The 66239-nt window shown below is 40.7% G+C and overlaps 1 protein-coding gene across 24 annotated transcripts; it reads left to right on the top strand.

Moving 5' to 3' along the window:
- The first annotated feature begins 5666 nt into the window (after positions 1–5666).
- mki67.S (marker of proliferation Ki-67 S homeolog) lies at positions 5667–48399 on the top strand. 24 transcript variants are annotated; one of them, XM_041570313.1, is made up of 28 exons: positions 5667–5782; positions 5861–6090; positions 9233–9345; positions 11567–11648; positions 11980–12095; positions 12809–12872; positions 14684–14714; positions 16059–16700; positions 16816–17054; positions 21763–23119; positions 23307–23416; positions 24936–25107; positions 26457–26588; positions 28190–28962; positions 29065–29110; positions 31865–32026; positions 32482–32670; positions 32989–33162; positions 37678–37839; positions 38361–38546; positions 39126–39314; positions 39674–39856; positions 41756–41944; positions 42465–42647; positions 43871–44170; positions 44280–44369; positions 44666–46216; positions 47039–48399. In XM_041570313.1, the coding sequence occupies exons 3-28, from the start codon at positions 9254–9256 to the stop codon at positions 47155–47157; spliced, it is 7533 nt and encodes a 2510-aa protein (XP_041426247.1). In that variant the 5' UTR covers positions 5667–5782; positions 5861–6090; positions 9233–9253; the 3' UTR covers positions 47158–48399.
- The last annotated feature ends 17840 nt before the right edge of the window (positions 48400–66239 follow it).

Below are 66239 nucleotides of genomic sequence, written 5' to 3'. Positions count from 1 at the left end.
AAAAAAAAAATAAAAATACTGTTACTGGTCCTTTAATGCCAGGGCCGAGATGGGGTGCACTACAATCACATACCTCCCAACATTTTGGAAAAAGAGAGACAAAAAGATAAATATTTGTCAGGTTATGAAAGTTTGAACACATCTGTGTTTTTTTTCCCAGTTATTACAGTTTTGGTAATGAAGGTGAATTGCCCTTTAAGCTGCAAGTCACAGTTTCCCCAAGAGACCTGCTTATCTTAAATTGTAACAAAAGTATCAAAGTGCACCTGCCACCTATTCTGGGCTCTCTGCAAAAAGCCAATTACGTTTTAGAAACTTTGAATCTTTTTCTAGCTGTTCAGTGCAGGCAATCAAACAAAAAGTCGGGACATTTCAGTAACAATCCGGGACTGTGGGTTGAGCCATCAAACTTGGGACTGTCTCGCACAAAACAGCTTGTGTGAAAGTGGCCGGCACTGGGACCATGTGGCCTCGGGGCGCTGCTTTGTGAAATCCGGCCCTGAGGAGCCCCATTGCAAATACTGCTTACAAAATGAAAAGAAGGAGTTTGCAGGAAATGAGTGGCGTTTGGGTGCATCATAGGTGGAGTTTTGGCATAATTGGGGAGTGGCCAGGGCAATGCATACATGTGTCTTTGTTTTATTATTATTAGGATCCCATTTTACTTGTTGGAAGGTGGACCCAGAGGACACCCAGGCTAATAATTGGGGACCCAAAGAGGGAGAGCCTGCCTCCTCTGAAAAAAACAGAGCAGATAGCATGGTCAAGGGGCATGGCCTGGATGAAATGGGAGGTGTATATGTGCCTGGAATGGGTGTGGCTTGGACAGAAAAGGGATGTGCCTACAAAATGGGCAGTTTATAATACTACCATGAAGGTGTCTCTTGAATTACCAACGAAGTAGATTAATCGAGGAAATGCAGTTGTCAATAGCAACCAATAAGTAATTTGTTTTTGAGCAGTGAACTGCACTCTGGGAAATGAAACAACAACATAAATGATTTCTACTGGCAGTTGCCTTTCTGTCGTTTGGCACCTAGTTAGCAATGACATTCAATTCAACTGTTTCCATGGTGGGGGGGGGCGGGCACGTGTCCCTCTGTTGTATCACAATGAAAAAGCGGGGGCTGAAGCAGCTGTAGAAGCATCTTACAGAATCACTTAAGTGGAGTAAAGGAGAACCTCGTTGTTTTAAATTATGTTTTACAAGTCAGTTTGAATTTAAAAGTCCAAACAAAGAGGACATTAACCCTTACCATTAGTGATGGGTGAACCTGTCCCGTTTCGCTTCGTGAGAAAAATTCACAAAACGCATTGAAGTCAAAATTATTTTGACGAGTGTGACAATTTTTATATGTGCGACTATTTTGTTCAAATGCATTAAAGGTGAAGCCAAACCCAAAAGTTAAAAAAACCCTACATAGACCCCCATACCTCCTCCCCCCAGCCTAAGTGTTACCCTGGGCAACTGCCCCTAACTCTTAACTTACCCCTCCATGCAGATTCTGTCCAGCGGAATTCACACCAGTTTTACCAGTGCAGGGCCACACTGCATTATATATTTATTACTTTAAAACAATCTAAATTGTTTGATGTTACTGTTCCTTTAAGGCAGTGCTCCCCAACCAGTAGCTTGTGAGTAACATGTTGCTCTCCAACCCCTTGGATGTTGCTCCCAGTGGCCTCAAAGCAGGTGATTATTTTTGAATTAGTACAGTGCCAAGTAGAGTCTCCTGTAGGCTGCCAATCCACATAGGGGCTACCAAATAGCCCCAATCACAGCCCTTATTTGGCACCCAATGGACTTCTTCATGCTTGTGTTGCTCCCAAACTCTTTTTTACATTTAAATGTGGCCCATGGGTAAAAAAAGGTTGGGGACCCCTGTTTTAAGGTGATCAGCTAGGGTATCTAACCAACTGGAGGGCATCACGTAGGACATCTTCTCATTGATCTTCTCAGTGACCGCTTATTGGAACTGCCACAAATGAAGAGGAGCTGCGGCATGGTGCATCAGCCGATAACATTTGCAAAATGTCAGAATATCTGCAATCCAATAGGAAAGCAAAGTGGTTTATATTTATGGCCCCCATACCTGGCGTACATTCCCAGATGCTTGGCCACTTAGGCATATTTGGTTATTCAGAGCTTATAGCTCATGTTAGTTTGATATCATGTGATCTCTACATACACATTTAGTGCAGTTATGTTATATAAATGAAAAATAACTCCCAATCAGCTGAGCCCTGCGTGTCTATATTCTCCAGTAGAGCTGAGGGAGAGACCAGTATGTTCTGCCTGAGCCCATTAGTCTTATTGTGCCCCATGCCTCCCCGGCAATACTCGCTGCCATCAATTAGGCAATTAAATAATGATGAACGTAAGAGCCCAGACCACCCACCTAGAGCAGCGAGCAGCCAGAATAATGGGTCAGCATATGTGCAATTTAGTAAGTGAATCAGCTGCACATGAATATCTTTTCATAAAAGGGATTATTCCAGCACTGAGGCAGGCACCGACCTGTTGCAACTTGAACGTTTAACTTTTATGTAGGGCAACTGCACACCTGGGACTACACTGCTGCACGTGTGTATTTGGATGAGAGCATTAGCATTCAGCCTTATGGCTCTTACACACGGCGGTTTTTCATGCGTTCCCCTGCGTTGTGCTTTCTTCCGTTCAGCCGCAGGGGAGCGCACTCAATTATCGTCAAGGGGGCTGTACTCACACAGACGCATGTATGCGCTGAACGCAGGTGAAATGAAACATGCTGCGTCCCAACCTGCGTTTGGCGCTTACATGCGACTGTTTGAGTACAGCCCACTTCGCAATAATTGAGTGTGTCTACTCCTGTGCTCCCCTGCGGCTAAACGGAAGAGAGAGCAACCCAGGGGAGTGCAGGAAAAACCGCCTGTGTGTAAGAGCCCGTATAGGGGCATTTTAACAATCACAAAACAAATTGCCTTTTACAGTACACAAATAATAAGGCTTAGTTACAAACTCATGTGCAATGTTCAAAAAAGGCGATTCATAAATCACGCACAGGTTGCGACACTAGTTTTTCTGTCTTGGCTTTGAGTTTGCTGATGGAACATCATTGAAGTCATTAGTGTGTGATGGATGCAGGTCAGTTTCATGTGTAGGTGCAATGGAATTTAAAACCTAATATACCTATAGGGGCAAATTTACTTACCTCCGGAGTTGTGCCAGCGTTGACTTCGCCGCACTTCGACAGGCTAAGTTTTGCCAGGGCGCCGCTAATTCACTAAAATCGGAAGTTGCGCTCAGGGAGGCGAAAAGTAGCGAAGTTGTGCTACTGTTAATTCTTCAAGCAAAGCGAAGTTACGATAGCGATGCCTAATTTGCATACGGCGCCAAGTTAAAGTACAATGGACGTATATGTAGCAGCAAATACATTACACTACACAAGCCTGGGACAGCCCACTCCTGTTTCTGCTTGCACTACTGCCCACTTACAAAACACTCCCAGCCCTTCTACTTGCACTCCCAAATCCCCACTGCATTCACTTCCCCACACACCCATTCCTTGCCTACTCATTTCTTAACTTCCCAACTTTTCCCTTATCGGGTGTCAGTCCCTCATTTCCTTTCTTAATCCTACTTGTCTGTACCCCACCTCTAATGGGACCTACCTGCGCTCCCCTGCGTTGCGCTTTCTTCCATTCAGCCGCAGGGGAGCGCAGGAGTAGACACACTGAATTATTGTCAATGGGGCTGTACTCACACAGACGCATGTAAGCGCCAACTGCAGGTTGGGACGCAGCATGTTGCATTTTACCTGCGTTTGGCGCTTACATGCGTCTGTGTGAGTACAGCCCCCTTGACAATAATTCAGTGCGTCTACTCCTGCGCTCCCCTGCGGCTGAACGGAAGAAAGTTCGGGGAGATAGTTGCTCAAAAGACGAGGCGATTAGTCTCCCCGAATCTCCTCGTGTGGCCTTACCCTAAGATATATTGGTTCTAACTCTCAATGAATATCTGACACCCAACTCCTGAATGAAGACAGAATGAAGAGAAACAGATGCTGAGAGAGGAATAATGAAGATAAACTTGATTATTTCAGAAAGTGTACAGAATATTTAATTGATTATATTTCATTTCTTATTTCAGTATGATGAAGCTGATATTAACTCATAATTTTCACAATAGTTCCCTTTAATTATACTGTAGGGCATATTTATCAAGGGTCGAATTTCAAATTTGAAAAACTTCGAAATTCGAATTCAAAAAGTCCAACCGAAATTAAGTTGAAGGTTTTTTTTTGTTTTTTTTGGCCGAATAGGTCCGTTTTCGATCGAACAGGTCCGTATATGGCCTAATTTGAATCGTACGAATGGAAGCAATAGCGCATTCAATCAAGTTCGAATCAAAGTTTTTCCCAAACAGAGGTCCCCCATAGGCTAAAACAGCCATTGGGCAGGTTTTAGATGGCGAATGGTTGAAGTCGAATTTTTAAAGAGACAGTACATGAATTTTCTAATTTTTGTAAAATTCGAATTGAATTAGGACTATTCCCTAGTCAAGGTACAGAAAAACTAGGGATGCACCGAATCAAGGATTCGGCCTTTTTCAGCAGGATTCAGCTTTAGCCGAATCCTTCTGCCCCGCCAAACCCAGAATTTGCATATGCAAATTAGGGTCATGGAAGGAAATTGCATGACTTTTTGTCACAAAACAAGGAAGTAAAAAATGTTTTCCCATTCCCACCCCTAATTAGCATATGCAAATTAAGGTTCGGTATTCGGCCGAATCTTTTGCGAAGGATTCAGGGATTTGGTGCATCCCTAACAAAAACAGCTCGTAATTCGATTTTTTTTTTAATTCGAAAATTCACCTCAACCTTCGATAAATCTGCCCCCTAGTATATCACCCAACCATGTCCTTCGATATCTACTACAATGGCCTCCTAGTGCCCCCATGATGCTGCCAACCTGCTTTTTTTTTTTTTATATATTTTGTTGTCTTTTAATATTTAGTTGCATTGCTGGGTGCAGTGGGCGCACTTGCTCAGAGCGCCTCTGTGGAGCAACTTTTCAATTGGTCTTCATTGTTTATAGGTTTATAATCATTTGCCTTTTTCTTCTGACTCTTTGCAGCTTTCAAATGGGGGTCGCTGACCCCGTCTAAAGAACAAATGCTCTGTAAGGCTACAAATGTATTGTTAATGCTACTTTATATTACTGATCTTTCTATTCAGACCTCTCCTATTCATATTCCAGTCTCTTATTTAGTTTGATGCAATCTGGTTGCTATGGTCCAACTTACCCTAGCAACCAGATGGTTTAAAATGCAAATTAAAGAACAGCTAAATAAAAAGCTAAATAACTCAACACCCACAAATAATAAAAAATGAAAAACAATTGCAAATTGTCTCAGAATATCACTCTCTACAGCATATTAAAAGTTATCCCTTTAAACTGTGCAAACTGGACATTGCTCTTGTTTCATTCTGAAGACTCTAAGGAGACATTTTCTCTACCACATTGTACTCACCCAAGTGACTTTACTTTCGTTTTCACATTTTGATCAAGTAATTGCGTCTATTCCACATCGCCTCAAACTGCCCTATGAAATTTCGCCGCTAAATTCCCGCCCACGGCTTCCCAATTCCGCAACGCCCCCCTCAGGTTACGTCACACAGCCACCGGCCAATGGCCCGGCTTCGCGCGAGAATTCGAATTCTTTTCGAAATCATTAAAAATCAGAAAGGTGGGCGTGCGCGCAGGTAAAATAGTTCGGCGAAGTGGCGCTTCCCGGAGGCTGGTGAGTACAGAAAGATAGCGTGCCGCATAACAATGGAAGTAAAAGCGTACGGTAGCTAATGTCCTACAATTTCCTTAGTTCAGGGATTAGTTGTTAAAGTCTTGCGGGGGAGCGGAAGGATATCTCAGAGTGTGAGAGGAAAGAAACTAGCTAGCTGCTTTCACCTAGGCGCTTTGCGCCTGCGCAGAGTAATTGCTACAGAGTCTCTGGAAACGGACGTGTCACGGTACTTGGAGGTCCGGCTGCTTCGTTCTGCTTCCTGCAGTTAATGGACTAAACGGAGGGGGGATCAAAACTTCAGTTTACAGGTCAGTGGCCGCCGCTCGGCCTTCTTAGTCGTCCGCAGCCACATGATTCCTGCTTGTTCTACGACTCCGCTTTCCTCAGAGACAGGAGCCCGCCAATTTTCTCCCGGCTTTGTGTCTCAGCTGCTAGAGTCCCTCACAGGCCGCCTCCTCTGCTGTATAAATGCTTCTGCCTCAGCGGCTGTTTGTGTGCGACTTACCGGTGCCTGTGCTCTGACAGCGGCCGCCTCTCTGTTTATTTTCTCCACCGGCCGCACGCTGAGCTCAGTCTCCTTTAACCCGTGCGCTTCCTGACATTGCCTCTGACATATTGCTGCTGCCATCCACTGTCTGATCCCTCTACCCATACACTGTCTGATCCCTATTCCCTACCCGTCCACTGCCTGATATCTCTACCCATCCACTGTCTGATCTCTCTACCCATCCACTGTCTGATCTCTCTACCCATCCACTGTCTTGATCTCTCTACCCATCCACTGTCTGATATCTCTACCCATCCACTGTCTGATCTCTCTACCCATCCACTGTCTGATCTCTCTACCCATCCACTGTCTGATCTCTCTACCCATCCACTGTCTTGATCTCTCTACCCATCCACTGTCTTGATCTCTCTACCCATCCACTGTCTGATCTCTCTACCCATCCACTGTCTGATATCTCTACCCATCCACTGTCTGATCTCTCTACCCATCCACTGTCTGATCTCTCTACCCATCCACTGTCTGATCTCTCTACCCATCCACTGTCTGATATCTCTACCCATCCACTGTCTGATATCTCTACCCATCCACTGTCTGATATCTCTACCCATCCACTGTCTTGATCTCTCTACCCATCCACTGTCTGATCTCTCTACCCATCCACTGTCTGATCTCTCTACCCATCCACTGTCTGATCTCTCTACCCATCCACTGTCTGATATCTCTACCCATCCACTGTCTGATCTCTCTACCCATCCACTGTCTGATCTCTCTACCCATCCACTGTCTGATCTCTCTACCCATCCACTGTCTGATCTCTCTACCCATCCACTGTCTGATCTCTCTACCCATCCACTGTCTGATCTCTCTACCCATCCACTGTCTGATCTCTCTACCCATCCACTGTCTTGATCTCTCTACCCATCCACTGTCTGATCTCTCTACCCATCCACTGTCTGATCTCTCTACCCATCCACTGTCTGATATCTCTACCCATCCACTGTCTGATATCTCTACCCATCCACTGTCTGATATCTCTACCCATCCACTGTCTGATATCTCTACCCATCCACTGTCTGATATCTCTACCCATCCACTGTCTGATATCTCTACCCATCCACTGTCTGATATCTCTACCCATCCACTGTCTGATATCTCTACCCATCCACTGTCTGATATCTCTACCCATCCACTGTCTGATATCTCTACCCATCCACTGTCTGATATCTCTACCCATCCACTGTCTGATATCTCTACCCATCCACTGTCTGATATCTCTACCATCCACTGTCTGATATCTCTACCCATCCACTGTCTGATATCTCTACCCATCCACTGTCTTGATATCTCTACCCATCCACTGTCTTGATATCTCTACCCATCCACTGTCTTGATATCTCTACCCATCCACTGTCTTGATATCTCTACCCATCCACTGTCTTGATATCTTACCATCCCCTGTCTTGATATCTCTACCCATCCCCTGTCTTGATATCTCTACCCATCCCCTGTCTTGATATCTCTACCCATCCCCTGTCTGATATCTCTACCCATCCACTGTCTTGATCTCTCTACCCATCCACTGTCTTGATCTCTCTACCCATCCACTGTCTTGATCTCTCTACCCATCCACTGTCTGATATCTCTACCCATCCACTGTCTGATATCTCTACCCATCCACTGTCTTGATATCTCTACCCATCCACTGTCTTGATATCTCTACCCATCCACTGTCTTGATATCTCTACCCATCCACTGTCTTGATATCGCTACCCATCCACTGTCTTGATATCGCTACCCATCCACTGTCTTGATATCGCTACCCATCCACTGTCTTGATATCGCTACCCATCCACTGTCTTGATATCGCTACCCATCCACTGTCTTGATATCGCTACCCATCCACTGTCTTGATATCGCTACCCATCCACTGTCTTGATATCGCTACCCATCCACTGTCTTGATATCGCTACCCCATCCACTGTCTTGATATCGCTACCCATCCACTGTCTTGATATCGCTACCCATCCACTGTCTTGATATCGCTACCCATCCACTGTCTTGATATCTCTACCCATCCACTGTCTTGATATCTCTACCCATCCACTGTCTTGATATCTCTACCCATCCACTGTCTTGATATCTCTACCCATCCACTGTCTTGATATCTCTACCCATCCACTGTCTTGATATCTCTACCCATCCACTGTCTTGATATCTCTACCCATCCACTGTCTGATATCTCTACCCATCCACTGTCTGATATCACAGCCATGCAGCAGAGGTTAGCCAGGGCTAATTTTCAAACCCAGCCGAAGTCGGCTACAAAACAAGCCCAAAACTAGCCTAGAGACACTTCAAAAGTAGCCTAGAAATGGCACAAAATGTGCACTGAAAAAAAAATTTGTGTACATTTTTTCACAGGGCTGTGGTGTTCACAGACCTTTTGGGCTTTATAGCATGCAATGGATTGGTGCCCTTGGGGGAGCTTCAGCAGAACCCAGGGTTAAAGGGACTCCCCTAACCGTGAGGTGAAGGGGAGTCTGAGGTCCCTTGCCTGTGCCGGGGGGTCGGATGATTGGACTCACCCTAGCTCCGGCATAGGTGGGCCCATCGACTCATGTTGCTTCTTTGCTTGGCCTGGGGCACTTGAGTATTGGAGCCCATGCCTTCGGGTAGGACTGAATGGGAGCACCTGCACTTTTTGAAAGCACGTACTCCGGCTTTCAATTAAAAAAAAACAAAACACTATTCTGCCATAGGTACAGATGCACAGGACATGATGAAATCATTTAACACTTGCCTTTGCAGTGCATATTTGTGCGTTCCATCAGACTGGAAAACAAAATTCACAAGTTGTTACTCCCGTGGATATATACACTGGAAGGAACATTTTACTGTGTACTTAACATTAACTCTGGTTCCTCTTTTTTGCTCATCCGTAGGTAAGATTGCCTTGTTGGACGATGCCTCTTTTTGGGGAAATTGTTGTGATTAAAAGGAATGGCACCGATGGGACCCATTTTCCACTTACTGCAACTTCTTGTCTATTTGGAAGGTAAGTTCTTCCTTTATGTAAAGTGCAATTTGCTTACTATTTTTATGCCCACCCCGCTTTTTATTGTCAACCTACCTGTGAAAAAAATCATATATGAAAGGAACAAAGAAAAGTGTATGCAGCATAGATGTTATATCCTTTGTTTAGGAATATCTTTATCATGAAGGACTGAAATGAACTAGGTAATATTTTGAAGGAATTGTTCAGGGTAAAAATAAAAACTGGCTAAATAGGCTGTGCAAAATGAAAAATATGTTTCTATGTTTAATTGTTTTAGATAAGGTTTTTTCACTCTCTATGATGTCCCAATTTTGATTAGCAATTTCGTTAATTATATGAATGAGTCTGTATCATAACTTGTGGATATAATACATTTGTTTTCATCAACCTGCTGTGCTTACTCTTTTTCCTCATATTGTCTTGCCTTTCTGAGGGTTATATCTAAAAGTTCTTGTTTGTAATCCCTATCTGTAAACCAGTCACAGAGCGCCTACATTTGCACCTCACAGGTGTCTTGCTCAAAATTATTCCGCATAGTCCTTAAGAACTGCGAGTATGTTAATGATTTTTTACTACCTGGAGGGCGAAAGCTAGTGTGGTATAATAGATTATTTCTATCTGTATCTTTTCGGAAGAGTTTATAACCCAAGGTATTCTCTTTCTGAATATCTCCACATCTAAGAAGTGTATATTCTTTTCATGTAAAACGAACAGGGGTATTAAGCATGTTTAATTCATTTGATTCAGGGATTCTAGATGGCCTTTCCGATATACTCTGCAAAAAATTAGATCTTTCAAAAAGTAAAAGTAAGGCAAAGCTTGCACTGTACGTTGCAAATGTAAGTCTAATAACCCAATTGGATGTAATAAGACACCCCTTGATGAGACAATTGGTCTGCCTGGGCAGTTGCTCACATTCTTATCAACCTTAGTGAGGCAATATAGCACAGGATAAATTGGATATTGTACTAAAAATATCTTCTCATCCAGTGCCCAACAATGCATTTTCCAAAGTCGTACCAATATTATTTTTAAACATCTCTTCCGGTCCCTTTTCAATTAAGTATATGTATATTTATCTTGCAGTTGCCTCATAACTTCAGACCGATAATCACAATAATCCATTAGAACACCCCCCCACATCCTTTTCTGGCCATTTCAAAATTAGCGATCCACCGAATCCACGGCTGAACCCCCGAATCCTTCACGAAAGATTTGTCCGAATACCGAACCAAATCCTAATTTGCATATGCAAATTAGTGGTTGGAAAGTGAAAATATTTTATTTTTACTTCCTTGTTTTGTGACAAAAAGTCACGCAATTTCCCATCCCTAATTTGCATATGTAAATTCCGATTCTGTTTGGCCAAGCAGAAGGATTGGGCCGGGCAGAAGGATTCGGCCGAATCCTGCTGGATTCAGTACTTCCCAATTCAAAATAATGGAACAATCTTCTTTCAGTGTCCGTATAGTATCTCTCTTCTTTAGTCAAATTTGGATATATAGATAGAGATAGATAGAGAGAGATATAGAGAGAGATATAGAGAGAGATATAGAGAGAGATATAGAGAGAGATATAGAGAGAGATATAGAGAGAGATATAGAGAGAGATATAGAGAGAGATATAGAGAGAGATATAGAGAGAGATATAGAGAGAGATATAGAGAGAGATATAGAGAGAGATATAGAGAGAGATATAGAGAGAGATATAGAGAGAGATATAGAGAGAGATATAGAGAGAGATATAGAGAGAGATATAGAGAGAGATATAGAGAGAGATATAGAGAGAGATATAGAGAGAGATATAGAGAGAGATATAGAGAGAGATATAGAGAGAGATATAGAGAGAGATATAGAGAGAGATATAGAGAGAGATATAGAGAGAGATATAGAGAGAGATATAGAGAGAGATATAGAGAGAGATATAGAGAGAGATATAGAGAGAGATATAGATATATAGAGAGATATATAGATATATATATATATATAGAGAGAGAGAGAGAGAGGTGTGTGTTCAGAAAGTACCTGCACTCAATCCCTTCTGATTTTTGGTGGGTGCTGGGTCAAGTTATGACATACAATCTTCAGAATGGACCCGCACTAATAGTTCAGTCAAAGTGAATTTTATTAAATCATCACTCGCGTGTCCAACGTTTTGGCCCACATTGGGGCCTTTATCATATATAATCCCCCTGATTTTTTTGTTTTTTTTTTCATTACAGGAAATCAGAATGCGATATCCGTATTCAGCTGCCACATGTCTCCAAAGAGCATTGCAAAGTTGAAGTTAAAGCAAACAAAGAGGTATCACTGTGATCAAATTAATATAGATATTAATATACACGTTATAGTTTCTTCTACCTGGAACCGTTTTTTTGGTAAGGGGAGCCCTAAGCTAAGAATGGTCCTCCAAATGTGCCTTAGCAAAAAAAATTGAAAACCAATAACTAACCTCAACCTAATACTGTTGCAGTGTTGTAACTGGTGGAAGTGTTTTGGGTGGTTTAAGATACATTTGTTCTGCTATTTAAAAAGTATTTTGCCAGTGTACGTTTATCTACACACTTCTTCGGGAAGAAATGGTTGTCTTTACATTGTTCTCTGTAAAGCTCATAATATCATGTGAAACTTCTAGGTCTTTGTCATCAACATAAGTGCCGTCAACCCAACGCAGTTAAATGGAATAGCAATTCAGCAACCTGAGCTTCTCAAACATGGAGATATAATTACTATTATTGATCGTTCTTTTAGGTATGTTCTGTTTTATTATTTTTTAATATCTGTCTAATGTGAAGATCATATTTTTTGAACACCAGATCATACTTTTAAGAGGCCAAAGGGGGGGGAAAAAAGTAAGTCTCCCACAGTTCCCCCTGCAACTACCATATTCATTGTGCATAAAGCCTGTTGAACTCTGCTGTGTAGGTTTTATGCATTAATAACCTGTTAAGAAGTCTCTGTTTACTTGGAAGCATTTGGATTCTGAACTCCCTTTTGGTCCCTTCTAATTTTGGGGCAATTGTTGTAACTCATTATACAGGATGTTTATAGCCTTAAAGCTGTATATTATAGATTTAACCACCTTTTTGGTGCCCGGCTTTTAAATATACTGTTTGTTATCCGAATTGAATCTAATTGTTTTGACATTATGCAAAAGGTGGCTTAATAGATGATTAGCTGATATGTAAATTGCATTGTGGGGTCCATCTCTCAGAGGGGATATTGTCAGAATGGCTTCTGCTTGAATCCTTCATGGATGGGTCATAGAAACTGAGGAAACTGACTGTTTTAGACCATTGATAGGAGTGGAATTTATAGTTCATAGTATCATAGTAGTGAGCTTCTAAGCATTTACAGTGGGTGATCACACTGGGTTAATTGATGTTCAGGCCCCACAAGTTTTATTGTAATCAAAATTTACAGTGTCTCTGAAATGAATTTAAATTGGATGATGTTTTTCATAGGTTTGAACAACCACCGACGAACCCTCACAGACAATCCACAGGGGGAAATTCCTTAAGCAGCAAGGTGAAAGTTGGCTTTATTATCGTCTATATCTATAGTATATTAAAATTTGAGATAGATACACACACACACACACACACACACACACACACACACACACACACACACACACACACACACACACACACACACACACACACACACAATGCTGAAGCACACCGGGATTTTCCAAATTGAAGCTTATTAGATCGACGTTTCGGTCCACACAAGGACAAGTAAAACAATTAAGTGCAAGTGCTTTATACTCGCCCGACAGAGAGCACTTGCACTTAAATGTTTTACTTATCTTGATAAAGGTTCCTGCGTGGACCGAAACGTCGATCTAATAAAACAAGCTTCAATTTGGAAGCATTTTCTACGGATATATATATATATATATATATATATATATATATATATATATATATATATATATATATCTCTCTATCTATATATATATATATATAATATATATATATATATATATATATATATATATATATATATATATATCTCTATCTATATATATATATCTATATCTCTGAAATATATGTAATTGCAGGTATGGGATCAGTTATGTGTAGGGATGCACCGAATCCACTATTTTGGATTCGGCCGATCCCCCGAATCCTTTGCAAACGATTTGGCTAAATACCGAACCGAATCCTAATTTGTATATGGAAATTAGGGGTTGGAAGGGAAAACATTGTTTACTTCCTTGTCTTGTAACAAAAAGTCACGCAATTTCCCTTCTTGCCTCTAATTTGCATATACAAATTTGGATTTGGTTCTGCCGGGCAGAACGATTCGGCCGAGTCTCAAACTGTGCATCCCTAGTTATACTGGAACCAGGTATCCGGAAAGCTCCAAATTACAGGAACCATTTCTCCATTTAATCAAATAACTGAAAATTTTAAAACAGATTTCCTTTCTCTGTGCCTTGTACATAATCCCAGTGAAGAAACTTTAATCCCTAATTGGAGTCAAAATAGTCCTGTTATTTAATGTTTAAATTATTCAAGTCTTAGGGGCCTGTATATCAAGCCTCAAATTTTTCCAATTGAGTTAAAAAAAAAAAACAACTTTAAGAAGGAAAAAAGAACTTGCATTTTTTCGATATTTATTATGGTAAAAAGCTGCTTAAAATCAGAATCTGAAAATACTCCAACTAAAACATGTCAAAATCATCTAGATATTGACAGGTAGTCAATGGCAGATGGTATTAACAATTAAACATGTTTTTTACCTTCATGTTTCTCTAGTTCTCAGGCTGTTTGCACTAGTTGGATAAGTTTGGGTTTTTCAGACGTGCAATAAATTCTCATTTTTGAATCGACAAATCTAAACCGTTTTGCGATTCTAAATGACTCCATTTCTTCATGACTTTTGTTGTCGCCAATTTTTCAGAGAATAATTATTGGTAAATTAAGGGGACTCCGTTGGGAATTTTTTTTTTTTATTAAATTGAGAAAAAGTTGAATTTTAGTAAGTACTTAATGTAACGAGATCCAAATTACAGAGTGCCTTATCCAGGAAACCCCATTTCCTGAGCATTCTGGATTACATGGTACCATATCTGTATATTACTTCTGACTACTTGCAGTGTTCTGCTGTTTGCTATTATGCAAAGCTATTGTTACTGTTTTATTGGTATAGTTGTATTAATAGTATTTTTTACATGTGGTTCCCTTTAAAATTGCTGGCACTCCTCATCATATATATATAATATCCTTGGATGCATTGGCTTTCTAGAGATAACGATTTTAAAATAAATTATGCTAGATTTTTAATATGCTGTAACTAAATGTTGTTTTTCTTTTTCTTTTTTTTTTTAGTTGGTTGAAGATGAGCCATCATCAATCAAAGGTATTTTCTTTTTTTTTTCTTTTTTCTTTTTTTTAAAGGTCTGAAATAATTCTAAAGTGAAATAACTTCACATAGATTAGTTGGATCTGGGAAAAAAAGAACAGTGTCAGTTCTGTTGTGTAAGAGGACTGTGAATGAGACTTTGGTTTTTGTTTTGGTACTGCAGCTCTGCACAGCTAGTGGAATTTAAACTGTCTGGGAAAGCTGTGACAAGATACACATCCATATGCCATTGCCTGTAAAGTTTTTGAAGAAAACATGCCATTAAAAGAACAGGCCAGAAGTAAATTGCATTTAAAGGGGACCTGTCACCCAGACATAAAAAGCTGTATACTAAGTAATTTTCCTATTAAACCTGAAATCCAAGTTCTCTTTTTTTTATTTATCCATTCATAGCTGTTGTAAACTCGTTTAAAAATCTCGGCTGTCAATTAAATATTGCTTGCCCTTCCTCTATGCCTGAGGCATAGGGGCGGGAAAGGCAATTACTTTCACTTTCCATTCAGCACTTACGAGATGTCACTGCTCTCCCCACATTCCCCTTGTTTTCTTCATCGTTTAATTGTGTAGTCAGGGCATGGGGATGGACATAAGGTCCCCCATTCTGGTGCACAAACAAGATTTTGAGAAGATGCAAGGCTTATCTTAATAAGTGTCCACAAAATGGCTCCTGCCTGCTTGCTATAATTATGAATTCCCAGAAAGAAGGAAACAAGATTCAAATAATTTTATATAGTGTAATTAAAGTTAATTTTGCTTGACTAACGTGATTAAATAGGATTTGGAATTTTTTTTGTGTGACAGGTCCCCTTTAAAGGGCATGTAAAGGCAAAAAAATAAAATCCCAATTTCCTTTCTTTGATGAAAAAGAAACTTCTCTCCAATATACTTAAGTTAAAAAATGTGTACCGTTTTTACAGAAACGTGAAATTCTCCCTTCATTTACTTCTATGGATAGGAATTGTCAGGCGGTCTCTAACTGCTCTGCAGAGAAATAATCATACTTATGAACAGCAGAATGAGCACCTGCCTTCCCAGGCATGCTTCTGGCAGAGACTTGTGCTGTTTTGATAATTTATGACGATTCCTTAGCAGCCCAGACCACACTGAGCATGTGCACAGTCTTGGTCTTGCAAAGATGTATAACGAAGTTACAAGATGGCGACTCCCTGTGGCCAACTTTGAAAGCATAAATCATTTGTTTGATTAGGCTTGTGGTGCAGTAAGTTTAAGTATACAAAATACAGCATTTCTAGCCTTAGACTTTACTTTCCCTTTAAATGTATGCGGAACAGTTAGATTTTATTTTCTTGACATCACAACCATTGCACTTTTAATTTACAGGTAAAGCGAGTAAGCTCACTCGGAAATCAGAAGGAAATGTCTCTAGAACCACCCACACACGCCTCTCTCTCCCAATATCGCCCCATAGACGTTCTTCAAGAGAGAAGAAAGATTTGTCACCATTTGGTGAACTGTATGAGATGCTTAAAAATAAAGTTCACTTAAAACAAGAGCATGCAAAAACGCCAGCAAAGCAGATCATGGAGAATGGAGATTGTATTTTTACTCCTGTTACAACTAGACGAAGCCTTGGAAACGTTAAGGGAACACGGGAATCGAGCCTCAATAACACCTTGCAGTTTGAAAGTCAGGAACTTCATGTTGAATCAGCAACACTGTCTGAGAAAACTGCCAGTGCATTGAAAAGTCCATCCAGAGGGCGTCCGTCCACAAAACTAAAGCAACAAAGGCTTAGTGGTAAGAGAGATTCTCCTGCCAAATCTGTTTCTGAGCTGCCTCATGAAGAAATCTCAATCAGCTTTCAAGATAATGGACAAAAACAGCCTAATGACAAGCTAACTCCACGTCGTAGACGGAGTACTTCCAAAGAACAGACACCTGTAAAATCTGGAGTCTCTGTTTTACCTCTGTCAAGAAACAGGTCTCCTAGATCTGCATCTCCCAAGGACTTACACGTAAACGGTGAGGGTCTTGAATTTGTTCCGTACTATGCACAAAAATCTTTAGACAGAGGCCCTTATGTTTGCTACCGTTGATTAAAACTTTTTTTTTTTTAATGTATGTTTTATTCATATAGCTCAAGTCTCAAAACCACCGCAAAAACGAAGAAGTTCTGAGCTTGAATTACCTGAGCCGACTCCAAAAAGAAAAAGGGTCTCATTTGGAGGGCATCTTAGTCCAGAGTTTTTTGATAAAAGGCTTCCTCCAAACTCTCCTCTTCAAAGAGGTGCAACACCTTCAAGACGAAGTTTATCACTTGCTGCAACTCGTGTTATTCGAAAGAGCTTTGGTGGTTTCAAACAAGCTGTGATTAAGGTAGGGTTTTTATGCTCAAAATTTTCAGAAGGTACTTCAATCGATTAGAAACTCTTTTGTCATGGAATTGATTTGCCTTATTGTTCTATGTGGCATGACAATATTGCAACTAAAAATATATACCTGATTTATAAAGTTGCTGGATGACTTTTCAGCTGCAGATTAAAACCTTAAAGGGGAACTCCGGCTTCCAAACTGTTTTACCAACGTTTGCCCCATCCTAGAAAACCAGGGAGGGTCAGATTGGTAAAAGTATTGGGCACAATTATAAATAGCATACTGTAGAGCAGGGCTGTCCAACTGTTGGCCCACGACCCCCCTTCTGTGGCCCCCCACATAATGTCTGTTTACCATATGTAAGATTTAAAAGGTATCGCTACAGAGATTAATTGACCTCAAATTCTTAACTTAAACCTCAAATTCAGACTGTGATCCCCCTGCATTGTTTACACCTGTTACACCTCTATTGTTTATATCCTAAAGGCCTGTACTGTTCACACCTGAGACCCAGACTGAAACTGCCCACATTGTTCACCTGTTCACACCTTATTCAAAATGCTAATGGGGCAACAGCACTTTGTCACTGTATGTAGTACATATTAGAATGATAGGTTTCCCTGTCTCTTGCTCTGTTTTGCCTTTCCTCCTTGTATTGTATGTGCCATTCTCTGCTTGCCCAGTGCTGCTTGTGTGTGCCATTCTCTGCTTGCCCAGTGCTGCTTGTGTGTGCCATTCTCTGCTTGCCCAGTGCTGCTTGGGGGTGCCATTCTCTGCTTGCCCAGTGCTGCTTGGGGGTGCCATTCTCTGCTTGCCCAGTGCTGCTTGGGGGTGCCATTCTCTGCTTGCCCAGTGCTGCTTGGGGGTGCCATTCTCTGCTTGCCCAGTGCTGCTTGGGGGTCCCATTCTCTGCTTGCCCAGTGCTGCTTGGGGGTCCCATTCTCTGCTTGCCCAGTGCTGCTTGGGGGTCCCATTCTCTGCTTGCCCAGTGCTGCTTGGGGGTCCCATTCTCTGCTTGCCCAGTGCTGCTTGGGGGTCCCATTCTCTGCTTGCCCAGTGCTGCTTGGGGGTCCCATTCTCTGCTTGCCCAGTGCTGCTTGGGGGTCCCATTCTCTGCTTGCCCAGTGCTGCTTGGGGGTCCCATTCTCTGCTTGCCCAGTGCTGCTTGGGGGTGCCATTCTCTGCTTGCCCAGTGCTGCTTGGGGGTGCCATTCTCTGCTTGCCCTGTGCTGCTTGTGGGGGTGCCATTCTCTGCTTGCCCAGTGTTGCTTGTGGGGGTGCCATTCTCTGCTTGCCCAGTGTTGCTTGTGGGGTGCCATTCTCTGCTTGCCCAGTGTTGCTTGTGGGGGTGCCATTCTCTGCTTGCCCAGTGTTGCTTGTGGGGGTGCCATTCTCTGCTTGCCCAGTGTTGCTTGTGGGGGTGCCATTCTCTGCTTGCCCAGTGTTGCTTGTGGGGGTGCCATTCTCTGCTTGCCCAGTGTTGCTTGTGTGTGTGCCATTCTCTGTTTACCCAGTGTTGCTTGTGTGTGCTATTCTCTGCTTGCCCTACGCTACCTGTGGAATGTAAGTCTGTTAGGGGTTTGTTCTTGGGGTTTGTTAGCATTTGGAAATTGTTGTTAAGGGCCCCTAAGGTGTTTAATCATGTGTTGGGTGGTTGAAGTATTATCTGCAGGGGAGGATGAGTCAATACCGATTTAAGGGTATGTTTTAACATGACTACAATTTTCTCCAGCGTCTGCTTGGTGACACAGGAAACGCTGGGGTATAGCTGGTGCAACTAGGAGGAGGAAACAACAATAAAAATTCTAGCTCCTCCCTCACTGGCTATACCCTCCAGGAGGTGGAGCCTAAACCAGTTCTTTGTTGTGTCCTCAGGAGAAGGTCGTGATTTTCTACTTGTGTGTTTAGTCCATATTCTGGCATTTGGGGGTGTCACAACCCCTACACAGAGTAGGAGGTTATTGTTTGGCACCCTCCAACGTGGGATTGTCACCGGGGTCTGCTGTGCACTGTGCCAATGACCAACCAGCCTTCATTTCATTTTCCCTAGGGATGCACGGAATCCACTATTTTGGATTTGGCTGAACCCCCGAATCCTTCGCGAAAGATTAGGCCGAATGCGAACCGAATCCGGACCCTAATTTGCATATGCAAAATAGGGGTGGGAAGGAAAAACATTTTTTTACTTCCTTGTTTTGTGACAGTCATGCGATTTCCCTCCCTGCCCCTAATTTGCATATGCAAATTAGGATTCGGTTCGGCCAGCCAGAAGTATTTGGCCGAATCCAAATCCTACCATCCTGTCAGCCATTTACATACCAGGGCTACTAAATTGGGAAGCAGACTTTCTGAGCAGATTAGACCCAGGAGAATGGTTGCTCAAAGAGGAAGTCTTCAGCGAGAACTCAGATGTGGTGAGTACCGGAGGTCGATCTGATGGCCACCCGTCAGAACCGAAAAGTACCAAACTTCTAGCCAGGTACCGGGATCCACTAGCGTTAGACGCAGACACTCACAGCCGAATGGAATTTTCAACTGGCTTATGCGTTTCCACCTCTACCACTCATTCCAAGAACGATTAAGAAACTCCATGGAGAGAGGACAACACTCATCCTCATAGCTCCCAGATAGACTAACCTCGTTTTCGGATCTTGTAAAGCTATCCATAGAAGATCTCTGGTCGCTACCTCCACTGCCGGACCTTCTCACTCAAGGTCCCATTCATCATCCCAACCCATCAAGCCTCAAATTAACGGCGTGGCGCTTGAGACCCAGATTTTAAAGCGTAAGGGATTTACTGACGCTGTCGTAAAAGTAATGCGGGCAGCTCGTAAACCTGCATCTGCAAAGACCTATCATAGGGTATGGAATACATATCAGCAGTGGTGTCAACAGAAAAATTTGAACTTTGAAGAACTGTCCATTCCCATCTTACTGGATTTTCTCCAAGAGGGCCTGTCCAAGGGTCTCTCATTGGGATCACTAAAATCTCAACTGTCTGCTTTGTCTATACTTTTCCAAAAACACCTGGCACTTCTTCCAGATGTAAAGACTTTTCTACAAGGAGTGGCACATTTAGCACCGCCTATTCGGGCACCGACTCCCACATGGGACCTCTACGGGCTTTACAAGAAACACCTTTTGAACCCATGGCTTCCATATCTCTACAGCTTCTCACATTGAAGACTATCTTCTTAGTAGCCATAGCTTCAGCAAGATGGGTATCCAAGCTCAGTGCTTTATCGTGCAAAGGCCAATTCCTTGTTTTCCATTCAGACAGAGCAGTGTTACATGCAGTCCCGTCCTTTCTACCCAAGGTAGTTACGGCAATCCACATAAACCAAGAAATCATCATTCCAACCTTCTGTGATTCGCTTTCTAATTGTGAAAGCAGTGGCGCTACATTCACTTAGTCCAGTCAGGGCTCTCAAATTTTACCTTCACAGGACTCGTGTTGTACGCAAATCCGATGCTCTGTTTGTTTTACCGGTGGGGCCTCAACAGGGTTCACCAGCTTCTAAGTCTACCATATCACACTGGATAAAACAAACTATTCAACGGGCCTATGTTGCCAGGGGTAAAAAACCACCACTCAAGATCAAGGCACATTCCACCAGGGGGATTAGCACCTCCTGGGCTTTCCGGAACCAAGCCTCAGCAGAACAGCTGTGTAAAGCAGCAACGTGGTCTTCTATCGACTCATTCACAAAATTTAAAAATTTTGGCTTCTGGCGCATGCTTCGGTAGGAAGGTACTTCAAGCTGCGGTGGTTTCATCCACGTAGGCCTATCCTTTCCACCCAGAAATTAGGGGACAGCTTTGCTAAGTCCCCAAGGAGACGCTGGAGAAAAGGACATTTAGTGTACTCACCGTTAAATCTTTCTCTTCAGTCGCTTGGGGACAGAGGACTTCCCTCCCTGGATAAGGGGTCTCATGACTGATCAGATATGGTTAGTAGTTTGTTATTATTAAGCGTTACCTGAATTCTTTGGTACAAACTTGTTTAGGCTCCGCCTCCAGAAGGGTATAGCCAGAGAGGGAGGAGCTAGTATTTTTATTGTGTCCGCCTCCTAGTTGCACCAGCTATACCCCAGCGTTTCCTGTGTCCCCCAAGTGACTGAAGAGAGATTTAACGGTGAGTACACTAAATCTCCTTTTTCACATGAGGGATTTCCCTGCAGTGAGCACCAACCATTTGTTTTTTTGGTGTTACCACAGTTATTGTGGATATGATCTTAAAAGTTCTTGTGGTGACATGGGTGTGGTTTAAAAGGGGGAGTGGCCCACACTGACTGCCATTATCGGCCCTCCACCACCAGTAAAATTTTGGCCCTCGGTACCACAGAAGTTGGACAGAAAGTTTAATTTCTGTATATCAGTATATCTTAAGTGGAACGTTACACAGCTGTGATGCTGTATTTTCAAAGCAACACATTATTCCAGGTACTACTTAATACCCCCCTAGGTGGATCTTTACTATAGTCATTGACGACCCTACAGTGAATCCAATCACTACATTCACACCCCCCCTTGTTGTATATCTTTTTAGGCGAACACGAATAGCCTGGGGTATAAAAAAAAAAAAAACACAGCCATGCACTGCCATCATAACATTTTTGGACGATACTGCTTTTATACTCTTTTATAATTGAATATTGGTACAGCAGTAAAAGTTTGCAGTGAATAATACTTTACTCTTATGCATGTTTAGGAAACTTTTGAACCGGCCAAGCGGTCTCCTGGCAAGGCCTCCCCGGCCAAGCGGTCTCCTGGCAAGGCATCCCCGGCCAAGCGGTCTCCTGCCAAGGCATCCCCGGCCAAGATGACCCCAGCCAAGCGGTCTCCTGCCAAGGCATCCCCGGCCAAGATGACCCCAGCCAAGCGGTCTCCTGCCAAGGCATCCCCGGCGAAGATTACCCCAGCCAAACGTTCTCCTGCCAAGGCATCCCCGGCCAAGATTACCCCAGCCAAACGTTCTCCTGCCAAGGCATCCCCGGCCAAGATTACCCCAGCCAAACGTTCTCCTGCCAAGGCATCCCCAGCAAAGATGACCCCAGCCAAGCGGTCTCCTGCCAAGGCATCCCCGGCCAAGATGACCCTAGCCAAACGGTCTCCTGCTAAGATGACCCTAGCCAAGCAGTCTCCTGCCAAGGCATCCCCGGCCAAGATGACCCCAGCCAAGCGGTCTCCTGCCAAGATGACCCCAGCCAAGCGGTCTCCTGCCAAGATGACCCCAGCCAAGCGGTCTCCTGCCAAGATGACCCCAGCCAAGCGGTCTCCGGCCAAGATGACCCCAGCCAAGCGGTCTCCGGCCAAGATGACCCCAGCCAAGCGGTCTCCGGCCAAGATGACCCCAGCCAAGCGGTCTCCGGCCAAGATGACCCCAGCCAAGCGGTCTCCGGCCAAGATGACCCCAGCCAAGCGGTCTCCGGCCAAGATGACCCCAGCCAAGCGGTCTCCGGCCAAGATGACCCCAGCCAAGATGACCCCAGCCAAGCGGTCTCCGGCCAAGATGACCCCAGCCAAGCGGTCTCCGGCCAAGATGACCCCAGCCAAGCGGTCTCCGGCCAAGATGACCCCAGCCAAGCGGTCTCCGGCCAAGATGACCCCAGCCAAGCGGTCTCCGGCCAGGGCATCCCCAGCCAAGCGGTCTCCGGCCAGGGCATCCCCAGTCAAGCGGTCTCCTGCCAGGGCATCCCCGGCTAAGATGACCCCAGCCAAGCGGTCTCCTGCCAATGTTAAAGCAGCCAAACGATCTTCTGCAAAGATGACCCCGGCAAAGTTCTCACCAGCCAAGCGATCCCCGGCCAAGGTTACACCTGCCAAGAAGTCTCCTGCTACTATTTATTCAAAAGGACGTTTCTCAATTTCACAAACTGATACACCACCTTTAAATTATGTCCATGTTCCTAACACTGAGGAAAATGAACTGTCTGCCCAAACACCAAGGAAATCGCGGAAGTCAATATCCTTAAAGAAAACACCAGGAAGAAGGAGTAGAAAACTTGAAACTTTTGAAATTCTGCGTTCCAGGCGAAGAAGTGGGGCAACTGAAGCTAATTTGCTTGGTAAGTTATTTGCAGTTGTCAAAATGGAAACTGATATCTTTTAGACGATAGTTGATGATGGGAAAATAACTTTGCTCAACCAATGAAAACTGTTTACCAATATGTTAAGCTATAAAAACATTTTTGAGGTTGATAGAACAAGTTATATCTATAATTTATCAGTGGTTATGTTTGAACCTTTTTCCAGTTGCAAAATCATGGGCTGATGTTGTACGAATTGGTGTTCCAAAAAATCACAAGAAATCTGAAAAGCAAGCTCACAAAGCAGTACCTACCAAGAGAAAACAAAAACCAAAGGTATTTATTTAGACAAGTTTGTTGTAGCATTCAATTATATATAGTTTATTTCTTAGCTATCTTAATACTTTTATCCCAGCTTTCTCTGTTTTCTGTTAGAAAATTGTTTCTAGGTACAGATGCAATGATTATATTTTATAATTGGTGCCTCATAAGTTTTTTTTTTTTTGGCTGCCAGTGAGAGTAAGTATGTAATGTTGACTTGCTTTCAGCAACCGACTTAACCCTGTAAGAGCCAATAAGCCTACAAGAGAGAGAACTGGATTACAGCTGGCATTTCATATTAAAGGGCAACTTTGAGTGGACAATTGTTTCTCCTTTGGAGGTGTGGGCTAATTGCCGAAAATACTATTTTGTACAAAAATGTGGCTTTCGGGCAGCCCTTTTTAAATACGTTTGCACTTAATGAGAGCCTCCTGTCTCCCTCATTATGAACATGCATGTGATATACCAAACCAAGCATGGCCAGCCACTGGCTTGTTGCTCAATAACTACACCCCCCCCCCCCCGGCTTGTTGCTCAATAACTACACCCCCCCCAAACTAGTAGTTTTTCACCAAGCATACTTTGGAGTCACCTCAGGGTGGGGAAAACTATTTTCCAATCATAGGTGCCCTTTAAATGAGATGCTTATTTGAAGCAGATTTTCAGTGACAGCTGGAGGTACCTATTAATATAACATTAATACAATACAGAAGCTAAACAGAATTAAAAATTAGGTACAAACAGGTGCTAAAAATATGCCAATGTCATGGGACAGTTAAATATGAACAGCAGTGTGACCATTGTATCCGTTTTAGCTACAAAAATAAAGGGACAAATATGCAAATGTTATTTAAAATTCCCTTGTCTGCCGGGTGCCATGGTAAGCATATCTCCCAGCCTGTTTAATGGGAGGCAGCTGGCTGGATGAAAGGTTATCTTGCTGTTAACGTAGTGATTTTTGTCTAAACGTTTATTCATATGTGTTAAAGTGGATGTAAAGTCAAAGTAAAATTACTTTTCACAGGTCCACTGCCTCAAAATAAACCTATCTTCAATATGCTTTAATTAAAAAAATCTGTTTAGTTTCCATAAAAACGTGATAGTCTGTGCTCCAGCTCCCCCCTATTCTCCACTTACACGGACTTCAGCATGCATGAATTTCTCAACCCAGCTACTTCGAGTTCGAAAGGGGTGCCAAGCAGGATAACTGGTACATTTATCTGTTTGTCCATGACTAAAGCTAACCTCCCTGACAAGCAACTTCAAACACTGCTTCCCTGACACTTCAGTACTCTGGGGAGGTGATATTGTTTTGAAGTTAAGTAGCCACCAGCTGGCCGGGACGAGGAATTCATAAAGGCTAAAGTGCGAGTGGGGAGCTGGAGCGCAGAAAAAAAGTATAGGTTTATTTTTAGGCAGTGTAGCCATTTAAGGAATTTAGTTTTTTGACTTTACATCCCTTTCAATATTTGTTATCTTAGTATAATAGCATCAGTGCTGATGGCTGCCTTATATTTAAACTTTTTTATTTTAGACTCCAGCACGTAGATTTATTGACCGCAGTGGTACAGGACATGCAGATTCTCCTGCCACAATCCTTGTTGGAAGAGCTCATACAAGAACGGTCAACCCAACTGGATATGTTCCTAAAATTGTGCAAAACCAAGCTATTAAAATCATTAATGACCAAAATGAAAGCTTCACAGGTAGGTTTGCAAACCATTAGAACACCAGTGCTAAACGTTTTATCAGTATTTGAGGTCACATTGACAAACCGCCTTCGCTTTCCAAATGTTCTGCTGCGTCAGTTTTCAGAAGAGATGCTGACAAAAGAAATCGGCCCTTTTTATACCAAGCGACTCCTTAAAGGGATACTGTCATGGGAAAAATTTTTTTTCAAAATGAATCGGTTAATGTTGCTGCTCCAGCAGGATTCTGCACTGAATTCCATTTCTCAAAAGAGCAAACAGATTTTTTTATATTCAATTTTGAAATATGACATGGGGCTAGACATATTGTCAATTTCCCAGCTGCCCCAAGTCATGTGACTTGTGCTCTGATAAACTTCAATCACTCTTTACTGCTGATGTGAGTGATATCACCCCCCTCCCTTTTCCACCCCAGAAGACAAACAAAAGAACAATGGGAAGGTAACCAGATAGCAGCTCCCTAACACAAGATAACAGCTGCCTGGTAGATCTAAGAACAGCACTCAATAGTAAAAACCCATGTCCCACTGAGACACATTCAGTTACATTGAGAAGGAAAAACAGCAGCCTGCCAGAAAGCATTTCTCTCCTAAAGTGCAGGCACAAGTCACATGACCAGGGGCAGCTGGGAAATTGACAATATGTCTAGCCCCATGTCAGATTTCAAAATTGAATATAAAAAAATCTGTTTGCTCTTTTGAGAAATGGATTTCAGTGCAGAATTCTGCTGGAGCAGCAATATTAACTGGTTCATTTTGATAAAAAAATTTTTTCCCATGACAGTATCCCTTTAATATTTAGACATACCACCTTTCAAAGATATTGCACATTGTTCCCAATTATGATGCCAAATAATAGAAAGCTCAGCTTGCTCCACAAAGCAATATGTTTTAACCTAAGCCATGAAGAAAGTAGTATTCTAAATCCATAATTTAAATTGTACCCTCAAAATATATTCCTGCCAAAAGCTGCTGAGCTGTCAGTAGGACAAGCAATACTGAAGCAGTGGTGTATCCAAGCAGAGATATTTGCTATGTGAATGTTAACAGATTTCAGACTCATATTTGCACTGACTAGCAAAGTTAATAAGAAGACTCAAGTCTACCGTCAACTATTCAATAAGTCTTCTAAAGCAAAGAAGTAACCTTTGGCTAATTGAAATTAAATCTGTTCTGCCTGCAGCTTATATGATGAGATCTTATGAAATGTGTAGTTCTCAAACAATGTTTTGAATTGCAAAATATACGTTAATTACATAGCATCTTTAATAAAAACTTTCTGACATGGGAGCAATTTTCTTATGTAAACATTCCAGTCCTATAAATGAATAAGCCTCTTTATTTTAGGTATGAGTGAGCTGTTTAATACACCTGCACAGGTTAAACCAAGAAAAAGTGGTCGCTCGGGTGGCCTTCAGGTGAACACTCCACAAGCTCTAATTGTTGATGTGTCTCTGATGCAGACTCCAGAGGAGTTAGGTTAGTATTTTTTTTTTATTAAAATGTCAAACTGTTGTGATGTGAATACATGCTAGTATCAGTCTTGCATTTTTGAACTTGTCTGCCCCTAAGCATGTTCTTCTCATTTTCTAACTACAAGATGTTACAAAATTTGCCTAGTGTCGTTACCCTAAAGTTAAATATCTATAAGATATATTCTCAGTTCCTAGTTGCACCTTTTCACCTGAAGATTGTTTAACTAGTAGTAGTTTTTTTTAAAACCTACTACAACCACACCTGTTAGGTAGGACAGATGTTATGTATTATAAATGCTTCACAATTCCTACAATCTTTAGGGTAAGGCCAGGCGACCAAATCTCCCCAAAACGCCCAATGTGGCCCTACCCTTAGTGGACGGGTTAGTTCAAAGAACTTTGTCTTAAATGGGCTCTAAAACCAGAACAAATGTATGTAAACTTGTACCTTGATTTATTTTATCATTTGAGAGATTTGCATTTATCGACTGGCTAATATTGAGCTTTGGGCTCAACTATGTAAATTTATGTCCATTCTTTTTTTGGGTTTTAAATACCCTTTAAGGTTACATGCTGATGATCTTACAAAATGGTAATAGCACTCTTCCAACAGAATCCTGCATTGAAACTTGTTTTTCAAAAGAGCAAAACATTTTTTTAATTTTAAAATCTGACATTGGGCTAGAAATGCCATTCCCAGCTGACAAGTCATGTGACTTGATCTTTGCTAAACTTCAGTCACTCTTTACTGCTGCACTGCAAGTTGGAATGATCACCCCCCCCCCCTCCCTCAAAGCAGCCTATCGGAAAAGATAACCAGATAACTGCAATCAGTAGTAAAAATACAAGTCCAGCTACCCCAAGTCTCCACTCTTTCAGTTACATTTAGGGCAGATTCAGGGAGATTAGTTGCCCGGCGACTTCTTTGCGGCGACTAATCTCCCCGAACTGCCTTCCCGCCAGCTAGAATGCAAATCGCCGGTGGGATGGCACTGAACGCTTAGTTTTTCGTTGCATTACGAGGAAGCTTCGGACGACTTCAGAAAACGAAGCACTCCCAAGCGCCATCACGCCGGCGATTTGCATTCTAACTGGTAGGGAGATTAGTCACCCCTAAGAAGGAGATTTGTCGCCGGGCAACTAATCTCCCCGAATCTATCCGCCTGTCTCTGCCCTTAGTAACGGAAACAACTTATGTGAAGTGCTTTTTTTTGAAAGCACATGACCAGCTAAAATGACCCCAGATGGCTGCCTACATACTGATATTACAATTAATAATTTACTTAAGAATGAAATGTGACTGGTAGAATGAATTACATGCAATGTACACATTGAAAGTTTGAAATAAAAGCCATACAATAAAAATCACAACAGAATCCCTTTAAGCCTCAAATTGACTTGGAGATGCTGAATTGTATGTACTGAACTTAAAGTACAATGTTAGTAGTTAACTACTCCTGTTACGTTTCATACCTTCAAGTTGTCCACTGAAACATCATTTCCAACTCACGGACTTGGACTGCTACAGAAGCCTCTTTATTATTAATATACATGGATTGTAGATGTCTTTACCATATGTTTAACTTTTTCCCCTCCACTACGCAGGTGAAATGGTTGTTTCTCCAATAAATGGCAGCCCTTCTACAACACGTAAGAAACAATACAGTCGTGATGCAGTCTCCCGTCTTCTAAGAAGTCCTGTGTCCCCGGCATCTCCCAAAGGGATCGAGAAGATATCTGAAACTTCCAAAGACTCAGAACTGATTGAAAAGGAGACTGCAACATTAAATGGAAACCACTCTGTAAAAGGGGGAGCAAAGCCAGAAAAGAAAAAGAGAGAAACCATGGGTTTGACTGGTGTGAAAAGGATTATGAGAACACCAAAACAAAAAGGAAAGCAAGTTATTGATCCTGTGGCATTAAAGAAAATGTTGAGAACACCGAAACAAACACAGGATATGGTTGGCATTAAGTGTATTTTGAAGACTCCTAAACAGAAGGGGATGCCTGTTGAGGATATGGCAGGCATTAAGCGCATTATGAGGACACCCAAGGTTAAAGGAAACCCAGTAGAAGATATGACCGGAATCAAACACATTATGAAAACCCCCAAGGAGAAAGGGCAACCCGTGGAGGACATGGTGGGAGTCAAGCGTATAATGAGAACCCCCAAGATAAAAGGGCAACCCGTGGAGGACATGGTGGGAATCAAACGTATAATGAGAACACCAAAGGAGAAAGGGCAACCAGTGGAGGACATGGAAGGTTTAAGTCAGCTTATGAGCACCCCAACAGAAAATACTCGCCCAATAGAAGAAATATTTGGAATGAAACAACTAATAAAGACTCCTCCAAAGACAACACTTGTTGTTAGAGAGGTATTTTTACTTTATATAGACATGTCTAAATTTATTTTACCTGTATTCTAACGTTGTAAGTGGACATACATTTTACATGCTGGCCTTGCTCTTTTTTTTCAGCGTGCATCTGGTACACCTCCACATTCAAGCAAAAAGGCTGCTCTGTGTAAGTAGATTTTCGTTATCTAAAATTAAAAAAACTGCCTGATACCAGTTTCATTTGGGCATATTCCTACTACACATTGTCTGCTTGCACGTATCTATTATTATTATTAACATGTATTTATATAGCGCCAACATATTGCGTAGCACTGTAAAGTAAATGTGATTATACAACTACATCACATGAATTACATACATAGAATATATGGAGTAACAAACATCACAATCAATACAGGTACAAAAAGGTGAGGAAGGCCCTATGCATAGGCATACAGTCTAAAGGGAAGGGAGTAATACACAAGGTGTGGGAGTGGGCAAGATCGAATTAAGTGGGTGAGAATGTGGTATTGCGTTTGGTAGTTAAGCAGCGTGAGGGTAGGCTTCTCGAAAGAAGTGCGTTTTCAGAGATTTCTTGAAAGTAGAAAGGTTGGGAGAAAGTCGGACAGACCGTGGGAGAGCGTTCCAGAGGAGGGGTGCAGCCCTTGCAAAGTCTTGAATGCGAGCATGTGAGGAGGTAATGAGAGAAGAGTTGAGTAGAAGGTCGGTAGAGGAGCGTAGTAAGCGAGTGGGTGAGTATATAGAGATGAGTTCAGAGATGTAGGGTGGGGCAGAGTTATGAAGTGCTTTGAAAGTCAGTGTCATTAATTTGAATTTGATTCTGAAAGGTAACTGAAGCCAGTGCAGGGACTGACAGAATGGCGAGGCAGAGGAGGAGCGGTTGCTGAGGTGTATGAGCCTCGCAGCAGTGTTCATTATGGACTGGAGAGGTGACAGTCTCTGGAGGGGGAGGCCAATTAAAAGAGAGTTACAGTAGTCTAGACGCGATATGATGAGAGAGTGAATAAGAATTTTGGCAGCGTCTTGGGTGATAAATGATCGTATTTTGGATATGTTCCTTAGGTGGAAGTGACAAGATTTAATAAGTGACTGGATATGAGGAGTGAATGACAGGGCAGAATCTAGGATAACCCCAAGGCACCGTGCCTGGGGAGAGGGGGTGATATGATGGATACTTCGGGGATGCTACTGGTGTTAGTTGGAGGAAAGAGAACCATTTCAGTTTTAGAGAGGTTTAATTTAAGGTAGCGTTGTGACATCCAGGTAGAGATGGCGGACAGGCAGGAGGAGACGCGAGTTAGGAGTTCTGGGTTGAGATCAGGAGATGAGAGATAGATCTGAGTATCGTCAGCATAGAGGTGGTAGTGGAAACCATACGAATTTATTAATTTGCCAAGGGAGGAAGTATAGAGGGAGAATAGAAATGGTCCCAGGACAGAGCCTTGGGGAACTCCAACAGAAAGAGGTAGGGGAGAAGAGGCTACTCCATTGTAGGAGACACTGAAGGAACGATTGGTGATGTAAGAAGAGAACCAGGACAGGGCTGTGTCACGAAGGCCAAGTGACTGGAGGGACTGGAGGAGGAGAGGGTGATCTACAGTGTCAAATGCGGCTGAGAGATCAAGCAGTATTAGTAGTGAGAAGTGATTGTTGGCTTTAGCGGTTAAAAGGTCATTAGTCAGTCGAGTCAGGGCAGTTTCCGTAGAGTGTTGTGGCTTAAAACCAGATTGTAGGGGGTCCAGCAGGTTATTGTCAGAGAGGAATGAGGTTAGTCGGTTGTAGACTAGGCGCTCAAGTAGTTTAGAGATGAAAGGTAGCAGAGAGATAGGTCGGAGGTTGTCAAGATTGGAGGGATCAAGAGAGGGTTTTTTCAGAATGGGGGTGACAAGAGCATGTTTTAGTTGAGAAGGAAACAGTCCAGTTGAGAGGGAAAGATTAAATAGGTGAGTTAAGGCTTTGATTAGACAAGGATTGGTATTGCGGAGAAGTTTTGAGGGAATGTATCTAGCATTCTTAAGCACACTAACCTCTAACAGCTGAATTCTTGCACACTGTCAGTATGCAAAACACTGTGAAGGGCCTCGGAGCCACAGTGAGTTGTTGCTGCTGTGAAGTTATTGGTTTCTAAACTGCCTGTTTTAGTCTGTGACGTGAATCAATGCTGATCGTAGCAATGCTGTGATCATTTTATAGCATAGGAAACCATTACAGCTCTCTAAGTTCGGAAGAATCCCGTTGTACTACTACAGGGCTTCTGTTATCTGCTGTGTATCCTGTGCCTTTTCTTCCTTTTCAGCTTTGAATGGCTGCCCCCATGGCGACAGCAGCTTGTTTATATCAACTATAGTAGTACTTATCTGTTATCGTGTCCCCTGTGCTTGGATGTCTGCCCCCATGGCTACACAGCAGCTTGTAATATAAACTATAGTATTAATTATCTGTTTTCTCATACATCCTGGGGGACACAGGAACCATGGGGTTAAATCCCCTCCCATCAGGAGGCCTCCAGCTTACTCAGTTTTTTACTGTGTATCCTGTGCTTGAATGTCTGCCCCCATGGCTGCACAGCAGCTGGTTTATATAAACTATAGTAGTACTTATCTGTTATCTACTGTGTATCCTGTGCTTGAATGTCTGCCCCCATGGCTGCACAGCAGCTTGTTTATATAAACTATAGTAGAGTTTCTGAAACAAACAAACCATTTTCACCAGTGCAGAGCAACAGTAGATTATATATTAATTATTTTAAAACATTTTAATTTTTTGGTGTTACTGTTCCTTTAAGCCAACCGTGTTTCTGATTTAATAGCCTAATATTGTTTCCGAAGTGTAGGTGGTTGATCTGTAAATCATATTTTAGTTTTACAGCTCATGCTCAAATAGTAGTTTTTTGCACCAATTCTGCGGTTTCATTTTACAGTTCAAACAAATCAAACATCCGCACCAGAAGAAGCATTACCAAAACATACAACGGAGACAAATAATGGTGATGTTTCCTTACAAATTGACAGTGAAACTGGAAAATCTGAAAAGGCCAAAAGAAGAGGTCGACCTTCCAGGGCCAGTCTGAATGTTGCATTAGGTGAATGTTAATAAATTCTTATATTTTTAAAAGTGGTAATATAAATCCACCAGCTTCTGTTGCAGAAAAGTCATGTGTTGGTCTCTACCTTAGTTTTGTGGGAATTGACTAAATACAGTATTAGATCATTTTCCCACTGCTACACTGAGCTAAGCATGGTCGGGTTCTAGAGGTTATTGCGGCGCTTGCTTCTGGAGTATCCTGTCCATTCGCTATTTATGTACTATGGCTATCCGTGCCAATCAGGTAGTTTTAAAATATTGATCCTGAGATGAACCACCTTGTCTTATAGCTCTAAATGTTCAGGCTGTCGGGCCATACAACAGTAGAAAGGTCACTATGCTGTGCATGACCCTTTGTACCGATATCTTTCTAGTCTGCTTACCTGCCTTATTTAGTAGACAAGTATTAGTGTATTTAGGCTTTTTAATAATTGCTGTTAAATTATATTATAGATGGTGGGAAGTCTGTTGAAAACAATAGCACCTCTGCACAAGAAATAAATATGGAAGAAGCATCTCCCCTACATGTACTTGCCACTGAAGATACTTCATCCACGGGCGCTGATAAAGCCACTCCAGCCAAAGGTAGAGGTCGTCCATCCAAGGGCAGTATGAGCAAGTCACCAGCATCTGCTAATAGAGGTAAGACAAAATAAGAACTTTCAGAAAGTAATGTATTTTTGTACTGCGATGTACCTAGACTAGCAACATTTTCTCATGACATCCTCAGCAGAACTCACCTTTCACTTACTTTCATCTAATTTGGGTTTCTGTTGGTTATTGAATAATTTACATTTTTTTTTTAATGTTAATTAAAAAACAAGAGTAGTACCCAACTATATATACACTTTTCTTCTTGTTTAGATTTATTATCTTAAGTCTTGAAGTTCTAAGATTGAGTTTTAGTGGATAAATACTATTGTGACTCGGGATTTTAAATTGGAGTTCCTTTAATTATAGATAGTGAGAAGAATAGCACATCATCAGCTCTTGAACATCATGTGGAAGAAAGCAGCAAAGAATCATCTCTACAGGCATCTACCACAGAAGGTGCTTCATCCATAAATACTGATAACGCCACTCCAGCCAAGCGAAGAGGTCGTCCATCCAAACGCAGTTTGAGTCATTCACCAGGTAACAAAATTAGTGCTCACATTTAAAAAGTTAATTTCAAATGTAAAAATTTTGGCAATATTTTGTGCTGTACTTGTTTGACTTTTAAAATCGGAAAATTTTTGGCTGAATTCTTGTTCGGTCAGTCCTTTACTTTTTTTTTTTTTTTTTCTTTGCCCATTTTCCTGTTTCATATTCAAAGCCTGCAGTCTTTTTTCTGGGGGTATCGAAAATAAAGAGAGAAGGCGCACACCCTTTTAAAGTGAGTTACAGGGTGCTAATCCATAGGTGACTCCCCATAAGGGTCTCCATGTAATCTATAACTGCTGCAAGGAATGGATAGCACACCCAATTTGAGAAAACCAAAATTAATTTATTATAAAAAAGAAAAAATCTAACAGAAAAAAATTATTTACAAAACAAAAGCACTGGTTTTGAGTATAGATATGATTTTAAAGTTTTGTTTTTGTTTGTTGACTTATGCAAGCTACTATTTGGCTTCTAGCATCAATGCTCTTAGCCTAAAAAATGAATACCACAATCTGCTTCATACTGTTTTAATGTGAACTTTAATGAGACTTCAGATTATTAGGTTCTTTAGTTTAGCTGGGCATACACATCATGGTTAAGAACACTTATTTATATTATGCCGTTTTGTATAGTGTGCATAGGTGGAATATAGCATGTATTTCACCATGTAAACTCTTTTTCTCTAACGTCCTTTGGGGGACACCGGAACCACTGGGTTAAACTCCTCCAACCAGGAAGACCGGACACTGGCAATTCATAAATGTCCTTCCTCCAAGCCCATCTGTGTGACCTGCACAGCTGCTGGGGAACAGTCCACTGCTAGCAGCACAGAAAATTTCCTTCCAGTTAATGCTCTGCAGGGGAGCCTTCTGGGGCCACCATGGGATCACCTGCTTTAAGTGACCAGCCCCATTATGGGCAGTGCAGCTGTCTCAGTCCCTGGCTAACTTGCAGGGCATCAGTTAGCCAGGCAATAGTTCATCAGGTAATAGTTCTACCATGGCCTCAGGGGAATCCTCGTCTGAGGAGCTCCTATCACATTGCAGCGAAGGGGAGATGATGTCTTCCTCTGAGGAACATGGGGAACCAGATAGAGAATTTCCTCGTAATATGGAAAGCCTGATAAGGGTGGTGAAAGAGGTGTTGAACTTGGAGGAGCCGGCAACAACGGGCCAGGCCACAAGGGATCCTTCAAACGCCAATCCAAACACGCAGCAGAATTCACATTCCACTAACAGCTGGGAGACATAGAACAGGAGTGGGACGCCCCTGAGAAAAAGTTTCAGCCCTCGCGGCACTTAACTCGCTCCTATCCATTTGCCAAGAATTGGTGGAGAAGTGGATTATCCCACCCATGTTTGATGCCCTGGTGTCTCGACTATCCAGGAACACAGCACTTCTGGTGCCTGATGCGACGGCCATAACCATCTCGAGAATTCTCTGAAGGTCGATCTGAGGAAGTTCCGACAACGAAACTAGCATCTGTGGCACAACTGCAAGACCAACAACAAGTCAGCCACTGACCAGCCCCAGTCCCAATGACTGGACAAGTTCACCGAACCTCAATCGAGCCGTGGGAGGGCGACTCGGGAGGTTCCAGGAGGTGTGGGTACGAGATGTCAGACACCTGGGTTCAAAGACGGCTACAGATAGGAAATTCAAGCACCTCCATTATGGCGCCTCCTCCTCTCCAGGGTCCCGGTAGGGAAACCAAAGTGCAAAGCCTTTTTGGGGACTACTACAAGCAGTTGTAGTGGTGCCAGTTCTGTCTGACCAGCGTTTCGATGGCTTATATTCCAATTTATTTGAGTACCAAAGGACAGATCCTTCCGATTTGAATAGGCTAAACAGATTAGGGATGCACCGAATCCAGGATTCGGTTCGGGATTCGGCCAGGATTAGGCCTTTTTTAGCAGGATTTGGATTCGGCCGAATCTTTCTGCCCAACATTCTGGTAAAAGCAGGCTCCCTGTTGACAGCCAGTAAGCGCGTTACCATCATTGTATCGACCCTGGAATCATTCGGGTGGATGATCAATCGTCAGAAGTCATCACTAATCCCCGGCCAGGTCATGCAGTTCCTGCGGCTAGTGTTCAATACCAGCTCACAGAGCGTAATACTACCGAAGGTGAGACAGTCGAGGCTCAGGAGCATGGTAGGACGGCTTATCCAGACCCGCACGTACACAGTATGATTCTGTATGCAGGTTCTGGGGTTAATGGTGGCAGCAATGGAAGCTGTACCATGGGCCCAGTATCACCTACAAACTCTGTAATTGTGCATCATGCACAGGTGGAAGAAGGGGTCCCTCGAGCAAGCCATGGTTCTCGACAAGACGGTGCGAGAATATTTATATTGGTGGATGGCTCGGGGAAGGTCTACTATAGCATGATGGATTAAGAAATCCACTTAAAGCACCTCCTAGGCATGGAGCAAGAAGGCTTCTGCGGAGCAGCTGTGCTAAGGGGTGACTTGGTCGTCAGTCCATACCTTTACATGGTTCTAAGGTTCTGATGTGTTTTCCTCTGCCGAGGCGAGTTTCTGTGGGAAGGTTCTACAGGCCGTGGTCATGACCGTCTAAGGGCTGACTGTCCCCTCCCTTATTAATTATTCATAGGGACTGCTTTGGTAAGTACCAGTGGTTCCTGTGTCCCCCAAAGGACATTGGATAAAATATTTTTTGTATAACTTACCGTTAAAGGGGTTATTCACCATCCAACAGTTTTTTTTCTGTTAGTTTCAGATTGTTCACCAGAAATAGTCTTTTTTCCATTTTTAATTTTTTACAGTTTTTCCAAAATCCAAGTTTAAAATTGAATTTTCCTGTCTAGGTTGTTTCAATCTGGCAGCGCAACTGTTAAATTTTGCAACATTTATTTGATACATTTCTCAGTAGTATCTATGGACTATTAGCAATTATTGTATCAATTCCAACAGTTGCCTTTAATGAAACTCGGCGATTCTCCTCAGTAGGGGCAAAGATAAGAAATGTATCAACTAAATGTATCCATTTAGAACATTTTACAGGGTTACAGACCGCCCCTCCCAAAGTTGCTTTAGAAGGTGAAAAATGACACTTAACACTTCAATATTAGAAAAACAGGCACAGATAGAAAATAGAAATTAATTGGAAAAAGTCTTTATTTTTGGTGCACTATCTGAAACCAACTGAACTGAAAAAAAAGTGTTTGGAAGGTGAACAACCTTTTAAATCTTTCTATCTAGTCTCTTGGGGGACACAGGACCTCCCTCCCTGAGACAAGCGTTTTCCCTGTATTGTAGTTGGAATTAACTTATGTTATTGTTATCCTATTCTTTGGTTGATATACTAAACTGAGCAAGGAGGGTTAAGCACAGGTTATATGAGGAAGCGGAGGAGGATATTTTTTAATTGTCTGTGTCCTGCCTCCTGGTTGGAGGAGCTTAACCGAGTAGTTCCTCTGTCCCCCAATGGACGAGAGAGATTTAATGGTAAGTTATACAAAAAATCTCCTTATATACATGTATCTAGCATTCTTAAGCACACTATAACCTCTTACAGCTGATTTCTTCCATGCTGTCAGTGTGCAGAACACTGCGTGAAGGGCCCTGGAGCCACAGGGATTTGTTATTGGTTTGTAAATTACCTGATTTAGTGTGTGACGGGAATAAATGCTGTGATGCTGCAAATCAAGTCCTTTTCTAAAATTGTTCATTAATAGTTTGGGATAAATCCATATTAAATTGCCTAAAACCAGTACTGTAGGATTGTCTAGTTTAGAACTTCAGGTTTCCAGTGATGAACGGTTTCTAAAATAAAGTTTATCAAGTTTATCTGTACGCAGTAAGCCCCTTTTATACAAGTTCTGAAGAATCACTTTGTACTACTACAGAGCTTATGTTATCAGATGTGTATCCTGTGCCTTTTCTCCTTTTTCAGCTTTGAATGGCTGCCCCCATGGCTACACAGCAGCTTGTTTTTATAAACTATAGTAGTACTTATCTGTTATCTACTGTGTATCCTGTGCTTGAATGGCTGCCCCCATGGCTACACAGCAGCTTGTTTTTATAAACTATAGTAGTACTTATCTGTCATCTACTGTGTATCCTGTGCTTGAATGGCTGCCCCCATGGCTACACAGCAGCTTGTTTATATAAACTATAGTAGTACTTATCTGTTATCTACTGTGTATCCTGTGCTTGAATGGCTGCCCCCATGGCTACACAGCAGCTTGTTTATATAAACTATAGTAGTACTTATCTGTTATCTACTGTGTATCCTGTGCTTGAATGGCTGCCCCCCATGGCTATACACCCCAGTTTCACCAGAGCAGAGCAACAGCACGTTATATTTTCATTATTTTAAAACATTTTAATTTTTTGGTGTTACTGTTCCTTTAAACCAGCAGCGTTTCTGATTCAATAGCCTAATATTTTTTCCTAAGTGTAGGTGGTTGATCATATTTTAGTTTTGCATCTCATGCTCAAATTGTAGTTTTGCACCAATTCTCCTGTTTGGTTTTACAGTTCAAACTATTCAAACATCAGCACCAGAAGAAGCCTTACCAAAACATACAATGGAGACAAATAATGGTGAGGTTTCGTTACAAATTGACAGTGAAACTGGAAAATCTGAAACAGCCAAAAGAAGAGGTCGACCTTCCAGGGCCAGTCTGAATGTTGCATTAGGTAAATGTTTATAAATCCTTATATTTTTAAAAGTGGTAATATAAATCCACCAGCTTCTGTTGCAGAAAAGTCATGTGTTTGGTGTCTACCCTACTTTTGTAGGAATTACTAAATACAGTATTATCAGATCATTTTCCCCCGCTACACTGAGAAATGCATAGTCAAGTTCTAGAGGTATTGCGGCGCTTTGCTTCAGGAGTACCCTTCCCATCTGGTATTTATGTACTATGGCTATCCGTGTTGATCTGGTAGATTTAAAAATTTGATCCATAGATGCACCAGCATGTCTTGTAGATCTAAATGTTCAGGCTGTCGGCCATACACCAGTAGAAAGGTCACTATGCTGTGCATGACCTGTTGTGCAGTATCTTTCTGCTTACCTGCATTTCAGTCAAATACAATACATGATTGGCCAAGGCATTGCAACACTAATGCTTTTTCCTGCCAAATTGCTTTTTATTCAGTAGATAAGTACCAGTGTATTTAGGCTTTTTTATAATTGCAGTTAAATTATATTATAGATGGTGGGAAGTCTGTTGAAAACAAAAACACTTCTGCACAAGAAATAAATATGGAAGAAGCATCTCCTCTACATGTACTTGCCACTGCAGATACATCCACGGGCACTGATAAAGCCACTCCAGCCAAAAGTAGAGGTCGTCCATCCAAGGGCAGTATGAGCAAGTCACCAGCATCTGGTAATAGAGGTAAGACAAATAAGAACTTTCAGCCAGTAATGTATTTTTGTACTGTGATGTACCTAGTCGAGCAACATTTTCGGTTCTAAAAACTAAATATACTCGTGATATCCTCAGCAGAGCTCATAAATGTTCACCTTCCACTTATTTTATCTAATTTGGGTTTCTGTTGGTTATTGAATAATTTACCTGTTTTTTTATTTCTTCTATTGGCTTTTAATGTTAATTTGGTCCACAACATAGTAGTACCCAACTATATATGTTTTACTCTGTTATTGAGAGCCTCTCTTCCTCTGCCTCATGCGCCTAACCATGGTATTTTGTATAGGAATCCACTATTTGGGATTGGGCCGAATCCCTGGCGGAGGATTGGGCCGAATCCCTGGCGGAGGATTGGGCCGAATCCCTGGCGGAGGATTGGGCCGAATCCCGACCCCTAATTTGCATGCAGGAAAGGAAAAAGTGGGAAAAAAAAAAATTTGTGACGAAAAGTCACGTGATTTTCCTACTCGCCCCTAATTTACATATGCAAATTAAGATTCGGATTCCGTTTGGCTTGGGAATAATTGCAGTTAAATTATATTTTAGATGGTGGGAAGTCTGTTGAAAACAATAGCACTTCTGCACAAGAAATAAATATGGAAGAAGCATCTCCTCTACATGTACTTGCCACTGAAGATACTTCATCCCCGGGCACTGATAAAGCCACTCCACCCAAAGGTAGAGGTCGTCCATCCAAGGGCAGTATGAGCAAGTCACCAGCATCTGGTAATGGAGGTAAGACAAAATAAGAGCTTTCAGCCAGTAATGTATTTTTGTACTGCGATGTACCTAGACTAGCAACATTTTCAGTTCCAAAAATTGAACAAACTCATGACTTAAAATGTTCACATTTCACTTCTTTTCTGTCATCATCTAATTTGGGTTTCTGTTGGTTATTGAATAATTTACATGTTTTTTCAATTCTTCTGTCGGCTTTTAATGTTAAACAACAAAGTAGTACCCAACTACCGTATATATACACTTTTCTTCTAGTTTAGATTTATTATCTTAAGTCTTGAAGATCTAAGATTGAGTTTTAGTGGGTAAATACTATTGTGACTTGGGATTTTAAATTGCAGTTCCTTTAATTATAGATAGTGAGAAGTCTGAAAAGAATAGCACATCATCAGCTCTTGAAAATCATGTGGAAGAAAGCAGCAAAGAAGCTTCTCTACAGGCATCTACCACAGAAGGTGCTTCATCCACAGATGCTGATAAAACCACTCCAGCAAAGAGAAGAGGTCGTCCATCCAAACACAGTTTGAGTCATTCACCAGGTAACACAATTACTGCTCACATTCAAGAAGTTAATTTCAAATGTAAAAATGTTGGCAATATTTTGTGCAGTGCTTGTTTGACTTTTTTAAAATCTGAAAATTTTAGTCTGAAGTCCTGTTCAGTCAGTCCTTTTTCTTTGCCCATTTTCCTGTTTTCATATTTAAAGGCTGCAGTTTTTTTTCTGGGGGCCACTGGTTTTGAGAATAGATGAGCTGTTTTTTTTGTTTGTAGACTTATGCAAGCTACTGCTTGGCTTCTAGCCTCAATGCTCTTAGCCTAAAAAAATGAATACCACAATCTGCTTCATACTGTTTTAATGTGAACTTTAATGAGACTTCAAAAATGGGTTCTTTAGTTTAGCTGGGCATACACATCAAATCTTTTGATGGTTAAGAACACTGTAATTTATATTATGCAGTTGTGTATAGTGTGCATAGGTGGAATATAGCATGTATTATTTCACAGTGTAAACTTTTACTTTCTCTAAATTCCTTTGGGAGACACAGGAACCACTGGGTTAAGCTCCTCCAACCAGGAGACATAACACTGAATATTAATAAATGTCCCTTCTTCGAGCCCATTTGTGTGACCTGCACAGCTGCTGAGGAACAGTCCACTGCCCCTACTGATGGCAGCACCGGAAATTTCCTTCCAGCTAATGCTCTGCAGGGGAGCCTTCTGGGGCCTCCATGGGATCACCTGCTTTAAGTGACCACCCCCATTACGGGCAGTGCAGCTGTCTCAGTCCCTGGCTAACTTGCAGGGCATCGCAAACCTGTCCCTTCCCTGGACAAGTTTATTAATCCGCTATCTGATATGCCTACCACTATGCCTGGCAATAGTTCCAAGCAAAGAAGAACAGATTTGGAGAGGAAGCTCCTGGCTACCATGGCCTCAGGGGAATCCTCAGTTGAAGAGCTCCTATCCGATCGCAGCGAAGGGGAGGTGATGCTCCCCAAACGATAGTAGTACTTATCTGTTATCTACTGTCCCCTGTGCTTGAATTGCTGCCCCCACGGCCACACAGCAGATTGTTTATATAAACTATAGTAGTACTTATCTGTTATCTACTGTGTCCTGTGCTTGAATGGCTGCCCCCACGGCTACACAGCAGCTTGTTTATATAACCTATAGTAGTACTTATCTGTTACTTATCTATCTACTGTGTATCCTGTACTTGAATGGCTGCCCCCACGGCTACACAGCAGCTTGTTTATATAAACTTTAGTAGTACTTATCTGTTATCTACTGTCCCCGTGCTTGAATTGCCGCCCCCACGGCCACACAGCAGATTGTTTATATAAACTATAGTAGTACTTATCTGTTATCTACTGTGTGTCCTGTGCTTGAATGGCTGCCCCCATGGCTACACAGCAGCTTGTTTATATAAACTATAGTAGTACTTCTGTTATCTACTGTGTATCCTGTGCTTGAATGGCTGCCCCCATGGCTACGAAGCAGCTTGTTTATGTAAACTGTATGAGTTTCTGAAGCATACACCAGTTTCACCAGTGCAGAGCAACAGTACATATTTTAATTAATTTGAACCATTTTAATTTTTTGGTGTTACTGTTCCTTTAAAGGAGAATTCTACCTGTACTATGGCTATCTTTGTCGATCATGTAGGTTTAAAAATTTGTTCCAGAAATGCACCAGCATGTCTTAGTTCTAAATGTTCAGGCTGTCGGCAATACAACCGTAGAAAGGTCTCTATGTTGTGCATGGCCTGTTGTACGGTATCTTTCTAGTCTGCTTACCTGCATTTCAGTCAAATACAATACAGGATTGGCCAAGGCATTGCAACCCTAAAGCTTTGTACTGCCATATTGCTTTTTATTTAGTAGATAAGTACCAGTGTATTTAGGCTTTTTAATAATTTCTGTTAAATTATATTATAGATGGTGGGAAGTCTGTTGAAAACAATAGCACCTCTGCACAAGAAATAAATATGGAAGAAGGAGCTCCTCTACATGTACTTGCCACTGAAGATTCTTCATCCACGGGCACTGATAAAGCCACTCCAGCCAAAAGAAGAGGTCGTCCATCCAAGGGCAGTATGAGCAAGTCACCAGCATCTGCTAATAGAGGTAAGACCAAAGAAGAACTTTCAGCCAGTATGTATATATATTTGTACTGTGATGTACCTAGACTCGCAACATTTTTGGTTCTAAATACTGAACGTACTTGTGACATCCTCAACAGAGCTCTTAAATGTTCACCTTTCACTTATTTTCGGTCATCTGATTTGGGTTTCTGTTGGTTATTGAATAATTGACCTGTTTTTTTAATTCTTCTGTTAGCTTTTAATATTAATTTGGTCCACAACCGAGTAGTACCCAACTATATATACACTTTCCTTCCGGTTTAGATTAATTTCTCTAAATATTTTACTCTGTTATTGAGAGCTTCTCTTCCTCTGACCTCATGCCATGGTATTTTGTATGAAGTGCTTTCTCAAGCTGGGTATTTCTTTTGGGTGATACTTTTAGTAATTTACATCTTTCAGTTTGTCTCACTTACTGTACGCCTTGAAGTTCTAAGTATGAGTTTTAGTGGATTAATACTACAGTGATTTGGGATTTTAAATTGCAGTTCCTTTGATTATAGATAGTGAGAAGTCTGAAAAGAAAAGCACATCATCAGCTCTTGAAAATCATGTGGAAGAAAGCAGCAAAGAAGCTTCTCTACAGGCATCTACCACTGAAGGTGCATCATCCACAGATGCTGATAAAACCACTCCAGCAAAGAGAAGAGGTCGTCCATCCAAAAGCAGTTTGAGTCATTCACCAGGTAACACAATTAGTGCTCTCATTCAAGAAGTTAATTTCAAATGTAAAAGTTTTGGCAATATTTTGTGCAGTACTTGTTTGACTTTTAAGATTGTGTGTAATCGTAAAATTTTAGTCTGAAGTAGTGTTTTTTTTTTTTTGTTTTTTTTCATTGTCCTTTTTCTTGTTTCATATTTAAAGCCCGTGGTTTTGTTGGGAGTGGGGCACTGGTTTTGAGAATAGATATGATTTCAAGTTTTTTTTTTTTTTTTTATATAGACTTATGCAAGCTACTACTTGTTTTCTAGCCTGAATGGTCTTGGCCTAAAAGAAATGAATACCACAGTCTGCTTCATACTGTTTTAATGTAAAGTTTAAAGGGATACTGTCATGGGGAAAAAAAAAATTTCAAAATGAATCCGTTAATAGTGCTGCTCCAGCGGAATTCTGCACTGAAATCCATTTCTCAAAAGAGCAAACAGATTTTTTTATATTCAATTTTGAAATCTGACATGGGGCTAGACATTTTGTCAATTTCCCAGCTGCCCCTGGTCATGTGACTTGTGCCTGCACTTCAGGAGAGAAATGCTTTCTGGCAGGCTGCTGTTTTTCCTTCTCAATGTAACTGAATGTGTCTCAGTGGGACCTGGATTTTACTATTGAGTGTTGTTCTTAAATCTACCAGGCAGCTGTTATCTGGTGTTAGGGAGCTGCTATCTGGTTACTTTCCCATTCTTTTGTTTGGCTGCTGGGGGGGGGGGAAAGGGAGGGGGTGATATCACTCCAACTTGCAGTAAAGAGTGATTGAAGTTTATCAGAGCACAAGTCACATGACCAGGGGCAGCTGGGAAATTGACAAAATGTCTAGCCCCATGTCAGATTTCAAAATTGAATATAAAAAAAATCTGTTTGCTCTTTTGAGAAATGGATTTCAGTGCTGAATTCTGCTGGAGCAGCACTATTAACTGATTCATTTTGAAAAAAAAAAATTTTCCCATCACAGTATCCCTTTAATGAGACTTCAGATTATGGGCTCTTTAGTTTAGTTGGGCATACACGGGCCAGCTTTTGATGGTTAGGCACACTAATCTATATTCAGTTATGTATAGTGTGCATAGGTGAAATATTTATGTATAAAGCATGTATTATTTCACAATGTAAGCTATTTATATGTTGGCATACTTTTTGTGCGTATGTGGGGCAAAAGTAATAACCTTTTATCATGGTTTTTCTTGAAACATTTAGTGAAACCTGCTGTAGATGTTCCAGAAGACCTAAGTACCAGCAATGAGGATTCTAATATTTCTGAACTATCAAGTGATATCAGAACAGACCAACAGAAAAATGTTTTACCTAATGGAGCAAAAAAAGCAACTAAGAAATCTCAGAGAAAGAATACAGTTACAAAGGAAACTGTCCAAATAGCAGCAGTGCTGCAATCGGAACCTTTGGAAAACTTGGTTGTTGAAAATGATGAAAAGTCTGCTCCCCAAAGGCGACGAGGAAGACCTCAAAAGGGTGGTGCACTTTCATCTGCCACTGAAGGTAATTACATAAGTACTCAGAGCTGCTTACAAAATATATAACCTTGGATCAATGTTTATTTTCTAAAATCATTTATACTGTGAATTAATAGTATATTATTTAATACTAGTTTCAGATGGAGTGTTAGCAGAAGAACTAACAACAAACAGACGAACTGGCAGAGGCCGAAAGATAGCAGAAGCGGCAAAACTGCAAGAGGGTAAGATGGATGGATAGACTCTAAAATTTTCATGGACCCAAGATTTTAAGGTCAAAATATTTTTTTTTTTCACTAGCATACCAGTCCTTGTATTTCATATTAATGACCATATATTGTAAAACTGCAGGTGGCATAATAGAGGCACAACTTCTCTATTGTTCCCTATTCTATGCACTGCAAAAAAAAAAATTAACCCAGTATTTAAACCATATGATGCACCTTTACAATAAAGTATGCATATAATTAGTTTAGGCGAATTACTAACTGCCATTTTTTTAATGTTTGGGGTTTTTTAGGTTTGGAAGTCTGTACAAGTGCTGCAGAATCTCAAGTGGAAGTAAAAAATGAGGAACTCTCGTCAGCTAAGAGTTTGTCTAAATCTAGCAGTCCAATAAAAGCTGTACCTGAAGACTCTACAACAACTAAGAAGCTACGTGGAAGGCAGCCTAAAGTGGGCAGAGAACGGAAAGCTGTTGCAGAGAAACTGCTTACAGAACTGCCAGGAGATTCAGCTTTAGTTAACAATGTAACTCCATCTGTGAGAAGAGGTAGACGAGCAAGAGGCACTGCAAACTCTGTGACTGAAACAGTCATAATTGAAACAAATTTACCTGACTTGGCAGACACAGTAGTTTTGCATGAAGAGCAAGAAAGTTCCAGTCATACCTCTCCAGAAGCAAAAACCCAAAGAGGAAATCGAAAAAATCTCAAAAGTGCTGTTGATTCTGTAAAGAACTCTGCTCAAACAGATGTAACAATAGAATTAAAAGAAAGAGCTGGCAAAAGACCTACACGTGGTGCAAGAGGCACTCAGCAGGTTGAGGAGCTTAAAGAACTAAAAGGAAAAAAAGCAGATTACCATATTCCCAAGAATGCTGAACCAGTTCTTTTAGAGGAGACTCTAGCTAAAGAGAAGGCATCTAAGGCAAAATCTGTGCAATGGCACCCTCTGCTGGCTGCTCAGGAAACTGCTGAAAAGCATACGGAGGAGACTGTTAAGAATCTTGCAGATGAAGAAGCACTGGTTAGTGCAATTAAATCAAGAGGAAGAAGGAGGCAAGAAGTAAAAGAAACAGTAGTTCCAGCAAAACGATCACGTTCAAGAAAGGAGGAAAAAAGTGTTGATACATTAAATTCAAGTAGTGTTGCAGTTGATGAGAAATCTCTTGCTTTGGTTGCCAGTGACAAAAATGAAATGTCTAAGACTAAGAGAGGGCGGAGGCAAGCAACCATTCAGTTAAAGAAAATTACTGATCCAGATCTTCCAGTGGCAGAAGTGAAAAATAATTCAGATGTTTCCTCTAAACAAGATCTTGAACCTGAAATTGTAAGTGACAAGCCTTTAAACAGAAGAAACACAGGTAAAAGAAATCTTAAGTCTTCATCTGACTCTGATTCTGGCAGTAATGCGATTGAACCAGCATTGGAGACAATGACACAAAAGCGTGGACGAAGAGGAGCAGCAGCCAAAATTTCTGACTCTGAGAATACAGAAGTTAAAACTGTTGAGTCTGCTGAAAACCTCCCTTCAAGTAAAAGAAGGGGCAGAGCTCCAAATAAAAAAAACATGCCTGAAATTAGCAACGTTGCTGCTGAACCTGCTGAAAGTCCAGAAAATGTGGCTGAAATTGAAAATACTGAAAAAATAGAAAGCCCCCCTAAATCAAGAAGAGTCTTGAAAAGAAAGGCAGCCACCACTGATGTTTCAGAAGGCAACACATCAGTAAGTGAAAAGGAAGCCCCTGCTCCTGTTAGGGGAAGCACAAGAGGAGCTTCAAGGCAAAAATCTGCAGCAAAAGAGAAACCTGTGGTTGTTGAAGAATCACCAGCAAAGAGAAAGAAAGCAGGTAAATTGCCATATTTGCTTTTAGGTTCATAACCGTAAGGGTATTGGTACAACGAGATTTGTTGCCTAAAGTAAATCATTGGTGGGGAAAACATAAGCAACTTTGTTTTATAAAGTTTTCAATACTGTGTTTTCTGTTTCAAGAATTCAGAAATTCTTGATTGGCCTTTAAAGGGGGCAGTAAACACAAATGTTAAAATATACTATTCTAAGAAATGTATCTATTAATTTCTTGCTATTGTGGATGGTAAAATGAACAGATGTCTTGCTGGCAACCGAAGTCCAAATGATTGGATCATAGTAGGTGCCAGTTCATGCCATTGAGCAGTGATCCCCAACCAGTAGCTCGTGAGCAACATGTTGCTCTCCAACCCCTTGGATGTTGCTCCCAGTGGCCTCAAAGCAGAAGCTTATTTTTGAATTCCAGGCTTGGAGGTAAGTTTTGGTTGCATAAAAACCAGGTGCACTGCCAAACAGAGCCTCATGTAGGTTGACAATTCACATAGGGGCTACCAAATGGCCAATCACAGCCCTTATTTGGCACCCCAAGAAACCATGCTTGTGTTGCTCCCCAACTCCTTTTACTTCTGAATGTTGCTCACAGGTTCAAAAGGTTGGGGATCCCTGCCATTGAGAGAGGATCTCATCAGCTAGTCAATGCCGTCCTTGCCCCAATTGAATTTTTTTAAACCTGTCAGATTTTTGCCTTCCGCCAGATAGGTCCCACACATGGCCAGATAAAATCAAATCTGCCTGTGTATAACCTGCTAAAGTAAAGAGCCCATAATATATCTATGTATTTTTTTTTTTCTTGTCTTGCTAGTGCCATCTTCCAGTCCAACCCAGAAAAGAGGAAAAACCAAAGCCACTGCAGTGAAACGGCAAAATGAGAAGCCCGCCGAAGTTGTAAAGACGAGACCAACATTGCGCACACGGAAATAGGCCTAAATGGTTCCATACATTTAATTCCTGCCAAACTTAAAGTATCGTCCGATAACTGGATTCAAATCCCCTGAATGATTTTATGTAATTTTAAATATTTCTGTAGCGCTGCATTTGTTTCTGGAAAAAAAATTGTACATTTTATATTTTTTATTCTGTACATTTTATATCTTTATTTTGACAAAGTTTAAAGCTTTACATTTCAGGCAGCTGTGGCTTATTGCATGACAAAATGTCACTTTTATTCATTGAGTGTTTTTATGCGATGTTTTAGATTGTTGTAAGTCATGCTGAATAAACAGGCCAGCCCCTTTCTTAATCTAGGTCTTAATATTTGTGGTTAATAAAAAGTGATTCGAATTCACTGTAGTGATCGATTTTACTTATTCCCTTGTGGATATTGTTAAAGTCTTTGACTTTACATTTGGATTAAATCTCCAAAATTCACATTCAAGTCTTAATCCTGCATCATCATCAGAATGTTGTACAGTTTGTAGTCGATGTAATGATTCTTGATTTGTGCATTTTGTGGTCATTAGGCTGTTAATATTCATAACTGTTTAAGGATCAAATTCATTTAAGATTCTGTACTATTGTTGAACATTTGTAATGCACTTTTTTTTTTTAATATTTAAAATTGTCAGATCAAATCTCCTTAACCATGTGGGGTTATTTAAAAAAAAAAAAAAAAGTGTAGTTCTTCTGTTTATTATTTGGAAAGTTTTAGTTTAATTTTGCATGGTCAGTGATTATTATGACCATATCACTATTTTATAATGGTGAACTGAGCAACAAGAACGTCCATATACCATTTAAACATATCATTTAAATTTGTGGCTCACTAAATTCACCAAGATTTTAAAAAAAGTGTGTAGTTTTCAGTATTGTTTCTATTGTATCTACCTTGAATTTAATAACCACTAGGATCTTTATTTTATTTTTTTCATTGTCAGTTTATCGGTTGCAGTTTTTTTAAGACATGGAGCACTCTGACTAGGCTTACTAGTCATGACATTGTAGCAAAGTGCAGAACTTGGAGAAAGTGAGAAAATTCTAACTAGTTTGCATGTCACTGAAGGCAACAGATGTGGAGTTCATCCATTACAATTCAAAAAGTAGTCATTCATGAACAATGCGCCCTTTAATAAAGCTGTAACAGGATTGTCCTATACCTTTAAGGCAACATATATGAAAAACGGGTAATTAATCCACTGTACACAAATAAATTTGGATTGTTTTTGAGTTGGCGTATGGCATTTCTTTCTTCATGAAAGCGGAGGGGTAGAGGAAATGAGTAGTCCATGCCACATGGTTACATGTTTTCCAGTGTAGCTTGCAACGACCATTGTGATATTGGCAGCTTCAGGGCAGTGGCCTGGCTTGCATTATAAAATCAAGTGCTCATTGTTCCTGTAGTCAAAAATAATCTTGGTTAATTCCTCTGTAAGATATCGGCAAGTGCCTCTGTTGTCATTGCTTGTGTGGGTTTAGGTTTTATCTTTACCACTAACTGATTTAATTGGCTGGCTGCTGCAAGCAATCAAACTGATGCATGAAAAGTTTTCCTGCCAACCCCCTTATATTCCACTGCATTTCTGCTAGACAGGGGTTGCCAAGACAGTAGGTTTTTAAATGCATAAGATCACGGTTAAAAGTGGAGATGGTGCAACCACATTAAAGTTTGTCCTGCCGTCCTATAAAATACCTACATATAAAACGACACACGGGTAGGCTTATGGGCGTAGTTTGAAACAAGTTCACCTCTTAACTGTTTTACAAGGTAAGTATGATCTTAAATACAAAAGCGGTACACTTTATGTAGGCCAGAAAAGACAGAATTTCGAAATAAAATATACGGTTTGAAGAGCTCAGCAGCTTGTGCCGACTTCTAGTTTTGGAAAAGATCCGATATAATAATGAATTGAGGGTGAGGCTATGAAGTTAAGTCTATCATTATTGACTTAAGGGCAACAGTCAACATTATCAACTTTGGTATCCTTTGTCATCGCTAAGATAAGTGTTTAGGATTTGAGAGGTATATAAGTGATATATCAACCTTTGATTAGCGAATGTATAGTCTGTCATCTTCCGGCATTTGATATGGAGTACTGTGGTGCAGTTCTTGGCTTGTGTCTGCAAACAAAATGCTTGAGGGTTGATTACAGATAAGGGTCATCAACATAACCGTTCAAAATACAAATTAATCTAGTATATGGATTCAACTTTCCCCTCAACATTTTAGAGGTCATGTATAACCTTTTCTTTAAAGGTACTTGTGTCAAAACCCCACTCTTTCCACTTCAGTCAAGTTGCGCTCTGAATCACTACTGCCAGCCTTTCATAGCAAATCAAGTTCTGCTGAGTTTTTTGATGCAAAGGATCCCTGGAGATAGTCACCGCCTGCCCAGGCTGTAGCTTCTGGTGGTGTTCGCACACCGAGTCGATAAGCACAGTGCACTTGTGCCGAGAAGAATCATGCAGAGATGTTGCTCACACACTGTATACCAGACATTAATGGAACTGAGAATCAAAAAAAAATGCTTTAAAGTACTTAAAATATAATTTACGGTTTACATGAACTGGTACAACAGGAGTGTTTCCATCAGAAGCTCTACTATAATAGATACATATAATGTAACAATGTGCTGTTTAGCCACAGGGGCAGCCATTCAAGGCTTATGTTACATAGCAGATAACCGGTACATTCTACCATTGTATTCTATTGCAGAGTATATGTTATCTGTTGTGTATCCTGGGAATTTTCTCCTTTTTCAGCCTAAATGGATACACAGCAGCCTATTTATATAAACTATAGCAGTCTTTCCAAAGAAAACACACAGCTTTTGCCAATGCAGGGCAACAGTAGATTATGTTAATTACTGTAAAATGCTTGTGTTTTTGGTGTTACTGTTCCTTTAAGGGGAAGATTGTGGCAACTGAGCTCGAAATTGCACTTTGCTTACTGCAGTTGTAATCATAAATGACTCCTTGTGTAGCTTTGTGTTTGGCACTGGTTATAGTCATTACATGGATAACTAGTTCTGTTTGAGAAGGAACTGAAGTAGCTTGAAGTTAAAAACAAAAAACATCTCTGTATCTACTCTGGGGGCCTTATTTATTAAAGTCCGAATTCAACTGAATAGTTTAATCAAAAAATTCTGACCAAACTAGAATCCACGATTGGACCTTATTTATTAAAAAAAAAAATCACGATTTTATGGATCGGGGACAAACATGAAAGAAAATCGAGTAAAAATCTAAATTGTATGATTTTTTTTCTTACTTCCCCCCCCCCTGAATTGAACAATTGTTTTTGGACTTTTCCCCAAAGAGCCTGAATTTTGCAGATTTTTGCCCGAAAAGTCAGAAACAGATGGATTTTCAGGGCTAATTCCAGCACAGACCACAGAAACATCCGAATAGCATAGGAACCTCTCCCATTGGATTATACACAACCTTGGTAGGTCTGAGATGCCAGATTTTTTTCCCCAGACTTTTCCATCCTTGGGGTATAATAAATCTCAAAAGTTGAGGTTTTTTTTCCCCCACTAAAAATTCAGCTTTTATAGTAAAAAAAGTTTTTTGGCATTCAGACTTTAATTAATAACCCCCTTGGAGTTAGGCTTGTGACTAATTACAGGTGGCCAGATATGGAGGCATACACACAGTAGAGTCAATAATTTGGAAAGTCCTGCATAATGGTGCAGGTGCCATCTTGCTTGTGTTTGCAAAATAGCTTTAAAATGCGTGAACAGTTTCGATAGCCTTTTGCACATCCTACAACTCCCCATCCTGTGTAGATTGTAACGCGTTTCACCTATTATCTTTAACAAGCAGCAAATTGTGGCCATCTTTGATTTGTACAGACCTGCGAGAAGACGGCCAAAGAACCCCTGGTTCTGAGGAGAGTGATACATGGGATAAATAACCAGCCACAGAGGTGGTCTGACATTGAGGGATTTATTGGAGATCGATCTTGTGCATGAGGAATCGACATTACAAATCAACTCCCTAACCTAAGTATTGAGTTCAGCTATCTGAATACAGTAAAATAATTCTGGATTAAACAGCAGAGTGGGCTTCTGAAACACTACTGAAAGCCCACAAAAGGAAAAACATCACCAAACCATTCTCTTTTATACGGTGATGTGTCTCCAGTATTTATTACTATTAGTCCCTGGTGGTGGAACCCAGTAGTTACATCAACAATTTGAGCAATGCCACTTCCACTAGGTACAATAGCAAGATTAAATTATAGGCAAGCTTTAGTCACCCAAGCTGACTAAAACAAACAAGTCATTTAGAACAGGATGCCTACATTTGTGTGGGCCAGTCCTGTTTTATACGTAACATGGCGTAGGCTGGTATATTACATATTTGGAGGTCAGATTATGATATAATGATGTCACACAAACAAGTTAATGAAGCCTCAATAATATGGTCTACCATTAACCTATTCAGATCTAAATACTTCGAAATGTAATACGTGGGGGTTTATTTATCAGGATCCGAAAATATATTCTTTTCTGAAATATACTCCCACTAAATCCGCATAGGTTATTTCCCCTTATTTATCAATACATTTTCCTGAAAAAAGTCCAGTGCGGAAAAAATAGTGAAAATTGTACGAAAATTCGAATTTCACGAATTTTCCGCCCAAAAACTTTTTTTGTCCAAAAACCACAAAATCTTTGGATTATTGTATAAAACCCAGCGCAGATCAGGATATCTTCTAGACTTCTCCCATTGACATATACAACCTCAACAGGTCTGAGATGCCGGATTTTCGGATTCATCCTCGAGATATAATAAATCACTGAGAACTCAAGGTTGTTTTTTTCACTAAAAATTTGGATTTTATAGTCAAAAACTCAAATTTTTCAAGTTTTTGGCATTCAGACTTTAAAGGGATACTGTCATGGGAAAACATGTTTTTTTTTATCCAAAATGCATCAGTTAATAGTGCTACTCCAGCAGACTGCACTGAAATCCAATTCTCAAAAGAGCAAATAGATTTTTTTATATTCAATTTTGAAATCTGACATGGGGCTAGACATATTGTCAATTTCCCAGCTGCCCCAGTCATGTGACTCGTGCCTGCACCTTAGGATGGAACTACTTTCTGGCAGGCTGTTATTTCTCCTACTTAATGTAATTGAATCAGTCTCAGTGGGACTCGGCTTTTACTATTGAGTGTTGTTCTTTGATCTACCAGGCAGCTGTTATCTTGTGTTAGGGAGTTGCTATCTGGTTACGTTCCCATTGTTCTTTTGTTAGGCTGCTGGAGGGAGGAAGGGAGGGAGTGATATCACTCCAACTTGCAGCAACTTTACAGCAGTAAAGAGTGACTGAAGTTTATCAGAGCACAAGTAAAATAACTGGGGGCAGCTAAGAAATTGGCAACATGTCTAGCCCTATCAGATTTCAAAATTGAATATTAAAAAAATCTGTTTGCTCTTTTGAAAATAGATTTCAGTGCAGAAGTCTTCTGGAGCAGCACTATTAAGTGATGCGTTTTGAAAAAAAATGTGTTTTCCCATGACAGTATCCCTTTAATAAATAAACCCCAGACTGTATCTAATATCAAACACAAAAAGTCTCTATATGAAAATAATTAGCCCCCATTGCTATATCAGCTGGTGTAGACGTCAATCTGTTTTATCTACAGTACATACTGTATGTAAATTATCAATAGCTCTGGTTAAAAACGAATGGAAATTGTAATAACTCAAGCACCGGTTGTACTCTACTGGAAATTTTGACTAATTATGCCTATTAAATATCTAAGGCACAGCATTAATGTCAACTAAATAACGAAGGAGGGGAAGATTTTATTTAGTAGTTAATGTAGTGCATCTTTACCCTTTGGGGACATATTCTTGTTATAATCAATCCCATCCCTAATTAAATAAAAACATTAAACCATTACAACTTAAGTACCTCTGGTTATATTGGATAATTACAATACATCATCTTGGCCACAATGACAATGTAGATTGTTTCCTTACATAAGGGAATGACCTGTATAACTATGTGTATTCAATTTGAGAATTACCAGAATAAAATACGGCAAAGCCCATGGAGACTCTTGTTATCGTCCCATGATTACTTCATCCTACTCCAGTTCACAGAGATGAAACAGAAGTTGAATGGACAAATCCCGCACCGTGGCGCAAGTAGTTTTTTTTTCAGCTGTTTTTGTGCTGTTTTCTTACAATGTGCTTATTTATGATTGCTCTGTAACTAAGAAGTAACTGAATAGTGATGAGCAAATCTGTCCCATTTCTCTTCGCCTGAAAAATTTGCAAAACTTTTTTTGTCGCAAATATTTTTTCAATCGGCAAAATCGCATGCAAATCTTTACATGCCAAAACGTTTTGCTCACCACTATACAATGCCTTGCAAAAGTATTCACCCCCTTGGTTTTTTACCTATTTTGTTACATTCCAAGCTGTAATTGAAATGTTTCTTAGTCTTATTTTATGTGATGGATCTGCACAAAATAGTCTAAGTTGGTGACGTGAAATGTGAAAAATATATATATAAAAAAAATAAAAAACTGAAAATTGGCATGTGCATATAGTTACATAGTTACAAATTGGGTTAAAAAAAGACAAAGCCCATCAAGTTCAACCCCTCCAAATGAAAACCCAGCATCCATACATACACCCCTCCCTACTTTCACAGAATTTCTATATACCCATACCTATACTAACTATAGAGTTTAATATCACAATAGCCTTTGATATTATGTCTGTCCAAAAAATCATCCAAGTCCCTCTTATAGTCATTAACTGAATCAGCATCACAACATCACCCGGCAGTGCATTCCACAACCTCACTGTCCATAATCAATGCGCTAAGTATAGACCAATTGCATTACTGAATTCAGATCTCAAACTGTTTTCCAAAATTTTAGCAAACAGATTAGCTCCCATTCTCCCTAAGCTGATCCATGGAGATCAAGTAGGGTTTATCCAAGGGAGACAAGCTGGGGATAATACAAGGTGGACAATTGACTTGATTGATATATTAAATAGGAACAAAACTCCAGCTGTCCTTTTGAGCCTTGATGCAGAGAAGGCGATTGACCGCCTAAGTTGGCCTTATCTGTTTTCCTTATTAAAGTACCTTAATTTTTCGGGTCCATACTTAGAAGCACTGAAGGGTCTATATAACAATGCAATGACTCGGTTGAAACTCACGGGCCAAAGAAAGCACCAACAAGTTCATGTTCCTCAAGCAGCAATGTTTTTGCCAGTTTTTGCTGTGAATCGCCAGCTCTTTAACATTCATGAGTGGCAGAGATAAACACGATGATGGCATCACGTCTGCTGCCTCAGGTGGAAGCAAGCCCAGAAGAAAAACATAGCAACTGCAAACACACAATGGCTCTGCATAAAAAACAGCAAATAAAACCCCTAATGACTAATTGCATACATAATACAAAGGTTAATGATAGGTCATTATTTTGTGAATATCCCCTTTAAAATCTTTCTAATAATATTCTGTGCAGCGGTAAGATGCATAACTATTTTTAATCCTCCTTTTGAACCATGGTAGTCTTACAGTAGAGTCCTGCAGCGGGTCGGCTACCCGTGGGTTACCTGCAAAAAAAGTGGGTACCCTGTGGAACGAGGGTAGGCTTTTCAGGTGCAGGTATAGATGCGGGCCTGCAGGGTCGTGGGTCTGCGGCTTGCGGTTCGGGTTGCGGGTCTCTTCTTGCGCAGCTCTCTCCCAGCAGCTCGCTTCTGTCCCTCTCGACCATCGGGCAGTTTTGATGATGTCACTTCTGGTTTGCAGCAACATCACTTCCTGTTTGATGGTAGTCAGTGGGTTGCGGGTCGGGTTGCAGATAAGGCAGTTGCGGGTCCAGGTCGGGTAGCGGATCAAAGTGGGTAAATGTCCAGGTCCGGGTCTTAGAAATTGGTTCCGCGCAGGACTCCATCTTACACAGAGACAGATGACCACATACCAGTGGTTTTAAGAGAAACGGGAGATAATTGATTTATTGTTATGCATTTGCGCTACTTTATGAGAAATTATGCGGTCTACCCATCTTGGCGGGGAGAGGAGACAAACTCACCCAACACAGGTGTTTTATGGCCCCAATAAATTTATTAGCTCTGATTACATTTTTAAACAAATATTAAGCTAATGCGATGCAAATAAACGAAAACGAACCTATAAATATATGTGTTTTTCTTAAATTAGTAATTGGATTTTTTGATGATCTTTGGCTTGACATTGATAAGCTGCTTCTCATAACAGTCTAATTAGGCAATATGTAAACTTTGGCATTCAGTTCTGTCCTAGTGGCTTTTTCAAATTATGTTTGTAAAATTTGCAATTTCATATTACAGATTAAAAATTAAAAACGGCAGGAGGCTAACATTAAAACGAGAATTCATTTCAGGCAAAGCCCTGTAGACAAAATTCACCCTAATAGAATTGTGCATAAGGGGCTGCAAATCATGATCTATAGTTACTCTGGGGAGGGCTTGTCAAAACCGGTATTGTTGGCCTGTAGTTCTATTCACAGCATTAAAAACCATCAGTGAAGTCACTTTGGGGAAAATGTGAACATTATCAAAGAACAGTAAATTAGCAAGAAATTAAAGCATATACCCTTGCATTTTCAAAACAAAAGACCCCTTCATTAAAAAACCTTTCATCAGTGGTTTAATATTCATAGCAGTAATTTGCATAACTAAATCAGTTTTCACTGATGAGAGACGAATAAAAGTTTTCCCACTAATTTCTTTTTTGAATGAGCTTCTCTAGTTTTGTGATTAAAATTTCACACCAGTAGATGTAGAGAATTGAATACACGGCTTAGCCGTATTTGCAAGTATCATTCTTTCGAATGCCAGATTAAGTGTTGCTTAGGTTGGCGAGAGAGATAAGACTGACAATAAAACATTTCCTATGTTTCTTCTACACAATGACACATCTGACACATAAAAACTGCGTTAAACCCCCATAATTATTACTGCTTTTTTTTTTAAATCATATATTAAAACAATCACAGAGAGTACTATGAAAACCAGCCTGTTTCTTATCAGGGACAATTGGTCAATTGGTTTTTTTTTTAAAAAGAAAGAAAGAAAACTGATTTTTGTAATTATATGAGCATGTTGGAGAGGTTGGAGTAGAAAGCCATGTGCTCAGTTAATTTAATATTACATTTCCCCTTTGTCATCTATCATAAAAGTGTACATTCCCTTGGACGTGTCTCCCTCTTGTTACATTTTGGAAAAAATCTTAAATGCCAACAGAGAAACCCGTACTGAACACCCTGACCATGAAACTTAAAAAAATCTTCAAGGATAATATTGAACCCTAACCATAAAAATCTTGAAAAACCCTTAGCACTACCCAGGGCCGCCATTAGAAATCACGGGGCCCCATACAACAAAAATCATGGGGCCCCACCCACAGCAGCTCCCAAGCCCCACCCCAAATCCCACCCACTTCACACCACAGTTAAAAGACCACACAGACATCAGCCCCCTTATAAGTTAAAAAAAATGGTGGCGCCAGGGCCCCCCCATAAAAGTTTTTTTTAAATAATTGGTGACCAGCGCCCCCCTATAAATTAAAAAAAACATTGGCGCCAGAGTCCCCATAGAAGTTTTTTTTTAAAAAATGGTGCTAGGGCCCCCCTTACAAGTAAAAAAAAATTGGGGCCACAGAGAATATTTTTTTTAAAAAAACATTGGCGCCAGGGCCTCCCTTACAAGTTCAAAAAAAATTGGGGCCCCAGAGAATATTTTTAAAAAAAAACTTTGGTGGCAGGGGTCTATAGAGTATTAAAATAATGCATTGGTGGATAGGGTATTAAAAAAAAACACACACACATTGGTGTTCAGTAGAATTCAACTTGTGACTTCAACTTCACCTCCTTTCGTGACTTTGGGTCATTCCGCTGCTTCAGGACCTCAATTTCAGCTGTTTTTGTGACTTCAGGTCTTTTCACCACTTCAGGACCTAAATTTTGGCTGTTTTCGTGACTTTGGGATCTTTTTGCTGCTTCAGGACCTCAATTTCACCTGTATTCGTGGCTTTGGGTTTTTTCAGCGCTTCAGGACTTCAGTTTCGGCTGTTTTTGTGACTTCAGGTTTTTTCGCCGATTCAGAACTTCAATTTTGGCTGTTTTTGTGACTTCAGGTCTTTTCACCAATTCAGGACTTCAATTTCAGCTGTTTTCATGACTTCGGGTCTCGGCTTTAGGACTTCAATTTTGGCTGTTTTTGTGACTTAGGTTCTTTTCGTCGCTTCGGTACTTCCGTTGTTTCGGTTTTCGTCGGTTCGGGGCTACGGAAGGGCGGCATGCCTTTGTCGATTCAGGCTCGGGCCCTGTACAGTTGTGCCCCCCTGATGGCGGCCCTGGCACTACCCCTTAATGCCCAGATAACAAACTCTAAACACTGATCGAAATCCCTTGGTTAAAGCCCCAAACAATAAAACTAGAATCTTTTAGGAAAACACCAAAGATTAATTCTAAAACAATTAAAAAAACTCACTAATGGCCTTGTTACCCTAAAGACTAAAAAAACATCCTTGGTAGAACAGATTAAAAAAATAGCCCTAATTTCCTTTGAGAAGACACAAAATTGTGACTCTAAGCCTTTTTGGAAAGCCACAGACATAACAACTATTGACAAAAGTGTTTGTGATGCCCTTTCTGGCTGCCACACAGGGGGCATATTACAACTCTGGCTTTTAAAGCACCTTGGACACAGAATATTTTTTAATTGATGTATATTGTAAAGTTGCTTGACATTATGTTCACTTTTCAAAAAGCTTAAATTATGTTTTTGTGGCATTCCCCTCTAACTGCACATGCTCACAACACCCAAACTACTGTTAGAGAGACAGACACTACCCATGGTTTTACCTGTCATGTTCCTATTGTTTCATTACTTTATATTTTCCCTTCTAACCTGCTCCAAAATAGCACCCCCTCCCCGGATATAGAATAACTCATGGTTACCTAGATCCCTGGGGTAAGTCCAATTAGTAGTGACATATGTAAAAAAATAAAACAAGATTAAGGGGCCGATTCATGAAGCTCGAGTGAAGGATTCGAATGAAAAAAACTTCGAATTTCGAAGTGTTTTTTGGGCTACTTCGACCTTCGACTACGACTACGAATCGAACGATTCGAACTAAAAATCGTTCGACTATTCGACCATTCGACCATTCGATAGTCGAAGTACTGTCTCTTTAAGAAAAACTTCGACCCCCTACTTCGGCAGCTAAAAGCTACCGAAGTCAATGTTAGCCTATGGGGAAGGTCCCCATAGGCTTGCCTGAGATTTTTTGATCGAAGGATATTCCTTCGATCGTTGGATTAAAATCTTTCGAATCGTTCGATTCGAAGGATTTAATCGTTCGATCGAAGGAATGATCCTTCGATCATTCGATCGCAGGATTTGCGCTAAATCCTTCGACTTCGATATTCGAAGTCGAACGATTTTAGTTCCTAGTCGAATATCGAGGGTTAATTAACCCTCGATATTCGACCCTTCATACATCTGCCCCTAAGCAGATTTGTTATAGTGCAGCCACACTGTAACACTGTACAGACCAGTGGAGAGTTATAATACATAAAGGGTTAGAAGCAACATCTCCTTTGCTTGTCTTGCTTATTTAAATACAATTGTAAAGAATATTTCTATTGCCTAGCACTGTTGAATATGTTCACCCTTTATTAATAATAATAATAATAATAACTGTTCTTGATCCCCAGCTACAGTTAGCAGCTGTACAATATTGCTTCCATCTAGTGGTGGAATCTAGCAATACATCTGTGAATTTACAAAACACACTGTATATCTGCTGGGTTTCAGATTTCCTCTGCATTTTATGGAGCACACATATTTGTCTTTTTAGCGTGTGTATTTTATAGAGATGCACTAAATCCAGGATTCAGCCTTTTTCAGCAGGATTAGGATTCGGCCGAATCGTTCTGCCAGGCCGAACCAAATCCGAATCCTAATTTGCATATGCAAATTAGGGATGGGGGGGAATCGCATGACTTATTGTCAGAAAACAAGGAATTAAAAAATGTTTTCCCCTTCCCACCCCTAACTTGCATATGCAAATTAGGGTTCGGATTCGGTTCGGTATTCAGCCGAATCCAAAATAGTGGATTCGGGGGTTCGGCCGAATCCAAAATAGTGGAACCCCTGTGCATTTTGGTGTTCACGGACGTCCTTTTGGGGCCCCGGGCTTTCTGCTGCGGAACCGACAAGGAATTAATGCATATGAACAAGTCCGTAAAGAGGTACCAGCAAGGATTAGGCAAAGTGCAGTAGAAAACGGGCAAAATGGTCGAGACAGGAGAAAGAAGAAATCTTGCGGCGCGTCTTACAATGGCTTCCTACCCAGCAACAAAAGATGTAGGTTATTAATAGGGCTGCAATTAGAAATCCTAGGGCCTTATTCAGTTTTTTTCAGAACCTTCCCCCCACGGAACCAGGGCCACAAAGGGCATCCAGCTACGCAAAATCTGGTCTCAATTAGAAATTCTCATCTAAATAAGAGTATATATGACCGCTGAACCAGCCTGCCAGATGGAGCATTAGAGGAACATCTACCCTCCCACCTGGGCCACATAGGGCATACTCCCATCCAGGTAAGCAAAATCAGGAGCCAATAAAAAAGGCAGAGGAGGCAGAATCAACTGCCATATATACTGTAAATATAAATTCTATGATTTCCATGGCAGTTCCAGTTGTATTCAAACACTTCCACCGCTCAAACCTACCTTGCTTAAACCATGGCAGAGGTTCACTGTGTTGGTTTATCCTTCTATATAGGTCTCTTTGAGTAAGGTAAGTCACTGTACATAGTAGAAAAAGGATGTGTTCGCAAATTGTGTGTGATCCTCCAAATAGAGGATACTTTGCAGACAAGATGTTGGAGTATTCTCTTTTGAGCCACTGGTCGAAGAGGACTTGGAAACAATTTACTGTGTAATGTTACTTTAACAATCCATCTGGTTACACCAATCATGCTTCAACCCCTGCTTGTAGATTGAAGAATAATGGGAGTTGCAGTCCAATGATATTAGTTGGAACAACACTATGGAAGGTAGTTGTCCCCTTTAAATGCTAACATAATATCTGGTTCTGTAATAACCTTGTGGTTGTACCATAGCTTGGGGGGTGAATATTTTCAGTAATACAGTGTCTCATCTGTCCTTGTGAATGAATGGGGATAACTTATCATAAAATCCATATATCATGAAATCTTATATTTAGACAGACTTCTGAGGGGGGAGGCAGAAGTTTTTGGCCTTGGAGAGCCTTCATTGGGTGTATTCATACTTGAAACCCCAGGAGCACAATGTCCCTCTCCCCAGGAAGGGTTCACACAATAGACAGTTATGTACAAGTGTATGATACACACAATGTGCTTTATTCTACTGCTCAGCACATGAGCTTGATTTACTACAGAGCGAAGGTTCAGATCAGCAATGTTTTCTGCTTCACAACTTTATTATAATGTTTTTGTCTCTCCTTTTCTCCAGTAGAAGAGCTTCTCCTCATCCCTATTTTAGCTAGGAATCATTGCCAGGTGGGATTTGCTCATGACATTCTTGATATCGAAATTTCTTTTAATGAACTTGTGTTCATTAAGTCATTGTTTCATAGTTTGTGAGATTTGGCCTACATAGCTAAACCCACAGGGAGACCCAACCAGGTACAACACATATTTCTTCTAGTATTTCATATATGATTGTAGCTTGATATGAAATCCAAATCTGTACTATACCACTCTCAGTGATCAAGCTGCGACATATTTAGGTTTCGAAAATAAACAAGGAATTGCCTTTATGCTGTCTGATTTACAAAAAAAAAGAAATATATATTGTATATGTATTAAAGGGGACATAAACCTTCCATAAAACCATCTCATTTGCACTCTTAGCTTTTTTAAAGTAGGCAGCTCAAATTTAATTAAAGATGCAAGAAGGTTCTCCAGTAAGAAGCATCTCTAATATTCCTACATCAGAGTTCTAATTTTGGGTTAGAAATAATTTGCTCAGTTCCTTCATTAATGATTGGTATGTAGGCAGCCCTTTCAGCTCATTTTGCCTGGTAATGTGCTTTCAGAAAGAGTCAGTGCTGCACTATGGAACTGCTTTATGAATGGCTATTGTTTCTCCTACTCAATTGAGTCTCAGTGGGACATGGCTTTTTACTATTGAGTGCTGTTCTTATATCTACCAGGGAGCTGTTATCTGGTTACCTTCCCATTGTTCCATTGATGGGCTGCCGGAAGGGGGGGGGAGGGGTTGATATCACTCCAAGTCACATGACTGGGGCACCTTGGTAACTGACAATATGTCTAACCCATGTCAGATTTCAAAATTAAAAATAAAAAAAATCCATCCAAATGAATTTCAATGCTGGAGCAGCACTATTAACTGATGTATTTTGTTTTCCCATGACAGTTTTCTCAGCCCTGAACAAGTCTATCCTTTATGCCATATGTTTTATTCCAGAGTAACATAATGAAGCCCATATGAAATGATAATCTCTCAGTGTTGGACTGGCCCACCGGGATACCAGGAAAACTACTGGTGGGCCCAGGTGTCAGTGGACCCTTCTACTCACCCAACTATTTGCCTTGTTTGCCTATAAAACAGCACGTGCTCCATTTCTATATAAGAATAAACAGAAGAAAGAAATTGAGGTAGAGACTGATGATAATATTTGAGGAAAAGTGATTAAAAGAATAAAGAAGGTGAATGACAAAAAAAGGAAAAATATTTTGGAGAGTTGGCCTGTGGCCAAAGGTTTTCTGGTGGGCCCCAGGCACTGTAATCTCTCTATGTAAGATTAGAGCAAGATGTCTGATAGTGCTGGTAACGAGCATTATCATTAGTGAGTGCTCTTGAATCTGTAATGTTACGTTTTTGGTCAGTAGAATTCTCATGGTGAATGTGTCACTAAGTTATTTGTCAGCTTCTATAGCGAACTAGGGTATCGCAGTGAGACAGCTTCACAGTTGAGCTTAGTGTTATTTATAATGATATATTGTGTGCCACTAGTTCCTTAACTGTGTGTGTGTGTGTGGGGGGGGGGAAGCACCAGCTTGTTTACCATGCCTCCTAAAATTTAGGAAGGATGGATCCTACTCACAGAAAGAGTGAAACATTGTCAGAGAAACATAGCTCCACTGCCAATAGGATCAGGATTCCTCCATAATGTTGGGTGGAACCAGAGCCAACATCTCAGATCCCCCAGGGTCAAGAAGCCTTATTAATAAGAAAAGTATGGGTTGAGGACCCAGAAAATAATTGAGGATGCTATTACTTAGGCAGAGCTTATAGTAGTGCTTAGGAGTAGCTCTATGGTAGTTCTATAGAATCACTTTTAGGAAACTTCTCTTGTTTGTCGCCTCTAAGAATCTATCCCTGCCCCAATTATTTCTCCCAGATGATGCAACCCATGTTCTACATATGAATAACTGAAGGGGCATTCAGGGATTGAAATGTTTACTTAATTATTTCTTCCCATGTTTCCCAGCATAACACCATGTTATTAAGTGCACCCCATGGACTGAGAAGATGCTGAGACCTTTCCTGCAGTTAAGTCTGAAACGTTTAACTGGGCACTAGCTGGCAATAGACTGACATACCCTCTAAAATATTACGCCTGTAAAATAATAATACAAGGGGAGTGAAAATATTTTAGTTTTCTAATTCTGTTGTTTACTCCGGAGGCCGTATTGGTAGTTCTGCTGGGCCGCAGGCCATTCGTCTCTTGGACAGGTGTTATTAACAAAGAAATAACAGAACAATTAGTAGCGATGATGATGTTGCTCTCTGGGAGTTGCTAAATGTTATTTCCTATCACCAAAGGCTAAACTTTCAAATGTTGCTGAGAGGTGAGGTGGGATGAATTTTCGATGACGTGCATGCGTGAAGGGAAAGCAATTGTCCAAACTCGGGGTTTATTTGACCTTAAAGGGCATGTAAAGGAAAAAAAATAAAAACCCATTTTTATTTTCTTTAACGAAAAAGAAACCGATCTCTAATATACTTTAATTAAAAAATGTGTACCGTTTTTATAAGAAACTTGACTGCATGAAGTGAAATTCTCCCTTCATTTACTGCTGTGGATAGGAATTGTCAGACGGTCCCTAACTGCTCTGCAGGGAAACAATCATAATTATGAACAGCAGGGGGAGTCCCCGCCTTACTTCCCAGCCATGCAGAACTCAAGCAGCTTTCTTTGTTTCCCTGTAGAGCAGTCGGCGACTGTGTAGAGATTTGTATTGGATTTTATTTTTGCCTTTACATCCCCTTTACTGTTTCCAACTGCAGCTGCAGGGACAAAGATCATGGAGCGAGATTTAAACAGATAAACTGGGATTCTATTTGGAAGATTATTTTGCTGCAGCCACTGGTTCTGCAGAGCTGGAGAAAGTTGGTTGTGTTGATATTTGTTTAGTTTGGAAAAGAAAATAGGCCTCCCACAACTGCTTTATCAGAAGTAGCGGGGAATTTGTAAGAGTGACCACGACTACCCATCCTATAAAACTTCTCAAACCTTATTTGTTCAATCCGTATAACAAATGTAGATTGCGCTTAAACAATTCAAGAATGCACATACAAAACCGACATTGATCAAAATGTTTTATTGATTATTGATGGTTCAATTTGTAACAACAATGACATTATTGTATAAAACTGTGATGAGGCTTCAATAAAAACAATTTTATAAAAAAACAATACAAAAATGGTAAAATCCATATTAGATTATATGACAACACAGGACCCAGTGCAGTCTGCCTATTCTGATCATTAATCAGTATTGGTTCTGGCAGATAATATTTGTCTTGTGCTGTTTTGATCATTTATGACGATCCCTAAGCAGCCCAGACCACACTGAGCATGTGCACAGTCTTAGTCTTGCAAAGCTGTTTAACAAAGTTACAAGATGGTGACCCCCTGTGGCCAACTTTGAAAGCATAAATTATTTGTTTGATTAGGCTTGTGGTGCAGTAAGTTCATGTTTATATTTAGTATATAAAATACAGCATTTCTAGCCTTATTCTATTTTAGACTTTCCCTTTAAGTTGCAGAACTAAGTGTGCAAACTGTTAATTCATGTTATTTAGACTGCGCGTGTTTTGTGGCAAAGGATAGAGTGCTATGCCTCTGTGCAGTCAGGGTAATTCATATTTCAACCTTACATAGGTTTCAGATGAAGAATATGTTGTCTAACAGCATGTCATAAAGAGGTTAATAGACCAATTCTAACACACACCACCTCTTGGCTGGGATATATAGACACAGGCAATTATAAAATGCACATAAACAATCTCTGGGCTTGCGGCCAATTGTTTCCTGAGATGGCAGCAGACAATCTGTGACCCGTTATCATCTGAGGAGAAGGAAAGGACGTGTCCTTTGCAAATGTTTTCTTGGGCACTTGCCATGTCTCCCTCCCTACACAACACAGAAACTCTTCTAACTGCATTATTATTATACTTTATTTAGAAGTCCCCGCTTATTCCATGGTGCTGTCATGATTAAGACAAAGAAAATGTAATATTACTATTTAAATACTGTGTCTTAAAGAGGGTAGACACCGCTGCTTGCTAGCTTAAGCATACAGAGGCAATGTAATAAAAAGTGCAAAATCTGCTCCAGGTGTAGTTACCATAGCATCCAATCGTGCATGGTTTCAGACAGTGACCAGTAAATACCACCTGCTTAGGCTGTAGTATCGAGCAAGCTTATTGTAGCTTGACAGGTCGCCAATCAGTAATAGCAAGTGATTTGGTAATTACTACAAATAATAAACTTGTTTGCTGTACTGAAAGTGGCTGCAAAGGTTTACAGAATTTTTGGTTATGTGCCATTTTGCACAAGTCAAACACAAGAGTCTTCTGCACTCAACCCATTATCAATGTATTTAAGACAGCGACATTTTGTGCATACTGCTACTAAATAATGCCTTACCCTTTAAACAAAACAGGGATTGTTTGTCCATATATTGCAATATATTTAAGCTGGCCAACTACGTCACAGTCATCCCATATCTGGCCATTCCTACACTCAATTTTCATCTGATTCATTAAGAATTCTATAGTTTCGTTATACATTTTACAAAGGGACTAGGTTTTACCTGCAATCCCTGTTTTGTTTAAAGGGTAAGGCATTTTTTAGTAGCAGTATGCACAAAATGTCGCTGTCTTATATATATTGATAATGGGTTGAGTGCAGAGGAATCTTGTATTTGACTATATGTATTTTGTGGTCACAGCCTCATTGCACCCCCACCTAATGGTTTTAAAATTAGGGGTGAGCACAACTTTCCCTTGTTTGTTATAGTTATACAGAAGCAGTGACCAGCCCCATGTTGTAGCTCCCACCCCCTCCAACTATAGTCAGGTGATCCCACTGGTGTCTAATAAAAGGGCAACCAAGTATGGAGGTTTACTTTGAAAGCAGCTAGTAAGTTGCAGGTAAAACCTAGTCCCTTTGTAAAATATATAATGAAGCAATAGAATTCTTAATGAATCAGATAAAATTGAGTGTAGGACTGGCCAGATATGGGATGACTTTGATGTAGTTGGCCAGCTTAAATATATTGCAATATATGGACAAACAATCCCTGTTTTGTTTAAAGGGTTTTTTTTAGTAGCATGCATTTTTTAGTAGCAGTAGCACAAAATGTCGCTGTCTTAAATATATTGATAATGGGTTGAGTGCAGAGGACTCTTGTGTTTGACTATACTGTATGTATTTTGTGGTCACAGCCTCATTGCACCCCCGCCTAATGGTTTTAAAAAAATAGTGGTGAGCACAACTTTCCCTTGTCCATTTTGCACAAGTGGTATGGTTTTCTGCATCCACCTACAAAAAGGAAATGAATAGTTCATTAATTAAAGGAAAGTATTTATCCAACGTTCAATGAGCTCTGCATATAGTAATTGGAGTCCTACATGGAACAGGATCAACGAATACTTATCCCAGCAACAGATTTCAGCTGTGGGAGGACTAGGAACTGCAAGGGATGGCTGGGAGACAAGAGAAGCACCCAAAATACAGA

This window comes from Xenopus laevis, chromosome 7S (genome assembly GCF_017654675.1).
Source record: "Xenopus laevis strain J_2021 chromosome 7S, Xenopus_laevis_v10.1, whole genome shotgun sequence".
NCBI classification, from domain to species: Eukaryota; Metazoa; Chordata; class Amphibia; order Anura; family Pipidae; genus Xenopus; species Xenopus laevis.
Note: the sequence above shows the minus strand (reverse complement) of the source record. Positions and strands in the feature narration are given on the sequence as shown.

Coding starts and splice junctions, on each gene's coding strand:
- mki67.S (XM_041570313.1), top strand. CDS start 9,254: ATGCCTCTTTTTGGGGAAATTGTTGTGATTAAAAGGAATGGCACCGAT. Junction 23,417..24,935: donor AGAGAAAACAAAAACCAAAG/GTATTTATTTAG, acceptor TTTTTATTTTAG/ACTCCAGCACGTAGATTTAT. Junction 39,857..41,755: donor CAGTTTGAGTCATTCACCAG/GTAACACAATTA, acceptor ATTATATTATAG/ATGGTGGGAAGTCTGTTGAA.